The following is a 60,866-nucleotide window of genomic DNA, read 5'->3' on the forward strand; positions in this document are numbered from 1 at the left end:
CATCCTTTCAAAAGGCCAAGTCTCAGATAACAGACCAGAGGGATTAACTGGGGTTGCCTCGTACGGTTCGTTGAACAACCAGCCTGAGCATGACTTTCACCCTCGGATTTTAGTTACGGGGATCAGAATATAAGAATTGTGTCCCAGTGTGGTATTTCTGGCTGCCTCCATTCGTATGCCCTCAAGCCATCAGACACAAACCCGAGTCACCTCCAATTCTACTCAGTTGTGCTCCTTCCGCTTTTGCCTGAAGGGATTAAAATTGGTTACACCCATCTGGTGATGAGGGTGGCAGAGTTAGCCCAGTTCTTGGGGGCAGTTTGGGCTGCAGGAGTGAGACAGTGACTCAGAGAGGCAGCCAGCGGGGCTCAGGGGATTCATTTAGACAACTGATAGATACTAAAAACAGGTCTGACCTCATCCATATTTACAGTTCCCTGTTGTCCCCAAGGCAAGAAGCAACGAGCCTGTTCCTCTTCACTCACACCAATCTTTCAAGCACATTCACCTGCAGCAGAGTCCTTGTCAATGGCGTGGAGGTGGGGATTGGGAGGGGCCTGGGCAGAGGCAAAGGCATGACTCGCCTCTATTGGCCTGTCCCGGTACAGATTATATCCGGACGGCTCAAGCTCCACCTGAGTGTGGGGACGAGCCTGCCCTACCTCTCCTCTCTCAGGTCAGTCCAGACCCTGGGAATGAAGCCTGAGCTGTCCTAAGGAAGGAGCACTTGCTCTGTCCCTCCTTGGTGATCGTAGATGCGCACATTTACCTGCAGCTGAATGGGGGGACCATAGGAAGTTAATGCTACATCCTCCTCAGCTCCATCACTGTCTCGGGCTGAAAGCCAAAGATGGGAAGGGCTGGGTTAGTGTCAGAGATTCACCTGGAAACCACACACGAGGACTATGAGAAGACCCGAGGGCTTGCAAAGAGGCTCTTGACCCTTTAAAAAGGAATTCTCCGTTGAGGCTGTTTTATTTTTGTTTGTTTTGATTTTTAAATCTATGATTTTAAAAAAGAGTATTTTTAAAGCTTATGAGAAAGGTTGGCTATGGGTAGCCTCTGTGTGTTCAGGAGAGGCACATCTGTGTTTAGTGGTTGAAGAGGCTGAATGTTGGTCATCACCTTCTAGAGAAAGATGGCCGCTCGCAGCGGGTCAAGGTCTTCGCTTCCGCAGTATTGCCTGTCTGATCTTGCGTCGTACCTCACTGTCCTCCACAGGAAAATAAAAGGCCTCACCTACATTGTCTCTAAAGTCCCTTCTGGCTTGATACTCTACAAGCTTTGGTTCAGCTGAAAAAAACCAGACATAATAAAAAAGATCCCTGGAGACCATTTTCTCCTGTCATAAGATAATCACGTGCATGGTTATGTGTTCAATGTCAGGCTCCTCAACAAAGCTATGAAGACAGGAGCCCCATCTGCTCTAGGCCAGGCCCTCGCTCCTTACATATTCGCTGTTTGATGGTCACAGATGTGGCCGCGCCCCGAGTGTTCACGCTTAGCGGCTCTCGCACTTGCTACCTGTGTGACCTAGGGCCCTGTTCCTTAACCTTTGGTTGCCTTCGTTTCCTGATGGGAATAAAAGAGGGATAATACTTCATAGGCTTGTCTTGAAGATTAAGTCAATCAATACGTATAAGGCCCTTCGAATAGGGCATGATGTACAGAAAACACCAAAATGCTATACTTTGCGTATTACTCTCCACGGGGGTGCCGGTGGTGTGGGCGTAACTGATGCTCTGACATCATCCCCCTCCTGGTATTTTTTTAGAGGGTTGGATCCTGTGAAATATGAAACCCCTTTCCTTCCTTCATGGCAGAATGAACTGAATTCTTGGTTTAACTTTGTTCTTTGAGGTATAATGAGACTCCTTCGCGCTCAGCTCCTTGGTGACCAACATTCATTCAACATTCTCATCAGATCAGATCATAAAGTAGAGAAGCCTCCTTCTCCAGAATTCTCCAGAACAAGTTGTTGTTCATGGATTTACCAAAAGAGGATTTAATCCTCTATCAATCTGAGTTGAGTAAGGAAGACTTTCCATTTATACGGGGAGGAGGTGGGGACATTATAACCACCATTTAAAGACAAGGAGCCTGAGTTCCTGGAGGTTAAGGAGCTTGGTTTGGCTTCAAAGTTGCCAGGAAGCAGAGCTGAGCCTCAAAGCCGGGGCACCCAGATTCTGCATTCTTTCTGCTGCCCCATGCTGCCCAATGATCTCCTGCTCCCTGCATCTTTAGGAATGCTGAATGCTTGCCTTATCTGTCCTCAGAGCAAACAAGTCCTGCCTAGACTCACTGTCTTCTTCCCTACTTTGTGCCACTTGTCTCTCCGTAACCTGGAGCTCCTGAGGGTGATACGACAGCAGTTCTGTGATTTGTTCCTGCAAAAGAACAAACAGTAATGACACTGCTTGGGACCATTGAAATTGGGTTTCTTCTAGGAAGAGGGGGATATCTTGGAGAAAAAAAATGCTGAGAATTGTCAAAAAGGACTGTCCAGCAAAAGCTGGTATTTGCGGGGTGCCTGGGTGGCTCAGTTGGTGAAGTGTCGGCCTTCGGCTCAGGTCTTGATCCCAGGGTCCTGGGATTGAGCCCCGGATCTGGCTCCCTGCTCAGCAGGGAGTCTGCTTCTCCCTCTGCCCCTCCTCTTGCTCGTGCTCTCTCTTTCAAATAAATAAATTTTAAAAAATCCTTTATATATATACATATACATATGTACATATGTGTATATATATAAAGGATTTTTTAAAATTTATTTTATTTATTTATTTATTTATTTATTTATTTATTTATTTATTATATATGTATATATATAAAGCTGGTATTTGCTATGAGGAAAACAACCTAATGGACTTAAGTTTGCAAGAACATTCTCTTGGTTCACATCATTTTATAGTTATTGACCCCCCCTTTACACTGTATGGACTCATTATTTTTGTCTTAATACCTTCAAAAAGAATCATACTAGCTTTGGCTGTGTACCTTCAAACAATGGACAGAAAAAAACGCCCATAGCAATGTGATAGTTTAAAATATACATCAGTCTTGCTTTTAGCAAACTTGACATAACGATACCCTAAGTACACTAAACCAGAAAAAGTAAGCGATAATCTGGACAGGAGCTTTCCCTCCACAAAAAAAGAAAGAATCATGGCTGATATTCTATATTTAAGATCTCCACAAATTGCACTGAAAATTCTCAGTTAAAAGGGCAACTGATTTTTTAAAAAATGCAATCAATATACAGCTTTCTAGGAACGCATTTATAATATGGGACAAAGAATCTTTATGCCCATTTGTTTGGGGTCCTCTAGTAACACGCCTGAATGCATTTTCATTCTCCACCCGGATGTTTTTATATCTTGGGATTAAGTCCATAAGCCACTTCAGGAAGATAAAGCCTAATCTTCTTTTGAAAGACTCGCAGGGAAATGGAGTCCTTAATCCCCTTTGCCGATCTGTTTCAGTGTTTACCAACTCTTATTTTCACGTTTAATCCAAATCCTTCATGCTTTGGTTTGAGTTCATTTCTACACATTGCTTTAGTTGGAGACAGAAAGCAACAGGACAACATCTTCGAGAGAGAGGTCTTCGTACTTGTGAAATTCCCTGCTGATCTCCTCTTGTCTTACTCTTCTTTCGGATGAATAATTTTGGTCTCACAGCCCAGTGGTAAATCAAATAATTATGCGACCAGAGTCACAGCTACAAGCAATATTCACCAGAAGAGCCACACGACAAATGCAAGCCTCACGGACTCCAACAAAATGTCATGCTTTGGTACAGAATTTAGAGAGAGAACTTGACTTGTCTATGACGAAGGCACATTACTAACTACCACCTGTTTCATTGTCTTAACCTTTCCACATCGGTTGGAAGTTCTAACCCTTTAATTATCTTTGGGGTTCTCCCTTAGCCTCCCCCAGTCCCCCACACTTCTCACTGGTGGATCCCAGAACTGGAATGGGTATTCTCCTTGGAGACTGACCCATGCCAGGTACGATCGCCTGATTGTTCTTGCTGACCGCATGTCTGTTGATACGGTACTGTGCCTGTTGTTTGAGCCAATGAAAACAAAGACAGTGGGAAGCTGCTTCCTCTTGCCAGCTTGTGACCTACAGGACACACTTAGGGTTTTTCAAGTTCCTGTTATCACACTCTACTTGTCTGGCTCTTATCTATCTTGTGTTGTATGTTTTCCCCAGCTTGGTGTAATCCTGTATTTTGTACTGAGTTTTAATCATTCTTCTAATTTTTGATATTTGTATTTTTCCCAGGTGACTTAAATTCTGATTCTGTTGTCCAAGTGTGAGTTTCTGCTTATTCTGCCCAATTTGGAGAGCAATCCGTATGTTCTTTACTACATGACTGATTTTTTTTTTAATAAAACATCCAAGTACAGTGACAATGACTGTCACCGGCAGACCGTTTTCTGCTTGGGAACAGATTCCCTAACCACGCACGAGTAACAAGGATAGCACCGGAAAACGTGCTTTTGCTCGCCCGTGCTCTGCCACCCAGACACTCCTGAGAACACTTGAAACACTTGGGTTTTGGGGTCTAGAATATTGATGGTTACAAATCCCGCATCCCGCTATGTTTGGGTATCATAAAACTCCGAGAGCGCCCCTCTCTCTTTCTTTCAGACTTTTTCTTGGAAACATAGGACAACTATAGAACAAACACAAGAAGTTTTATCCTATCTTCTGGTGAGAACTTTGAGGAGTGGTTTCAGCGGTTGATGCTGCAATTCTGCCGCAAACCTTGGTGATCTGATGATGTGCCATCAACACACAAAGAAAAACTGTTACAGGAAGGATGTAGAGCGTCGATTTCCGACTCTCTGTCAACTGCGCTGAAAAGAATGAACGGATGCATCTATCTGAACGGCATTTAATTTGAATGTGTAATTAGCCATAGATTCCAGCTCAGACACGCGGATACGCTTAAAGGGAAGGCTTCTATTAATTTTTTTGAGCCTGGTGAACATTATGTGTGCTGTACAATATATAAAATCACATAATTTTTGCACATTAGAGACAAATTGTGAGGAATCAGATGCCTATTAAGACATAAGAATTGATGTAAAACTATGATAGTGGGTTATGAATAACAGGCCAGATGTTTCAGAAAGGAATGAATGTGTTTCGACACATTTCGATAACCAGAATTAGCCACTATTTCCCCCAGGTTGTTAGGGTCCACGCATTTTTGTTGTCATGGCTCATATATTTTATTCATTAGCGAAGTATAGTCGGGTGGCTTGGTCTTACATAACGATAAAAATCCAACCAGAAATTTTTATGAAAATGTCACATAAGCAAGTGGCTTTATTTCTATTAATGATTACACATCGGAGCCTTTATTAGAATTCTGATTCAATGGCTCTTCCTGTCACTTTTTGTAAACCTTGAAGGCTTTCAAGCAGTGAATGGTTTGAAAAGTAGAAATCCAGAAGTTATTGGGCTTTGTGATGTTAATGAGGTGATGAGTCCTATGAATCAGTTTATTATGTTGTTTGGGCAAATTAACTTCAAGACTTAAATTAAAAAAAAAAATGCCAATCGCTGTTGCCGGGCTTGACTTGTGCCCTTGATAGCCAAAACATCTGGACTTAGCATCATAAGTCATGCAATTGCATGGTCCAAACCTAATTTGGGGCTGGACAACTCACTTTACAGGGGGTGCCCTTCTTTACCCAGCGTGAGCCCTCAGAGCCACACCCTCTTTATTTAAGGCCTTTGATTCACTTCTGTCTTGGCCTCTTCCCCATAAATCTCTGTCGTTTGGAAGCACTGAGTTCTCATTAAAGTTTAACATTGGTTCTGGGTGTCTTTACCTCCATGCTGGAACTCTTCAGCCACCCAGCTCGATTGTGACCCTTCCCTCTATTGTCCCCTCTTGGTGCACCCTGTTTCTCCCGCAGGAGAGCCTCCCTGCTCCCCGAATCCCCTGGGCAAGTACCTCGTGAGAGTTCCTGGTTCTCCACTCTGAAGCTGCACTGGTAGGCTGGGGCTGGGCAGGCGTTGCCTGGTAAAGGGCAGTTCTGCTTGATGGATCTGTGGAGAATGCAGAGCTCGGGTATGATGTACAGCAGCAGGAAGACCCATGCGTTGGTGACCAGGGCAATACAGACGACAGGGTCATCCCACTGGGGCTGCCGCTGGAGCTGCGGGTTGCCTCTCAGGAGCATGGAGATCCACACCACCCAGATAATGATGGAGATGAGCACAGTGACGAAGATGAGCCTTCCGTGTTGCTTCCAGTTCTCACATGGGCCACAGAAAGTGGCTTTGGAGACGAAGAATGCGAGGGCCATCAGGAAGAGGACATAGACCAGGAGTACGACAAAGTCCGTGTTGAGCTGACAGGGGGTCATGTGCATAAACATCATACCCCTGGTCATCATGAGAGTCACGTACTCAATGGCAATGATCACCTGCAGTAAGCTGACACCGATAGCAATGCACAGAATTGTCGTCCAACAGAAGGAGACTCTACCCCGGACCAGCTTCACCAGGTTGGAGGCATGAGCCAAGAGGCATGAGAAACAGAGAGCAAAGAGAACCCCAAAGAGAAAGTAGCGTACGGGGGCAGTTTGCTGATTGAACTGCGCGATGAAGGCAAACGCGAGGCTAAAGAGTCCCAGCACACCCAGGAGGAAGAGGAACTGAGTGGGGAGCGTATTCCACAGGCTGCAGTCTTGAACCCTTCGCATGAGGAAGAGAAACGCCAAGAGTAGTATAATTGTAACTACTATGCCGATTATTGCCAGGGCCTCGAGAACAATGCTCCATGGTCCCTCGTTGTCACAGACGAAATAATAGTCCTCGGTGGACTTGACACAGTCCTCATACATGGTGACTTGTGGGTGGACCTCACGAGAATGGACTTCTGATTCCCTGCGAAAGAAAGATGAGACAAACTTCTGACTACATCCTCACACAGGAACGGCTGTTGGCTAGTCCTGTTTGGCCACCATGATGTCTCTCAGCCCCAAATATGAAAGAGCCCCAAACTGTCAAACCCTTAAAACTCTCCTAGTTCCGTCTTGTTGGGAAAAGCAGAACACTCTTTACTAGGAGGTTCCAGATACTTCATCCATTTTCATGTCGCAGTCTGTATCAAGGCTTTTTGAAACCTAAGGCAGAATCTTTTTCATAAAATGGGGTGTGTGACAGCGTTTGCCTGATGGATGAGACTACAGTTATATCAGGCTCCAGAACAAAGGTTGTCAACATTAACGGATCGTTGGATCATTCGAGACACTGCCGCACTGCCTGAAGGAGACAGGCAGATCATTTTTCCTCGTAGTTCTAATGGCTGTTCCTTCTTTTAATTTAAGTCAATTCCATGCAACATGTTATTGCTAAATATCTACACTTTGTTCATCAAAGAATTATACAAAATGGTTTCTGCCTTTAGATAACTTTTTCAACAATTGAGCACCAAAATCAATGTCTTCCCTGAGGTTGCCTAGGAAAAAAATCCCACATATTGATGAGGGAAAAAAGTACCTTGCAACCGAATACTCCTAGTTCTATTCCTCTTCAGTTATTCCCAAGCCAGATGGCTGGAGCCATCCGGGTTTATAGCTACAGGCAAGGCCCCTTCATTCCGACTTACCTTCTCTGTGTCCACACTGGAAGTTGAGGCTGTACTGGCTTCGAGGTTGTAACTGCCAATGAGTAAGAAGGAGACAATCTCAGCTTCTTTAATCTCTCCCCAAATGGGCGGAAGGAGTGGAGGCCCTCACTCAGGTTCCTGCAGTGTCTATAAAAAGAACCGGAAGGTCAGAAAGACACACCTATTCCAGTTTCCCAGCAACTTTTCTACAGAGGTTTCTTTGGTGAGAACAATTATTTTCTATTCTATTGCTAACCAGAGGCACCTTGGCCTTAGGGGGTCCTGAAGGTGCCTTTAGGGAAGACTGCTTCCTCTCCATAGACTCCACTGTGGTTAGGAAGCTTCAAGAGGCCTTCAGTTGGGCTTACATGAGGACACTTCATTCCTCTTCTGACCTTACTCCCTAAAGAGCCCTCTCTGGAGTCTTCCCCATCAGACTGCACTTGTTCTGGGTTTCATTCCATTGGGGCATCCATCCCAGGGTGCAAGATAGAACTCACAGTAGAATTTGCCAGCTGATATTGGTATAACAAATTCTGTTTCTCCTGCTACGGCGTGTAATGGGCACACAGTAGTGTTCAGCCTATACTGACTGCACCCCCACACTCTCCACCCTAATTTACTTGGGTTTTTTCCTGGATATTTGCATTTTGACAGAAGACTTCCAAAGACCCTAAATCAGTGCCTGTTCGTCTGGTTTCAAGTCACCCCTATGATCTGGCTTTCTCTTTTTCATCCAAGCTATTTCTCTCAAGTCTCCTGGCCCCGTGGTTTATCCAGGTTGGTTTTCCACTGCATCATAAAGAAACAAAGCTCCCATCTACTTGCCTTCTCTTAGATGTTGTCCGTGGCTTGAACTGCCTTTTGCTTTATTCCCACTGATCCTGTTTCCTCACCAAATACTTCCCCCTACCTCTAAGATTTAGCTCTTATCTCCTCTGTAGAAATGTCCTGCCTCCCCTGATCCCTGGAGCCCTCACTGATTACCTCCTACCACCAACTCCACAGCATGTTGGGTCTGTGCTGTTCACAATTACGGAAACCATCTTTTCTGCCCATTTTATTTGCATCAATTAATTTTTAATAAATAAAACAATAAATGAATTAAAATAGTAATAAGTAATACATTTATTACTTTATTTTATTTGTATTAACCTCATCCCCTTGATTCGTTTTATAGCTGCTTGGCGGGGGGGGGGTGGTCAGGTTCTACATTTTACGCCCTCATAGCACCTGGCCCCGAGGGGAGCACCTCCTAGGGGATGGTTGAAGGAGGGAGCCTAATGACAGAATGCCAGGCCTTGTGAAGGTATGCTTTAGCAGTGTGGTTTTCCAACAGACGCTTAGTAATGGAAACCACCTGCAAATAAGTCAGGACCTTAACAAACCCCAGATAAATTCATTCTGAAGTGGTGTCCTATCTTTAAAGACTCCTCAACTTTGACGAGCCATTCTTTTCCCCTTTGAGAGAAGAATATTTTAGGGAGGAGAGTCCTCTCCTTTCCTTGCTTTAGGCATAATTGTGGTTTGTCAGAAGCTGTAAAAGTTAATCTAAAGTTTACATTAAGGGTAAAGGGATTTTCCAGATAGATGATGAAATGTGACATCCGTGAGAATTCACTCAAAGAGCTTAGTGAGTGGTTCAACTGCTGTCTGTAGAACAGCCGAGGATTTTCCATTTAATTCTTCCAAGAGAACTGTTCTGGTGACCCCCCCCCCCACCCCCCGCTCCCTCCTTCCAGCTAGTTGCTCACGGCTGCTCCTCACTGTGCTGATGTTTCCATTTCTGGCATGCTTGTCTTCTAAGGAGAATCTTCCTGACCTCCTGATGGCTTGAGGCAGGTGAATTAATGGGTTAATGACCACAAAGCCCTTTGAGCACCTTAGATAAAAGAGCTTGTCTCAGGTACTAATTATTTCTCTTCTAAAATCTGGGGTCATGGAATTAACCCATCTGCTTCTAGGCTTTCAGGAAATGAGGCTCCCTTTGCCCACATACGTCTACATTACTCACGTCTCCTTTCTTTTGACTTTTACGCAGCAACGTCACACCGAACAGCTCAGATATGGCTTTGATGAATCAAAGTATATTGATTACCACAAGTCCAATAAAGATGAAGACAAAACAGTCAAGAGGTCAAACGCCTTTGCCTAACACCCGTTTGTGTTGTCTCCTTCTTCCAGAAACAGAGCTGAAAGATCACCTAGTCTAACCACTCCACTGATAATTAATAATAAGGAAGCCAAAATTATGACATGAGGAATTTCATAATATGGAGGCAGAGGCCCAGAGAGAGGAAGGGAGGTGCCCAAGGTAGGGAATGTGAGAGGGGCCAACCAGGGTTGTCTGACTGTGGGCACATTCTTGCTGCCATCCTAGGTTGCCTTCCTGACCCTTCCCATCTCAGGTGGACAAGCCTTGAAAGAGACAAGCACTTAGATATGACATGTGGGTCAGGACCAGAAAGAAGGAAAAGGCGTAGACTATGAGAGAGCATCAGCTATTCTGCATCCTGCGAGAAACCCTGTCGCTATCATGACCGGCTGCGTGAGGACTGTCTGTGTGAAGGGGGTGTTTGCTGGCTGGGAATGGGTTATTTGCTCATTTTGCTCTCTAGCAACTCCAGGGCTGGCTTCATGGGTGTGTAACCAGTAGGGTTGTTCAGGGACTCCCACTCAGAAGGATCCCATGCTGGAAATCGAAGGCTCTGTGGTCATTGTCTTGAAATTCCTAATTTTGTCTTTGTGAATTTGTGTTTTGAACATGAAGTCAGATAGGACAATGGAGTGTGCACTGGGGGCTTGGAACCTGGGCTCGGGTATGACGCTGCCTCCCATTCCGTTTCTGCTTCCCTGAGACAGGCTCTCTGTCACCCACTCCCTACCACCCCTTGGTGCCCTGGGTCACTTGGCTTCTCCATTTCTGCCCGTGTCCTGTGACTGCTGCCACACTCCACCTGTGGTCACCTGTCCCCATGGGTTGAGGTGGTGGGCCCTTGGAAAGGGAGAATTGACTTACCCACGTCGAGGCAAGGGTGCCACCTTTTCATTTTGCACTGGGCCCTGCAAATTATGTAGCCGGCTTTGGGGATCTCATTAAACTTTCTGGTATAAGATGGTTAACTCGATCAACATTATATAGGGATATTAACAGTGTACAGTTTCATTGTATATTAATAGAAAGCACGGTTATTTATGAAAAACTGCAATGTTTTGTCTAGATCGGCAAATTGTCAAGACGCAACTGAGTATCATTTATGAATGTGCAGGGTATTTTTTGGAAAGGAAATGATCTGACATTTTTTTCCAGTTTGTAACCATTACAACATTTTAACTGAACTAGTATACATTGCTTTCATATTGGGTTGTCTCATCGTCATTAGAAGAAAGCAGATGATGTGAGAAATATAGAGGTATGTCAAGTTTAACTGCTGGATCGGAAGTGTAAACACAACAATATTGAGAACAACGCTGACTAATAAAAACTTTGATTTTATTTGAGCTGCATAATAAAAAGGAAAAAATTGATGCAGGACCTTGAATATGAAGCTGATTTAAATGGTATTTAATTAAATATGCAAAGCTTAACAAAAATGACGACTCGACGTATAGTTTATAATGAAACTTTTACAAATGAAAACCTGCAATCTTCAAATGGGAAAACAGCATGACACCCTGTCAATAAGTCCCCCACGTTTCCAAAGAAAAATACATATATTGATTAAGAGTTTCCAAGTTGTCAACTACTATTAATGAAAGAGCCTCTTAATCACCTATCTAGCAATATATTAGGTGGCAAAAAAAGAAAATGAGTCCACATAGCCACCAAAAGTTATTCTTTTAGGATGTATGGAACACATGATTTTTGAAAATGAAATGATAAATCAGCTGACAAATTAAAAATTATACCCCTTAGTACAACAGTCTCCTGACTTACCATGCTTTCACTTCCAATTTTTTTTTGACTATGATGGCACGAAAGAGACACCCATTCAGTAGAAACTGAACTTCGAATTTGAATTCGATCCTCTCCCAGGCTACTGATGGGCTGACCCATCCACTCTTGAGATGCTGGGCAGTGGCACAGCTCCCGGCAGCCACGTGATCGCGAGGGGACACAACCCCTACACTTACAACCAGCCCGTACCCATACGACTGTTCTGTTTTTCATTTGCAGTAGAGTATTCAGTAAGTTTCCTCAGCTACTCAACACTTTATTATAAAATGAAGGCTTTGCGTTAGATGATTTTGCCTCACTTTATGCTAATGTAAGTGTTCTGAGCACATTTAAGATGGACTAGGCCAAGCTAGGGTGCTCAGTAGGTTGGGTGTATTGTTTGAAAAAGATTTTGTTTATTTCAGAGAGAGAGAGAGTGTGAGCGAGAGAGAGGGGCAGAGGGAGAGGGACAAGCAGGCTCCCCAGTGAGCAGGGAGCACAACACTCAGGGCCGATCCCAGGACCCCCGGATCATGACCTGAGCTGAAGGCAGATGCTTAACCGACTGAGCCACCCAGGCGCCCCAGGTTAGGTGTATTGAATGCATTTTCAACTTACGATACGTTCAGCTTGCGATGGGTTTATTGGGATGTAACCCCATTGTATACCACAATGTCTCATCAAATCTGTACTATTGCAGAACATAGAGAAGGTGTGTTTTAACATAATTATAGTCTCATACAAATTTTGTGATTCGACCTGATAAAAGCACTGATCTAAGTCGTCAACACTTTTAGTCAGATCAGGTATGAATGACAAGACAAGTTTTGTGGAGGATTTTTTGTGTCATTTAAATTTAATTTTACCTACGACTGGATTAGATATAATGTCTGAGTTGAAAAAATATGTTCTTGGTTCAATATCATCAAGACTGGAGAAATTGTAAAGGAATTATAGGCTTGGACAACAAATAGGACCAGGAAATATGTCAGAATTATTAAAACTGATTAATAACCATGGTTTATTCATTATGAATCTTTGGCAGCTAAAGAAATTTTTCTTCAACCTCACGGATTTATTGAAATCGAATGAGATGCCAGTTAGCAAAACGTGTAGAAATATTTTGTTCAGATGTTGGAGCTCACCATATCTACTTATTATACATGGTAGAATTCCTGGTTGCCATAGAATAAAATACTTAGCAAAGCATGATACATCAACTCAGAAATAAGATTTAGATTTCTTGAATTGGGAAAATATCTCATTTGGCAAATATTGGGGGATATGATACTTGGATAGTAAAAGTGCATATTTGGCTGATTTAGGAGCATTCTTAACTACGATTTTGGAAGAAAACTGTATTTTAACATGTCAGATACATTCAAGGATTCCAAAAGATGTGGCAGTTTTAAAACATGGCTGTCATGATGTGACATTCCTCCCATCAAGAAATGGGATCGAACTCCCTTCCACTTGCATCTTGGCTGACCCTCTTGTAACCAATAAAATATGGTGGAAATGAGCATGTATGAATTCTGAGGCTGGGTCAAAATGAGACTCAGCAGCTTCTGCTTTGGTCTGTTGGAATACTTGGTCTCCCAATGCTTTCTCCTGAGACACAGTTGTGAAGCTCTGAGAATCCCAAGCCACATAAGAGGCCGCATGTAGGTTCGCTGGTCGACAGTACCCGCTGAGTCCCATCTTCCAGCCATCCACACCAAAGCACTAGACATGGGAATGGAAGAGAAATCTGGGGAATGGACCCTTGTTCCAGGCATTCAATTGAAACTTCACAGAACAGAATTTATGTACCTGTCTAAATGCAAGAATTACGTGCATTGCTATGAGTTTTCTACAAGTTAATGTTGATGTCTACAGAGTTCCAAAAGAGCCAAGTCAATACTGGGTGAGGTAGGCCACTTTGAAGGCAAAGTTGACCTTGGCAATTACTACTGAGTGGATTTGCTGAATCAAGTATGAGTTAACAAGTTTGGAGAGATCTGCACTAGTAAAGTTGGGTTGGTCTTTTTTTTTTTTTTTTTTTGACTGACTTGCCAATGTGCTGGTCTCCTGTTTTTCATTTCTAGAGGTGAATAAATACCTACCTCCTTACCCATTGAATGGCCAAATGACCAAAAATTAACATCTGGAAGAGTGCAGGGTACTTAGCGAGAGAGCAAATATTGGCTTAGTTACTATTAGAAGTGATGAGTCTCTCTGGAAAATTTGTGGACAACATGCGTGCCTGCCCGCGTGATACATGTAACTTGAATAAACTGTTGGATCTTCATAGAAGGCTCTCAATAACCCACTGATGAAGATGTCCTAGTGACAGTTCAGCTTTTTTCTGTAGCAGAAGTACAGATAATATTTTTCAAGTTGGTATTGTCAGACTCTTAAACACATGCCAATATCACACCTACCCTCTAAATATTGTTCCTATCCTCAAGCTTCGAAGTGCCCTGAAACCTCGTTCAGTGCTCCAAATAAAAACTGACATGTTTGACTTGGGTGGGTAGATGGGGGCCTGCCAACCCAGTCAAAGCCAAAGGCACACATTCCTATAGGATCAGAGGCACGAGCACTCCACTGAAAAGATATTCATTCCAAAGTCTTTAAATTTTCCTTATAAATGTAATAATTATAGCTACGGGCTGTTCCCAACATTACTGCCACCCATAGAAGGGAACATCACAAAATCAGTTTGAATGAAATAAAATGAGAGATATTGTTACACTTCATTTTTCTCTCAAAGTCCCAGTCATTCCTTTTTAGAGGAAAATCTGAAGCTTGAAAGAAAAATATTTGAATAAAAGATGCATTTGCTTTTCACTGAATCTGAATCAATAATTGAATTAACCTTGGTGAACAGAGTAGAGAACAAATAATTGCATTTAATTCTGATACTGAAAAATGATTAAAAGACATTATGTTTATTATTTAGATTGGGATTAAGAAAAATTTCTAGTGCTGAATAGAGCGTATTACTATATTACCCATCACAGCAACCTATTTGGGCGAATTTTTAGGGTTTTCAACTTTGTTTGGATTTTAAAGGGCAAAGAACCAGGTTCAAAGGGTATACTAGTTTCATCAAATGGGCACTGCCTGGAATCCGACTTGGGTTTGGGTATCAGCTATGAATTAACTCTCTGATCTTGGACAGAGAAACTTCCGTAAGTTTCTCTGAATTTACACAAACGTTTCCTCTTCCCTGTGGGTTTATTTACATAGAGAAAAAAATCAATGATTTTTGTGATAATTTGGTATGGGCTGGGTTAAACAGTTTTGAAAGCAAAGTGGTGGTATAAACTACATGGAAATTTAGATAAGACTGTTCAACCTAGGAGTACTATTAATTTTAAAGGACTTTCATACCCTAATTATCAATGTGCAAACTATTATGTTAAATTCAAATGTGAGGTCTACAGAATAACGTAGCCCATTTATTTACTTCTAGAACCTCTCTCTAGAAATGTGTTACAGCATTCATTCATTCATTTGCTCATTCGTTCTTCTAATGACTTTTTTTGAGCGTCTGCTTTGTGCCAGCTCCCGTGTCTGTACCTGAGCTGTCCCAGCTAATGAGACCTAGGACCCGATGTCCGTATTCAGGTTGCTTACAGATGGGGGTGGGTGGAGAGTGAGCAGATAATGGAAACATCAGGTATTCAGTAAATAATCTGTGGGTACACCAGAGCGGAGGATCAGAGGAGACCTGCCAGAGGAAGCGATGTCTAAGCCAAGATAAGCTGTGTGAAACGAGGGGTCAGAGAGCTCCAGATGGAGGAAACAGCCTGCCTGCGCAGTGGCCAAGGTCAGGAAGGGCAAGTAGGTGAGAGTGGGGTGCAGGGCATGAACGGGTGAGAGAGGAGGAGGGCCCTTGTCCTTTAAAGAGTATAGATGTTATTCTGAGGGTAATTTTATTTATTGCATTTAAGCTTCGTGTTGCACCACACTTACTATAATTCATTTATTCCCCGACCCAACACATCGTTATGAAGCACCTGCAAGTATTTCCCATGTCAAATGATGAGGATACAGCAGTGAAGAAGCCAGACATGTTTCTCATCTCGATGAGTTGACAGTTTGGTAGGAGAGCAGACTGTAAAACAGCAATTACAAAATATATATATTTACCGATTGTGGAAAGCACTATAGTACTGTAGAAAGATGCTGCAATAGGGAATAATGGAGTGGGGTGCATCTTTTAGGGCGGATTAGGAGGGTCCCTTGGAGAAGGCGACACTGAAGCAGAGACCCCCGGGGGAGGGGAAAGAGCCAGCCACGGCCATGCGGAGCGGGAGGAAGAGCAATCCAGGCAGAGAGGTGAAGCTGAGCAGGAGCCTGAAGGTGCCAAGGAGCGTGGAGTGTCTGAGGAACGGAAAGAAAGCCACCGTGTCTGCAGCAAAGGATGAGGGTGGAACGGGAAATGAGCGTCAGATGGTGCAGGGCTTGGGACCCAGGGCTGAAGGGCAGTCGGCGGGGAAGGGATGCCACCCAGCTGGGCCGTCCAAGATCGGTCTGGCTGCAGACCATCTAACCAGCTGAGGAACTGGGGGCATGGGAGAGTGGATGGGAGAGGATCAGAATAGGAAGCAGGAGGCCACCTCGAGTCCAGGCGAGATGTGCTGGTGGCTCTTCATTTCCTAGCTCTGGGGGCGGGGGCGGGGGCGGTGGCTGTGGGAGAGAGCCCGGAAGATTCAAGCGACACAGGCAGTGGAATCTCTGTCTTGCTGGTGGTTGAAAGACAGAGAATGAAGGAGAACTGGACCCTGAAGTCCCCAACCTGCTTCCTCAGCCCCTTCCACATCTCAGTTTATAGCAAATCATCTTTCCAGCTGCTCAAATGAAAAACCTTGGCGTCATCTTGACTTTTACTTTCACTCGCCGCACAGTTTAATGGATAATCCTGTTGGTTTTACCGTGAAAATACATACAGACTCTGATCACTTCTCACCCCTTCAGTGTCACGGGCCGGCCCCAGGCGCTGTCACCCCTGCCTGCAGGGCCGCAGGGAGATGCCTAGCTGGCCATCTGCTTCTGCTCTTGTTCCCACCCCACTCCCAAGCCTGTGCCTCTTACAGGACATCTTCAGTCCAGCAGCCAGAGGGATTCTTTCAAAGGTTGGCTTTGATTAGTTCTCTCCTCTGCCTAAAGTCCTGCGACGGGCTTCACCCTTTTGTACAGAGGAAAAGCCAAAGCTTTCAAGTGGCCTCTAAGGCCTCAAAGGACCTGCCCTTCTTGTTACCTCTCTGACCTCACCTTCTGTGCTCTCGTCTTCGCTGTTCCAGGCCCTCTGACCTGCCAGCTGTCCCAAGGTCACGCAGGCTTACCTGGTGTCAGGGCTTTGCTCTGGCTCTTTCCTCTGCCTAGAGTGTGCTCCCCCCAGATAGCCACAGGGCTAACTCGCTCGCGGCCTCGTCTTTGTTTTCCATGGGGCTTTCCACACTAGTAAAAATGTCACACCATCCTCTAACTGCCTATTTCCTTATCCTGCTCTGCCTTCTAATTCTGCCATAGCATTTATTACTTTCTAAAATATAAGGCAGTAAATGATTTATTATGTCTACCGTGTACTCCCTACATTCCCCAGCTCCACAAGGACACGGCTCTTTGTTTTGGTCGCTGATGAATTTCATCGCCCACAACAGTGCTTGGCATATAGTGGGGGCTCGATAAATATTTGTGAGATGAAGGAACGATGAGAAGGATCAGGAATGCGTTAAGCCAGAGAGTAAGAGCTTAATGCAGCAAACACAGGCTAACGCATGGTTAATAGGGAAGACTGAGAGGCAGGGGGTCAGCCAAACCTTTGTAGTCCCCCAGACTGTCGCTCTTGGCCAGGCGTGTGCTCTGGGAGAGCGTCTCTACCCTTCCCCCCCACCCGCATTCTCTGTAAGAGAAGTTGGGAAACAACCGGGTAACGGATCAAGTTAAAATAGGGGCTTTCTAAAAAGGACAATGGCCTTGCTGGCCAGAGGAACATTTCTGATCTCAGATGACAGCCCCATGGGATAGGAAGAAGCTGCTTGAGGACCACCCAGCAACTAAGGAAGACTTGTCTCTTCCCAGGATGGTTTCCAGGTCTTTGCCTCGAGCTAGTAGGCGGATGGTGTGCTATTTAGAGAGATGAGGAGGACGGATGGAGGAAAAGGTTTTGGGGACCAAGAGTTCAGTTTCGGACACGTCAAGTCTGAGGTACCTGTGAATTGCGTGTGTGAATGTCAAGTAGTTTGTTGGATAAATGCAATCTGGAGCCTATAGATTTCTTTTTGCTTTTTCGTACTTTTCTTTATGTGCCAGCTTCCTGTTGGCACCAAGCTGGGTGGCAGACAGGGAGACAGGTGGCCAGGGTGCCCCTCCACCCTCAGTTTCCAGCTGTCTCTCAGCAACTGCATGAATTAGGAAGCACATTCTTTCATTTCTTCATCCCGCAATCAAACGCGGAGCTTTTGCTAAGAACTGGTATTCTTCTGGGAGCTGGGAGTGCAAGAACGAATAACACTAAATATCAGCACTCAAGAAATCACATCTCCTTGGTGAGATATGCTGACAAATATCGAGATTTATCCTCTCTATGGTGTGTGTCGCTTGAAGAATAAATGAATACATCCACCTCCCTGCCTGCCAGAAAAAGACCTCCCAGCGAGGGTGGGTCTTATCAATGACCTATTAGCCCCTACGAGTGATTATTTCAAAGGTTTTGTTATGTCTTTGTGTCACGGGGGGGGGGGGGCGCTGTTCAGTGTTTGTCTCAGCAATGGACCCATTTCTTGCTTCCACATGCCTGCGGGGACACATTTTGGAAGGAGTTGGGATGCGCACAGAGGTTAAGTCAGAGGATGGGCTGGGGTTGAATACTGGGGAGTCTCCAGCGCATGGATGGCCACAGAAGCCGCGGGCATGATCTGTGACATTGTGGTGACATTGTGGATGGGCTCCCCTTGGGAGGGTGTGCAGCGTGTGATGCGGCAGGAAGAGGGTGGAGGATTTCGCTCACCCCTGCCCCGGGGGACACCAGCAGCTTAAGGGCGGGGCAGGGAGAGAGAAGCCCACGAAGGCAGCAGGGGGTGATCTGAGGTAGGTGCAGCCGAGAATGACAAATCACAGGTGCCCAAGGAGGAATGTCAGGGAGAAGGAGCAGGGCAGGGGTGGGGGGGTCTCTGTCAAATGGTACAGAGGAGGCACCTGCCCTGATAAAGACCAAAATGCACCTGCTGGACTTTGCAAGTGAAGATCAATTTCAGAGAAAGTAAATGTCTCTCGATAGAGTGAATGAAAGGAAAGGAAAGGAACAGTCTGTGTGTCAAGTAATTTGTAAGGCACTTTGTGGAGGAAATGAGAGAACTGAGATGATACTAGAAAACAAGAGAGGACCAAGGGAAGTTTCTTTGCTTTAACCAGAGGGTGTGGGATAGTTCTGTGTTGAGAGGAGAGAAGCAGGGGCAAGATTGAAATCACAAGGATGGAGTATGATGGGACAGAATTCCCATGGAGGTGAGCCGTCCAGCCTGGAAGGACAGTGGGACACCTCATCCTCCGGGAGAGGGAAGGAATCGAGGACGGTGTTTTCCAACGACCACCATGCCCTTCTCACAAATTACATGGACGCCATGACTCCACTTCCTCCACGGGGCCTTTGCAGGTGCAACCAAGTGCTGAAGGTTCCTCCAGGTTTCTAGAATGGTTGAGGCCTCTAGGGTGGGCCTCTCCGTTCACGAAGCTCGCTCTGCTTAGCCGGCGAGACACCCTGTGTGAGTCCCCCATTTGGTGACCCATAAGAAAGGACTCTAAAATCAGAGTGGAGATGGCATCATTATGGACGCATGTTATATATTCAAAAGTACATTGTAGACATCATTTAAGGAGGGGCAATGGTCCTGTGTTTGCCCGGGTGGCCTAAGACCTTCTCTCAGCTGGATTTTGATCTGCAGAGGGAGAGAGAGAGACAAGATAGACAGTCGGACAGGTGGCAAAGAGGCTGCTGCTGGGTATCTGTGTTGTTTCTGGGGTTTTAAGTTGCTGGGGTTTGTTCGCCGAAATTTCAGGCAGCGGCACGTACCCTAGGGATATAGGGATTACATCATTGCCGCTTTGGCTGAGCCTCAGAGTAAATCACAGAGGGAGGAGGGAGCGCCCACCCAGTATACACCCTCCCGGCCTCATTTCCTTCTCGCTAGATGAGGAAACCAGACATGGAACTGAATTTAGGAGTGTTTGGTCCTGGAGTCAAACTTCTGAGCTCCCCTCCTGTCTCTGTCGGGTGCCATCTGTGCCGCCTGGTGCGTGTTCGTGAGCCTTCCCGAGCTGCCCCAGCTCATCTGCAAGAGAGATGGCAGGACCTGTGACGACCTCACGGGGCTGTTGTATGCGATAAATAAGGTAATTCGCGTAATGCGTTTGCATAGTGCCCGGGACATGACGAATGTTCCGAATGTTCCGTAAGCGTTAGTTACCAAAAGCTCCTTTAAAAATTCAAAATAATCTACATTAGTAAGACTGAGCATCCACTGTGCACATATCCTCATGCTCTGGGGGTGACACGGGGAAGAGGGGTGACACGGGGTGGGGGGGGAATCAGGGGAGAATTCAGAGTCTCTTCAGCTGAGATTTGCGGGACAGGCAGAGGAGGGGCTGGGAGGCATGGGGAGGTCCTACGTGGGGAGCAGTGTGAGCAAAGGCACGGAGCAGGGAAAGTGAGGGGCCCCTTAGGGGAACCAGCATTTATGCTCGAGCTCCTGCACGATAAGGAGCCCAAGAGAGAAGAAGAGGCATGACATGAGAAGAAGCTGGGTCTGAGCCAGCTCACAAGACGACTTTTCGATGAGGGTCTAATGAGTTCATTGCCAAGGAAAACTTAATTCAAGTTTTACCCGAAGTTTGAATACGAGATTGTTCCATGGAGCCCATACCAATTCTTGCCACACGTCCGGTCCACTTTGGCATTTCTACGGTACACAGGCCGATTCTCGAGTCTGCATTTCTGCATACTGTTTGGGTCTCTCCCCAAATGATGATTGCCATAGAAACACAGTATTTCCAAAGAGAAAACCTAGAGGGAGCCAGGAATATAAATTCAAAGGCAAAGATCCATGGCATTCAACCAAGTAAATACCCATCCATGTGGCATGCTATGAAGCTTTAATTACTGAGCTCAAGATCAAAGTAACATTACTCAAGAGTGGAGAAGCCAAATGTAAATGAAGGAAGTCTTCCTTAAACAAGGGATGACCAGTTCCCTGCGCTTAGCCAAAAATGTTCCATTGTATTTAAACCCGCGATCAGCCGATGGCCCTTAAGCACTCGTACAAGCAGGGGAGTGTGGTATTGGGCCGTGTTCTGTACAGGACAAAGTTTCCTGGGTGGTGCTCACAAAACACACAAGGCTATTCATGCCACAGAAAGACGGCTTCTGGCTGAAGGCAGAGCACCCTTACATATGCAGTTCCAGGCTGTGATCTCGGGCATTAAACCCTGAGCAGAGTTTAGGTATTTGTTAATATCTGTACTTTACTGTTTCCTCTTTTCCGACTTCATTACACAATAACCTAAAATGTTAGCCATATGCTCTACTCCAGACCCTAGGGAGAGGAGGAGTGAGATGGGGCCAGAGGGTCTTTTCATAAAGTTCTATTTTGGGAAAGATACAGACAAGAAGGTACTTGGGAGTCAGGAAAAGAGATTGCTTTATTAGTCCATGGATTGGCAATTAGAAACCCTGGTCTCGGTGGCTCTGTTTTTCATTATTAAATCCAGATCGAGGATAAACATTTTATTTCCTTTGCTCCTGTCCCTCTTTTCTCTGAATTCACTGTATCACCAGCATCCAGTCACCCTGTGTCCTCACTGTGGGGTAGGAGACTGAAAACCAACCCCTTCTTCACCTTGATGGATACTCCACTGTTTTGGGCTTTCAAAGGGGGAGAGAGGAGAGTTGGGGGGGGGGAACAGGAGACACTGCCAGGGGAGGCAGCAAAGTGCTCCTGAGCCATTTGCATCAGCTCAGAAGTGAGAATGTAGAATTAAAACCTTTAAGATCCTTTGCAATCTGGCCTCATCTCTGTTGCAGGTGTGGGTGCCTGTCAGTTCTGGCCCATTAGATATAAGTGGAAATCTGCTGGGGGAGCATCTGCTTTTGTTTCCTCATAAAAATTAGACAGATACCACAGATATAGCCTTTCCTCCTCTCTTTTTTTTTTCCTTCCTTGAACATGGATGTGATGGCAGGAGCAGCAGCAGCCATCTTGCAGCCATGAGGGAAACAGCAAGGCATGTGCAGAAACGTAAGCACTGAGCTGCCAAGCCTACTGCTAGATTTCTTGCTATGTGAGAACATAAAAGCATTTTAGTTTAAGCTGCTGTTGGTTCAGTTGTCTGTTATTAACAGCTTAATTCATCCCTAAATGTGGCCCTGAGCTAGGTGCTGGGGGGCTAAGGGGGAACAAAGCAGGTATGGGTCTCCTCTTTATTATCAAGAGAGAGAGAAAAAGAATAAGTCTCCAAACTGCAGATGGTGGTTTGTATTAAGAAGCAAAACACAAACACAACATGATGATAGAGAGCTGTGGGGGACCCTGGTTTAGACGGAGGGGCCACTCCATCTAACAAAGAGGGTCAAGTTAGGACCTACCGGATGAGAATGCCTAGCCGCTTGAAAAAGAGGTAGAAAGGGGTTCGGGCAGACAGAACAGCTAGTGCAAAGGCCCCAGGGCAATAAAGAGCTTAGTGTGTTCAAGGAAGTAACAGCGATGCTGGAGGATGCTGGAGGATCAAAGGAAGAGATGAGAGAGAAAGGAAGGGGAAGGAGTGGCCAGGGCCCAAATCACACAGCCTGGCAGGCCATGAAGTGGAGCGTACGCTCCAGTCTAAGGGCAGTGAGAACTTTAAAGCTAAGTCTCTCTGGATGTTGGAAAGAAGCGGATCGAAGGGAGGTGAGATCGGTTAGGAGGTCACTGCCGGAGTCCAGGGAAGAGAGATGGTGACGTGGCTGAGGACGGTCCAGTGGAGGCAGACTTGCCTCAGTGGTACTTACGGATGTTGTAAGGCTCACTGGTCACCTTCTCCTAGCTGATTTTCTCATTTTCCTCCCATACCTCTGGCCGTTCTTTTCAATCGTTGTCAGGCTCTTTTTCTCTGCTCTTCTCTGAACATCGGGCTTCCCCTGAGTTCTCACCTGCATTCTCTTCTCACTCCACAGCCTTTCCCTGGGAGTGGCCATACTTCATCCCCTCCATCAGAATATTCGTGATCTCCACGCATAGGTCTGTGGCTCAGGCTTCTTCCTCAGCATCAGACCCTCCTCCCAAGGGTCTAGGAGACAGCCTCGCCCGGGGGCTCTGCGGGCCTAACTACTGTCTTTCGGACACTGCTCTCCATCACCTGCTTCTTGCCTGTGCTCCCTACCACCGAGAGTGGCAGCCCCGTCCACCCCACCCGAGCCAACTTCCTGGGCTTTGGCCTTGACCCTTTCTCCCTCATCTCCCTCACCTGTTCCCCTCCAAGTCCCGTTGATCCTGTTCTCTCAAACTGTCCCCTTCTCCCCACCCCCATGCCACCATCCGAGCTTATAGGCCCCCATCATCTAGAGTTTTGTGACTGGTCTTCCTCCTGCCAGTTGCATTCCCTTCTATTTTCCACACTGACGACAGACTTTTCCCTTTGAAACATAATGGTATCATGTTCCTGTTCAAAGTCATTCACTTACTTTTCATAAAATTCTAACTCTTTGACATGACCTAAGGCCTCCGTGGCTGCACTTTTGTCTTGATCCTGAGTTCAGTGCATGAGCCTTTGGGCCCTCAGCCATGTGTGAGGGTCTCGATGGTAGCTCCCTCATAGGGGGTGCATGTGGGGTACGTGCGGATGATGTAAGGGGTCCCCGCATGGGGTCTGACAGGTGGTCAGGACTCAGTGGCCAGTGTGCTTTCCCATGATCTTCAGAGAGGGGCCCAGCCAGAAGAGGCCCTCAGAAGAGATGGCTATTCTGAACGGCTGCCAGGAAAGGTGATGGCATAGCTCTCACCCCTTTCCTTAGCAAATCCTATTTTATGTCCAGTGAGAACCCTCCCTGGTGAGGATTCAAGCTCATCTCTGTTTCTTTCCTCACCACTTACGTAGTAACTTTCTAATGGGTGCCAAGGTGGGTTTCTCCTGGAAAACCTGTCCAGCAGTCCCCAGGGGTGTGGGGGTTGGGGGGCTCGGGGGGTGGGGACTGTTGACAGGGTCGCGCCTTGGCACACCCTGGGAGGATCACCAAGTGCCCTGTGACCTGCTGGGCTCTTCCGTCTTCTTGCTTACCCACACATTCTGTTTCAGCTCAGCTATTTTCCCACCTGCCCCTCACAGCCTTTGGGGGGTCCCTTTCCTTCTCTGCAGGTCAAACCTCACGTTCTTCTTCAGCTCACGAAACTGGACCTCAGCTTTTTCTCACCTCATCTTATCCCCATGAATAAACCCTCCAAGCGGATTTCTGGCCTCCAGGGATATGTATCAGAATGTGATGATTTTTCTCCTTGGCTTACTTTTGTCCCTCCTGGAACCCTTCGTGGACCACAACCGCAAACAGGACCCTCAACTTCGATCGTCGAATCCCTACGACAGGGTCATGGCAAACGTCTACGGTGTGGGGACGTTCCAGCAGCCGGTCCAGGTCCCTCTACCCTGGGATCTTTGGCTTTATATTCTGAAGGACTTTGGAACTAAATATGGGATTCCTGTCACAGTAAACATCATCACTAGTACTCATAACGATATTATTTATAAGACTGTGCAGTCTTGGAAATAACTATACTCTGGATTTGTCTCAGCTGTTTAAGTCAAAGATCTTTATTCTCAGTTTCTTTACAGAAAAAGGTCTTGTAAGAATCACAGCTGAAAGATCATGCACAAATCACACTTTCTCCTCCGCCCCCAAAATACAGGTTCGATCATTATTCTAAAGATCAGTTTTGAGTGACCCAGAAAGCTGAGAAAACGTTGCTGGATTTTTCCGATCTGCCGCTGCACTGTCTGAGGCAGTTCGAAGGGCGCTGCCTATCTTGGCTGCCGCAGCTCCCCGCAGGAGAGAAAGCACAGGCGGAATATGCGTATTTCAGAAAGTTGGCAGTACAGGCTCCGACACGGGGAGCTGGCGACGCTGGAGATGCAGTCGGAAGCCGTGCCCCCTCCCTCTCCCCGGCGGAAGCGGACGCAGAAACACACGTCCCGGAAGTCGTACCGCAGCGAACGACTCATGCTTTCACCAGCCAGACCTCATTGCGACGCCCGTAGGGCTTCATGGGAGGGTCGTACCCGGTGCAGAAGTAGACGTCGCTCCGGCAGCTGGCAGTGCCCTCCAGGGCGGTACGCAGCTGGGCGGCGTGGGCTACGTAGTCGGCTTCCTTGGCGTAACCCCCAAACTGCCTGAGGTAGAAGAGAGCAAGGGGCTGGTTAAGAGAAGACGTGACCTCTAAGGGGTGGGGATCTTATTTATTATTTCTTTATTATGTATTTATTTGAGAGAGAGAGTGAGCGAGAGAGAGAGAGCACGAGCAGGGTGAGGGGCACAGGGAGAAGCAGGCTCTGCCGAGCAGAGAGCCCGATATGGGATTCAAACCCGGGATTCTGGGATCATGACCTGAGCCGAAGGCAGACGCTTAACTGACTGAGCCACCCAGGCACCCTATTTATTTTTTTAAAGATTTTATTTGAGAGAGAGAGAGAGAGAGAAGCTGTAGGCAGAGGGAGAGGAAGAAGCAGGCTTCCTGTTGAGCAGTTAGTCCAATGTGGGGCTCGATCCCAGGACCCCAGGATCATGACCTGAGCTGAAGGCAGATACTTAACTGGACCACCCAGGGGCCTTTTTTTTTTTTTTTTTAAAGATTTTATTGAAAGGGGGGAATCTTTAAAAAAAGGAGTCGCTTGCACTATGACAAGCACGGTAGAGCAGTAAGACGGCCCATCTGCCACTCCCTCGATGGCGGGGTCTGACCCCCTGAGCCCTAGAGCTTCGTTTGTGTGCCCAGGATATGCTGTCTTTTTCCTCCGAGGCTGTTATGAACATTCAATACAATAATGGATGTGAAAAACTCGAATGCAGAGCCTGAAACACAGCAGTCAAGAACTCGGTGTGAGCTTCTCTTCCCTTCCTGAACCGTCCCCAAGTGATGGTAGGCTGACCTTCCCCTAAGCTGCGCCTTCACCCTTCTCTCCAGCTCTCTCTTGCCTCGGCAGTTCCTCCTCCGAGCCCCTCTGTGTCCAGCTGGGGGAGGAGGAAGGTGCTGGGGCATTAGTTAGGGTGAAGCGGCGGCTCATCTTCTCCCCCAGCCGATCCTTCCTGATAAGTGAGCACATCACAGCAGTGACAAGTAGCAGCTTTGTTAAAAAACAGAGCGACCAAAGGCAGGGACCCGAGGAAGTCTTGGGAGGCCCCTTGGCAAGCTTTAAGCATGCGCCAAATAAAGAAATCACTTCTAATAAACCCCTTCTCCTGGTCAAATCATGAAAGCCTTCTTTTTCTAGTAAGTAAAAAGACTTTCCTAAATCAGGCTTTTCTCTTAATGGCAGAAGGTGGGGACAGAGACGGAATAAAGCTTGTCTTTTCAAGATGATTATTCCCTCCTTACGTCATCTGCCTACGCTCCAAAATTCATCCTGTGGCCTACCCTAAATATACCACTCTAAATCTGGGTTGCACTAAAATCTTTATTAGAGTCAAATATGTCCCCATTTCTAATGAGCTTTATGACTCAAAAGTCTGAATCTGCACCAGGCCAAGATTAGGCCAAATGCATTATTTTTGGTGGGGTTCTCTGAGTCACGCTTTGCTCTTTTAGAAGTGGTTAGTCATGCTCGACAAGCATTCAGCATTTTGATTACAGGGTTATTGATGTAAAAACACCCAGGATTTCATCTTTAAGGGATTGGTTCTTTCAATCTAGATGTCTAGACAAATTGCTAGTACACAGACAGAGCCGAGACCAATTTGGAATAGAAGAAGTTTGGTTCAAGTATATTGAAGAAAGATCACAAGGCAGATGAGGAAAGTTAACTCTAGGTTCACTAAGGCTCAAGCCAGAGGAAACTGGATCAGTAGACCGAGGATAAACATTAAGGAAAGACTGTTCTGACCGTAAAAGCCTGCAAGACAATGGAATTATTGTCAAAGAACGTCTATAGGTTGAGAACCCCTTGCCTGACACGAAGCAGGTGCTGAATGGAGGAGCAGGCGGTGAGTGCCCCCTGTATCCCGCACTCATGCTGTGACCCTCCATTATTATCCTTGAAAATGAACCATGTTGGCTCTCTACGCTACTGAATTTTGGAAACGTCCAAAGAAGGAGTGGTCCTCAAATACCTTCACTCATCAGTTGGCGGCAAAAGGGCTAGTTGTGCGCTCACTCCTACCTTGGCCCCTTTCTAGCTCATGGTCTTGGGCAAATGCTTTAACTTCTCTACCGTCATGTCCTTCATCTGTTAAATAGGGCTGATCGTATCCATCTCAGAAGGCTGTTGTGAAGACCAAGGGAGACAAGATGGCGGACTGCTCAGCGCAGTGCCGGCCCACAGTAGGCCCACAACAAACAGGAGCTATTACTGTTACTTTACAATTGCTCAGAACAGCCACCCAGTTCCCTGCCTCCCGAGGTGAGGGACATGATGAGGATCTCAAGTAATATCAGGAACCCAGGAAGAGAGCCTAGTGATGAAGAGCTGGCTTGATAAACAATCTCACCTTCTTGATTGGGCCTTCTCTCAAAACCCTATTTAATCTTGAACCCCACTCCCCCTTCCCATTCTTTTTTCTTTTTTTCTCCTTGCTTTTTCTTTTCTTTCTCACTCTCTTCCCCTTCCTCCCTCCTCCTTCTTTCCTTTCCTTTCTTTCTTCCTTCCTTCTTTCTCTTTCCTTCCTTCCTTCTTCTCTCTCTCCCTTCTTTCTCTCGTTTTTTCTTTCTTTCCTTCCTACCTTTCTTCCTCTCTCTTCCTTTCTTTCTCTTTTCTTTCTTTTTCTTTCCTTCCTTCCTTCCCTTCTTCTTTCCTTCCTCTTTCTTTCTTTTCTTTCTTTCTTTCTTCTTTCTTTCTCAGCAATTATGAGCTTCTAAAATACTACATAATTCATTTACCGTGTTCATTGTTTATGGTCTGGGTTTCCCAGTAGAATATAGGCCCCACGAAGGCAGGGATCTTTGTCAGCTTTTGTGCACTGGTGCAGCCTGAGCACCTAACACAGTGCCTGACACACGTCCGATCCCTTAGCTAAATCAACAATTCTGGGGTAAACAATAAGTTAGTGTCTTCAAGTCTTCAGGTTGATAGACCTCAAGATGAAAGCACTTAAGACTATTTGCCTCCACATACACTCACTCATAGAATAAAATCTGAAGCACACACTAAGGGGACAGCGGTGGGAATTCAAACAAGGAAACTGGATTGACTGGAGCCACACTGGGAAGGGCCGTGAATGCCGTGCCAAGGACTTTGATCCTAGAAGCAGGGGTGAACCTACGAAGGCTTTGAAAGTAAGGGGCTGACATGATCAGGTTGGGTTTTGGAGAAATCCCTCTGGCAACAGTGGAGGGAAAGAGACGGAATTGCCGGAGGCCAGGAATGGCCACGCGCGAGATGGCAAAGGCCTCTGGACAAAGGCAAACTTGAGAGGTGACTGGATGTGAGGGGAGGGCAGGGGGAGGTAGTCGAGGATTCTCCAGGGTTTCCAGTTACATCTCTAGACAGAAACTGCTGCTAAGGATGCTAGGGTGAAGTCAAGGAGGGGTGGGGATGGTTAATAATACGGTTCGGGGGCCATGTTGATAGGAAGGTGCGTCTGTGAAATACATTCACGTAACAACTACTGTGTGTCAGGCACTGTGCCAATCTCCTCAGACCTGGGAAAGAACTGGAGCTGGAGATCCCGACTTGGGAAGGAGGTGGGAGTCTTCAGTGAGTAGGTACTGGCTATAATCACAGAAAGGAGGGAGATGAGGCCTAGATGGTGAGCAGACAGACGGTCAGCAGGCTGCTCTTGGGAATCCTCGTCCCCAGGTAGTGGGTGGAAGAAGCGGTCTTGGCAAGGGCCAAGGAGTTGTCTCAGAAACACAGCGACCCAGCAAGTGGTACGGAGAATGTCATCATCTGGGGATTCTTAAATTCACTTAAAAAAAAAAAAAACCCTCCCCAAACAAAACAAAAACGATTTAAAAATATTTATTCCCGGGGGTGCCTGGGTGGCACAGCGGTTTAAGCGTCTGCCTTTGGCTCAGGACGTGATCCTGGCGTTACGGGATCGAGCCCCACATCAGGCTCTTCCGCTATGAGCCTGCTTCTTCCTCTCCCACTCCCCCTGCTTGTGTTCCCTCTCTCGCGGGCTGTCTCTCTCTGTCCAATAAATAAATAAAATCTTAAAAAAAATAAATTTATTCCCAGGCTGACTGAGATGCTGATAACGAGGATAAAAATTTCCCCCTTGCTTCATCATGGAAGCATTCTACTAGAAAACAAGCAAAGCGAATAGGCTGGGAAACAACAGATACATGTGTTCTCCTCATGGCACCCTCACCCAAGCGCAGAACTGCACAAACAAGCCAGAAAACCAACCCCTACCAGGCACATGGCCCTACCATACAAGACGGAGGCCCAGGGCTAGCTTCTCAGCTTGTTCGGGGATGAGCCACCTCGTTCCTCCCTGCCTCAGCTTCCAAGCCCTACACAGAGGGTAACACAGTGCCCACAGCTCTCCGACCTCACAAGCACGTTTGACTGTGACTTCAAGAATCCTCGTAAAGCACTCTGAGCTCCTCAAAGGACATAAACATGAAGTCTACACATTATTTTTGTAAGCCTATTAACAAGTCTCCTTCTCCATCTTCAAAAATACATGGCACTGTATTTTATCTCCCCCCCCCACATCAGAGTTCAGTATTTGGAACAAAGAATTTGGTTACTATGGGAACCAAGGAAAAGACACACACCCCCTGGATTCCAGAAACACAAAAGGAGCTAACTAAAAAGGTCTGGATGGGGTTGTGGGGCGGGGATGGGGCAGGCATCAGTGAAGCCGGCGAACAGATGGAGGCTTTGGTCCCAGGAGGCAAGAAATCATAATGGTTGAGGCATGCAGTGGGGTAGAGAGAGAAACAGATGCTCTGAGCCTGACCTTCTCCTGACCAAGGCAATCAACAAGTCAACACAGACTTGGGGAGGCTCTGCTCTGCGTGGAGCTCTGTTCTAGGCAAGGGAAGTGTAAGGCCAGGAGCTGATGATAACTGCATGTCAACAGGAAAGAAACGTCACCCCATAAGGCATTTCATTCCATCAGACTGAACCATGCTTACTGAGTTGAGCATGACGAGGCACAAAACACAAGCTAGACACCACAGAGCTGTAAAGATGATAAAGACGTCTGTCTACGCTTGTGAGGTCTAACTGCAGTGGTCAGGCCAGAGACACACCTAAAGATTATATAGGGCAGAAGGAAGCCCTAGAATGAAGGCAGAAGGAACAGATGGAATGCTCCGGGCGTGGGAAATAGGGAATGATTGGTTCTGACTGAGAACATGAAGGGAAGGCGTTCTGGAAGACCTGATATTAAGCCGTTGTTTATTGAGCGTCTCTTCTTGATGTCAGCAATGAACAATACGACAGAAATGCCTGGCCTCACACAGCTTCCACTAAGCAGAGGCTGGAGAAGGGCTGTGGGAGGAGCTGGGTGAGTGGAAGTGCATGCTGCTTGTGGACATGTTTGGGGGGGCATGCCCTGAGGTCAGGTGGACACGGAGTGGGGCTGTGTTGTGGATTAGATGCCATGACGAAGCATTTTTACTAGGCTTCGCTGCCTGGCGAAACATTTGGGGACCCAACCCAAAGGCTACCCATCTGCCATCTCATTTTATTACCAGCTCAGACTTTGGTCCCAAGCCTACCATGTGCCCGAGGCCCATGAGCAGAGCTGAGAGACAGGGGGACGTAGTGGGATGGGTCTTGTGCTTTAGGGCTGGCGGCCTTGGAAGGGGCAGAGGTGGGAGAGCTAGGAATGATCAGAAGGACATGGCAATAATTCAGGCAAGAGGAGCTGAAGCCCAAGGCCGTGCGGAGGGAAGGGAAGGCACAGCTGGGAGGTGACTAGGACTTGGCCAACAGTTGATGTGGAAGGTGACGGAGTCAGGATGCCATCTGAATGGGAAGAGTAGGAGGATGGAGGGAACCTTTAGTAAGACGGAACACAGGACAGCAGGTCTGGGGAGGAGATCGGAGTTCCATTTTTGACATATTGATTTGGAAGACCTTGGGGAGGTTTAGCTGGATATGCCTGCCGGGGTGGGGGGGGAGGGGAGCTGGTGCTTGGGAGACAATGGCGGCCCCAGCCATGTGGACTTGGGCTCATGCCCCCAGAAATGGTGACTGAAGCCGCTTCCAAGCGCCCGTCTGTAAAGGACTGGGGGGATACCTGACCCGTTGTGGGGGGAAATGGTGATTAACTGCGTTTTAGATTCAGAATCTTGTCACTGGCAGGGCTCTTAGAAGTGAGGTGGCTTCAGTGTCAGAGGTCCTCAAGAGACGCGTGCCAGATGGAACCAAAGCTGCCACCGAGCACACACGTTACACCGCGTCACTGCTGCACGTTTGTGCAGATGACGCCTGAATTCCTCCAAGGCAAGGCTTCCTCACCCTGTTACCTGTCCACCTTACTGGCAGATACTTTATGTCAGAATGCTTTTCCGTAAGAAACATGCTTCCCTATAATTTCCATCCACAAAGACCACCTGTCGTCTCTGAAATAGCACAGGCCTGGGGCGCCTGGGTGGCTCAGTCAGTTAACCGTCTGCCTTTGGCTCAAGTCATGATCCCAGGGTTCTGGGATTGAGCCTCACACTGGGCTCCCTGCTCAGTGGGAAGCCTGCTTCTCCTTCTCCCTCTGCCTGCTGCTCCCCCTGCTTGTGCTCTCTCGCTCGTTCTCTCTGACAAATAAATAAAATCTTAAAAAAAAAAATAAATGAAGAACACAGGCCTGAAATATCAGAGACATTTGTTTCTCATCTATTTTCCCCACTAGGATGTTTTTCCTGCTTCAAAGAGTAGACACTGCTTGTTCCCTGTTTTATTTTGTGCACTGAAACAATTCTTGGCACAGACTAAGTGAATAATGAAACATGGTTTTTTGAATGAATGAATAAGTGTGTAAATGGCCTCATCTTGGTCATCACGTTGAGTCTGATGAATGCTAAGACATTCAAGGGAGCTGGAGAGAAGGTCAGGCTGGAGATTTACCAATGAGGGTGACAGGTGAAGCTATGGGAGGGGACCAAGATCTTTAGGGAGGAGAGAAAAAAAAAAGAGAGAAAGAAAAAGAGAAAGAGAATTGCAGAGAAGGCCAGGACCAAGACTTTCACTCATTTATTCCCGAACTTTTAACTGAGCACTTACTAGAGGAGAGCCCAAGACCCTACCCTCAAGAATATTCTAGTAAGGGAGACAATAAACACATGAACAAATAGGTATATAATGCAGATCTGAATAAGTGAGGTGAAGAAAAATCAAGCAGGGTAAGAGGAGAGAAAAGGAAGGGGTGCTATTTTTGATGGAATGGTCAGGTGAGGGTCCCTGAAGTCAAAATGACAGAGTTTAGGTGTTAAGCAGACCAAGGAGGCAAAACTGTATTATGTCCCCCGTGGCCAGAGCCTCCTGTGATTACAGATGGGTGCTGGAATTATCTAGGAACTTGGCTAACACTGGTCTATAGCTCTCCTAAGCGGTAATATGGAACACCCTAGAGGCTTAGCAGTTGGGCCCTTTCTTCCCAAGTTCTCTTTCTCTAGCTTGAGCTGCCCAAGCTGCCGGTGGCCTCGGTCAGGGCTGGTCATTTAGAGAGGGAAACCACAGCGGCACCCTAGGCGCCCTGTGGCTCACATAGTTGTATCACACGCACACCTCGCTGGACCCTAACAACAGTGTGTCATACGTTCTATTTTATAGATGAGAAAACCGAAGCTCAGAAAGCCCAGCTATAAAACTCGTAATTATTAGAGTTGTGGTTTGAACTGAAGTGTATCTGTAGTCGCTTGACTTTGTCGTTAATTCTAGTACAACTTTATCTGATTCTCAGAGCGAGGTGAAGTCAAGAACAGGAAAAGAGGCTAACACGTACCGAGGGTCTGCCTAACGTCCAGCACCGTGTAGGCATCTACGGATACCTTGTTTCCTCTTCACGACAGCCCTGGGCGTTAGGTACTCTTACCCCATCTCGTACTTGGGGAAACTGAGGCACAGAGCGGCTCGGTAACACGTCAAAGGTCCTGTGGCCATTGAGCAGAAGAACTAGGATTGGATCACAGTCCCCCCGACAACGAACTCCTTGTTTCCAACTCTTTCCTTTAATGCCCAGACATTTCACTAAAACCATCAACCCTCTCCTGCCATTGGTCTGTCGAAGCCACTGCTGCACTGTCACCTAAGCGGCCTTTAGGGAACACAGAGGAGCTGGAATGTGGCCACCCATACAAGGGTGAGGATACTTCTACTGTCTCTTGTGACTCCTAAGAAGATTCTGATAGTGTTATTCCTTCTTAGCCTTCTATCCATTGACTGGGAATACATACCACGGAAATTAAAGGCATAATCCCTTTTGAACATCCTTTCACAAGGTCATACAAAAGGAAGCCTGAATTAAGGAGGCAAGGCTTTCACTTTAGAATTAATTTTGCCATCTAATGCACTTACCATGGATTTGAAATAGTACTTTTGCCTTCTAATACCTCATTCGCTCTGCCTTCCCCAGTGAGGTAGTCTTAAATGCACATTTGACTGTGCAGTGACACCAAGTGGCTAGTTGAGGGATAACAGGCTAATTAAGGACCATGGGCTAGGTTAAAAAAACATTCACAGAGCCATGCTAGACACCGTATTTATCACATTCGTCTCTTTAGGTTTCAGAGAATTAACAGGAAACTTCCACAGACCTGACTTTAATAGTACCTTTTAGAGAAACACCCTGTCCCACCATAAGGAACTAGGATTCCTTGGAGAGACGGCTAACGCCAACTCTAGGGCAAGAAATGCCAACATGTGCTTGAAACATCTTGTCAGACCAGAAAGCAAGGAAGCTACCATCGAGGACTAGAGTCATGTCAAAAGGACTAAGGGGCCGATCTGAAGAGGCTCCCACTGGCCAAAGATGGGACCATGTGAGCATCCGTGAGAACAACTGCCAAGACCTGAAACATACCAATTACGTTTAAATTCGTATGTTTACACTGACCCTCCAAAACCGGAGATCAGCGCCACCTTCCTGTGCAGGATGGCCACGAATGAAGTCCTTCTTCTGGAAACGGACAAAGAGAAGGCAACGAGCTAAAGAGAAGGTATCTGGCCTTTTCTCTGGGACTGCAGCTCAGGGGAACCAAACAGCAGACGAGGGGAGGTTTCTCCTTATCAAAGTATGCCAGCTAATAAGTGAGGGAAAAACAGAGCACACTATCATTTCACCAACTCTAACGAAGCGAGGCATCTAGGTAAGGGTGATCTAAGTCACGGAGTCACAGAAACAGAGGTGAGCCAGCGTGACGAGCCCCCGATGGCGGTATCCATGACCACGTCTGAAACATCCCACTCGAAGGCACAACCTGAACGTGACCGTGCCTCTGGTTCTAACCGCTAACTTACAGGCAATGCCCGAGGCAGAGGAACACGTTAAAATGCCATGGACAGGCAGTCTGCAAAATTCAGACCGCGGGAAACACAGGACAAATGATCCATAAGCAGCCATGAAAAAGGAAAAGGGGTGGTAGTGAAGAACCACAGATTAGTAAAAGCTTAAAGGGTGTTCCAGCCAATTGCCATGGACGGATTTTATTTGGATCCAGGTTCAAACAAACTTTAAAAACAAATGATCAGATAGTGGGGGAAATCTGCACACTGGACATTTTATATTATTATAACATTGATGACATGTCGTTAAAATTTTAGGAGTAATAAGACATGACGATTGTATTTTTAAAAAGTCTTTAGTAGTCACACTGAAGTACTTATGGATGAAATTAATACGATGTCTGGAATTCACCTCGAAATAACCCAGTGGAGGGGCTGCATGGCAATTGTGAGGGTACATAGCCCACGGGTCTGGCCTTCAGTCAATTATCATTGAAGGTGAGTGATGGGTTCCATAGGGTTTCATTATCTTATTCTTTTTTTTTTTTTAATTTGTCAGAGAGAGAGAGAGAGAGAGCGAGCTCACGAGCAGGGAGAGGGGCAGAGGGAGAGGGAGAAGCAGACTTCCCTGCTGAGCAGGGAACCCGATGTGGGGGTCGATCCCAGGACCCCGGGACCATGACCTGAGCCAAAGGCAGATGCTTAACCAACTGAGCCACCCAGATGTCCCTCATTATCTTATTCTATCTTTTCATAAGTTTGAAAATTTCCACACTAAAAAGGTAAGGACTAAAGAAAACCATCATACCAGCTCACTACCCTGGTTTTGCTAAAACAACAGCCCTGTCTCCCTGAGGTCTTACATGAACTGATTTGATCACGTCAACCTCATTCCTTACGAAATCAAAGGGGCGAAGGGAAAAAATAACTACTGAAACCTCCCACAGCTCATACACATGAAGTTATTTGTAAAAACGGAAGCATCTTAGTAGCTACTGGAAGATACTCTTCAGTAGAAGTCCTATGAGGTAGGTGGTTAAGGGCACTTAACAGATGGGGAAACTGTCTTAGAGACGCTGAGTGGGACTCCCACTCAAATACACCTGCTCATTAGAGTGCACCAGGCTGCCTCCCAAGACACATGGCGAGAGAGCGGAGAGAGGGTGAGACAGAGGAGACGCAGCACCCAAGATTTAAGGAGGTGCTCACTCTCACAGCCAATCCTGCACCTGAGTTAACAGTGAAAGTGGGTGCCTCCCTAAATTTTGTGCTACAGCCACCTCGCTTTCCCACTCTAGTCCCTGTCCTTGGGAAACATACTCTTGACCTAGAGTTTGCGTTCTCTGCAGCCTCTGCGGTGAAGGCTGGAAGGTCGGAATGATGACTGGAGTAGAGGAGTGTGGGTTCCCGGGCTCACAGCCCGGCTGCAGTACACTCACTATCCTCTGGGGGGCGTGCGTCACCAGGCCTGGGACTGCCCAGAGCAGCCAAGCTCACATTCCCAGCATCAGTGTCAGTTCCAGAGAAAGCTACAGCCTCAGGTAGCAGTGTTGGGGCAAGGCAGCCAAATAAGTAAGTCTGGAGGCCCCTGGGAGTGGACAAAAACTGTCTGGTACAAGATTCTTTGTGTATTTCTTTTTCCTCAGGATATTCTAGAATAGAACCAAATCTGCACCTATAGTGAATACTGGTAAGGCTGTGACTGTACCTGGTTCAGTGCCTGTCGCAAAGTAGGATCTTAACAAATGGGGAGTCATGGATTCTCTACAAGAGACTTGGTTTCTGAAGGGAGATTGGGGCCCAAAGAATAAAAACATGCAACCATCGGCCCCTGTTATGCTCTATAGTCAAAAGGATCATGACCCCAAATGAGGCCCTGGAAACAGGACAAGAATGAAAATAGGATGCATGTGTGCTCTGCTCAAAGGACCATGGACAATGAACAACTGAGGGGGTGGCAGTCCAGTTCTGGCAAATACTCCCTGCCCTTCTGGCGTTCAAGGGGAGCATGGGGTAAAAAGGAGGTCCCCCAAGTCCTATATATATATTCATATACTCATTTATATATTCATGACCCCAAACAACAGCTTGACTTAGATATTTCCCTACTGTGGCTGATGTAGGTGTTCAGCTTAAGCTGCGGGGATACTCTAACCACGTCAATTTGGCAACTGGCAAAGTATTTATTCAGACATAATGCAAATGTTTGCGTGCTATAAGCGGAAGAAAATGAAATGAGAAATTGTCAGGACTCAGTATTTAACTTAATTCATCAATAATATAAAGAAATTAAGAAAATAATCCTATTTGTATCAAAAAGAATAAAATACCCAGGAATAAATTTAACCAAGGAGGTAAAAGATCTGTATACTGAAAACTAAATTGAAGATTGAAGAAGACACAAATAAATGAAAAGATATTCCATGCTCATGGATTGGAAGAGTTAATATTGTTAAGCTGTACATACTATCAAAAGCAGTCTACGGATTCAATGCAATCTCCATCAAAATTCCAATGGAATTTTCCACAGAAATAGAAAACCAATCCTAACATTTGTATGGAACGACAAAAGACCCCAAATGGCCAAAGCCAACTTGAGAAAAAAGAATAAAGCTGAAGCATATTTCCTGATATATTTCCAAATATATCCTATATCACAAAGTTATTGTAATCAAGACAGTATGGCATTGGCATAAAAACCGATATATAGATCAATGAAACAGAATAGAGAGCTCAGAAACAAACTCATGCATATTTGGTCAACCAACTTACAACAAAGAAGCCAAGAATAGTCTCTTCGATAAATGGTGTCTGGAAATCCGGACAGCAACAGGCAAAAGATTGAAATTGGCCTTCTATCTCACACCAGTCACAAAAAACAATACAAAGTAGGTTAAAGACTTGAACCTAAGACCCGAAACTATAAGATTCCTAGAAGAAAACATAAGGTGTAAGCTCCTAGGCATGAGTCTTGGCGACAATTTTTTGTATTTGCCAACAAAAGCAAAAATAAACAAATGGGACGACACCAAACTAAAAAGCTCCTGTACAGCAAAGGAAACTATCAATGTAATGAAAAGGCAACCTACTCAATGGGAGAAAATATCTGCAAATCATATATCTGATAAGGAATTAAAAGCCAAAATATATAAAGAACTCCTATAACTCGATAGCAAAAAGGCCAAACATTCTGGTTAAGTAATGCGCAGAGGATCTGAATAGACATTTTCCCAGAATACGTACGCATGGCCAGTGGGCACGTGAGAAGGTGCTCAACATCACTCATCATTAGTGAAATACAAATTAAAGCCCCAGGAAGGTATCGCTTCACACCCATTAGAATGGCTCGTATCAAAAAGACAAGAAATAAGTATTAGCAAGGCTATGGAGGAAAGGGAATCCTCATGCACCGTGGTGGGAATGGGAACTGGTGCAGCCACTATGGAAAACGATATGGAGGTTCATCAAAAAATTAAAAGTAGAACTACCCTATGATCCAGCAATTCCACTTCTGGGTATATATCCAAAGGAATTTAAATCACTATCTTTAAAAAGAAATTTTTTTTTAAAGGGATGAAATCACTATCTTGAAGAGATATCTGTACTCCTATGTTCACTGCAGCATTATTCACAATAGCCAAGGCATGGAAACAACCTAAGCGTCCATCAAGAGATGAATAGATAAAAACATGGTATATAGATTCACAAAGTAATATTATTCAGCCATAAAAAAAGAAAGAAAATCTGGCATTGGTGGCAACGTGGGATGACCTTGTGGACATTACGCTAAGTGAAAGAACTCTGACAGAGAAAGGAAAATACTATATGATTTCACTTATACATAGAATCAAAAAAAAAAAAAACACCAAAACTGAACTCATAGATACAGAGAGGAGACTGGTGGTTGCCAAGAGATGGGATGTGGGTGGGGAGTGGGAGAAATGGGTGAAAGGTGGTCAAGGGGTACAGATTTCCAGCTATCAGATAAATTAGTCCTGGGAATACAATGCAAAGCAAGGGGACTATAGTTAACAACGCCGTCACGTATATTTGAAAATTACCAAGAATGCAGATCTTTAAAGTTCTCAAGAAAAAGAAATTGTAACTACGATGGATATTAACTAAACTTATTGTGCGGATCATCTCATAATATTTATACATAACAAAGCAATACATATTGTACACCTTAAGTCAATACAAGGTTATAGGTTGAGTATATCTCAATAAAACTGGAATAAAATATCAATGTCATGCAAATGCCCACTGCAGAAGATCAAGGAGCGGTTACGGAGATCAGGTGTTACCCTCAGATGCCTAAAGAATCATCTCCTTACAGGGAGTAGACAGTGATGCTTTCCCTCTCCTCGATCTTAATGCTGTCATCGGTGGGAACTGGCGGGTTGCTCTGAAACTGGTTTGGAATCCGGAACCAGACTTTTAATTTCTTCTGTAGGGAGCCATCATCACCGGGAAACACGGCAAAGGAAATAGGAACGGTCATCCCCATCCCGATTCCTGAAAACGTAAAAAACCCCACAGAGTGAAGAGGGTATTACAGGCGGAACTTGCTCAGGACTGGAAGATCTGCCAGTCTCATTCTTCCTCCAAGACAGTCTTTTTTGTTCTTGAAATTAATAACAAACCTTTTAGGCATTAAAAATATACAGTCAGATATATATAAAACACCTCTTATTTGTATATATTGGAAATAGGAGTGTAGTGACTCAACGTGTTTGGAAAAAATTATTTGGTAATATATATCAAGACTGTAAATATATCGGTATCTAATTACTTTCTATTTAAATATAAATTTTAAGGAAGTAATCCAAAATATGGCAAAGGCTATAGGTAATAGGATATTCATTGCAGCAAAATTTATAATTGTGAGAGACTGGGAGCCATATAAATGTTCCAAACAGGAATACGTCTAAGTAAATTATAAGCGCACGATGCAATATAATGTAGCTATCAGTAATTAAGCTTAAGAAGACTATTTAGCAATAGTGGAAAACAGTTGTAAGTAACAGAAGGATATACAATTTGCACAAACACTATGATTACATTTTAAAGGCCTATTAAAAGGCCCTAAAGAAATACATTCAGAAGACAGCAATGATTGTTATTTAAAAAGATGGATCGGGGCACTATTTTGTTATTTTCAAGATTTTCTTTATGTTTAATCATTAAAAAACATTTTCTTAAAGATGTATGTATGTATTTATTTATTTATTGGGGTGGCGACAGAAGGAGAGGGAGAGAGAGAGAATGCCAAGCAGACTTGTGCTGCTCATGGAGCCTGACGTGGAGCTTGATCTCACGACCCTGAGATCACGACCTGAGCTGAAACCAAGAGTTGGATGCTCAACTGGTTGAGTCACCCAGGGCCCCTGAATTTTATCATTTTTATACATACACTCTTCTAAAAAAAAGTTACAACAGTATTAAGAAGGAAAAGATTTCTTCTTGACTTCCTACTGGTTGACTTACTGCCCAAAGCCTGATTACTTTGGTGCTACTAACTGTTGCTGAGGTTAATACCAGTTTCTGACTTCCTAAATTACCAGCTTGAGAAATATCCTACAAACTAAACATCACATCTCTTTCTTCACCTCGCTTTCTGACCCGGTTTGGGTTTGCACTGATTCTAAAGAGCAGTCCAAATGAGAGAGCTTTAGAGTAAAATTCATATTTAAATATGGTTTACATGCCGACAGGTACACTGAAACTTCAGGCCCATCATTTTAAAAACAGGGGCACAGCCAGCACAGACTGCCATGTCGAAGAGTGGGACAGCCTAAAAATTCTCAGGCCCTTCACTTGCCAGAACGGAGCTGAGCCCCTGCCATACTCATCGCTCACGGAGCCTCAGTGCCCTGCAGATTGAACGAACAGGGGACTGGGCAGAAATGTTCAGCCTGGAGGCGGAGGTCTCAAGTCTGAGGCTGGCCTGGCTCTGTGACTTGGCTTTCTTCATTCAGTCAACCAATCCAAAGATACCATAAGCACGTTAGGGTTAAAACCCCCAGAGTGTATGTTCACGCCTGGGAGAGAAGCATGCATCAGTGATATGGAGCAGGGATATCGCACACCGAGGGGTGGGCTGGGATGGAGTCAGTGTGGTCTTCCTAGAGCGTCCCTCGTGCACACTGCCCAAGTTCACATGCGGCTAAAGCAGGTGGTGACAGGTGCCCTGTGGCCCCTCCCTGCATTTCCCCCGATGGCATGAGACCTAGCAAGCTTGCCTCTGAGACCAGAGCAAAATCAATAGGTACTCACCCTTGTCATTGGTGCCTCCCACATACTTCATGACTTTGGGCATTGCTTCCCGTAGAGCCTCATCCACAGGCTTGTCTGTCACTTCCACTGTGGCAAACCGCCCGCCCTCACAGGTCCTTTCCTCAAAGGAGACGTCTTCCTAGGGACAGAATGTACATGCTTCAGAGATTTAAAGTGACAACCGGTGATTCCTCTAGAAGCAGTAATGGTCCAGTCATAAGAACTGCTAAAGAACTTTCCATAATGAACCTGGGCATGGTGACAGGGTAGAAGAGATGGTAGGGGCGCCTGGGTGGCTCAGTCGCTAAGCGTCTGCCTTTGGCTCGGGGCGTGATCCCAGCATTCTGGGATCGAGCCCCACGTCGGGCTCATCCCCTGGGAGCCGGCTTCTTCCTCTCCCACTCCCTCTGCTTGTGTTCCCCCTCTCACTGGCTGTCTCTCTGTCAAATAAAAAAAAAAAAAAAAAAGAGATGGTAGGGGTATGAAGGGCCACGAGAAGAAGGTTCTGGGATTTCTTACAAAGGTGGAGTTGGGAGAAAAACTTCAAATCATGAATATTCTCAGAGATAAGAGAAGATATTGCATCCCAAGCCACTCAGAACATAACCAGAATGCTATAAAAATAGAATGTTCAGAGATCAAAGCGCTCTTAGAAATTAAAAATATAACAGAAATGAAAAATTCAGGGGAGAAGTCAGAAGATAAAGCTGAAGGAAATCTTCCGGAAAGTCACGTAAAAAGGCAAAGACGTCGAAAACAGAAGAGAAAAGGAAATCAGAGGATCAAGCCAGGAGATCCAACATCGGAATGACAAGAGAGCCGGGAAAAGAGAAGAAGAAAACTAGAAAGGAGGAAAGAAAGAAATCCAACAACAATGCCACAAACTCGAAGCCCCAGCATTAGCCTCATTCTAGAAGCAGGGCAGCAGGTCAAGAAGAATCGAGTCATTCAGACAGGGAGACAAACCCAAAGAGACTCTTAACTCTAAGAAACAAACTGAGGGTTCCTGGAGGGGAGAGGGGTGGGGGATGGGGTAACTGGGGGATGGGCATTAAGGAGGGCACGTGATGTAATGAGCACTGGGTGTTCTATGCAACTGATGAATCACTGAACTCTACCTCTGAAACTAATAATACACTCTATGTTAATTAATTGGCTTTAAATAAAAAAAATAAACATAAAAGATCCCCATGGCAATTTTCACAAAATTAAAAGAAAAAAAAAGACTCAGAGTCGTTCTCTTCATTTGTACTCCCAGACAGGACTCCTCATTCCAAGTCATCTCACTAAACCTTACCCCTCTCCCTCTGAATGCTCAGCTCCACTGCCGCTTCCCCACAAAGCCTTCCTCCCTGGCAGGAACCCCACCCATCAGGACCACTCTCCATGTAAGTGTCTGTCCTAAGGTCATTATCCTTTGCCTTATGGACCCACGCAGCCCTCCTCCATCCCCCCTCCTCTTCCTTGCCCTTTGATGTCTCACGATAGAATTTCATATTCCTTGAACATACGCTATAAGACTGTTTTTCAAACTGGAAAAACAACATGATCCAAAACAAGAAATGCCTTTGTACATCAGGGCCCATCAAGAACATACATGTAATTGACACGAAGTTTCACATACTAATACTTTACCCTTATGGAGGGCAGGCTTTCTGATAGTAGCCTTTTCTTTCTTTCCTGTTGACTTCTACTCTGCTCAAGTGAATTTTATTCTATTTCATTAAAAGAAGAAAGATGTAGTCTATATTGATTTTGCTATCTGGTAACGGAACACCGGTGCAATTTGAAAAATCTGCTATAAAGTCTTCGTGGACAAGACCTATGCCACGGAACATCATAAATTAGATGCTCAGTAGGTGTTTACTTATTGATCAAGGAGCTGCCTCTCTTACTAATGACTATGAAAAATAGACACATGAGAGAGGACGTGGCCGCCCCGCTGGGCAGACAGGCCTTCCTGTGACATCCTAGACTGAAAGTTCTCAACTCCCAAGAGGACAGAATGACGTTCTGGAGGTGAGGTGGGTAGGACTGTGGGACTAAGAGACCTGTATTGTCTGGAGAAGTACATTTACATTATAATTTGATGTTTAGAATGAAAAAAAAATACCTATTTTTTTCGTAACGCAAAATTAAAGGAGAAGAGTGAGAAAGGGGCCCAGGAAATTGGAAAGGTCTCTGAATGCCAGTTTCATCCACTTCCCTTCATGTGGGGCAGGGGAAACTGCACCAGACCAGGAATCAAGAAGCTGCAAATCAAATCCACCGTGGCTCCTAATTCCGAGGATTGCTGTGAGGTCCTCCCCCTGGAAAGTGTCACATTTCCAAAGGGCCTTCGGTAGCCAACCATGTTGTATAAACCTGGGGTGTTTTGCTCTTTCTGGCTCTGGCTCTGGCTCTGGCTCTGTCACAGCAGAGACTAGACTCACCCTTCATTTGAGGTCCCATTGAGTCTTGCCACTTATGTTTAAAATTCCAGAAACGCTACTCTGTGAATCAGAGAATTGCAGCTTGAAAGTGGTTTTAAAGTTCATCCAACCAAACTAATTTTCCCAAAGAGGAAATGAAGAACTGGAGGGACCGAGCTGCCCAGGGACACATAGCTACGAAGTGGTGACATTGGAACCAGAATTCCAATCTCCAAACTCTAGCCTAATGCTTTTAAGCATCTCCCTTTAGCTACTGAGTTAGTTCTTTCTGATGGACATTTGTATGCCTGTGTCCAACTCCGAACAGGGGCACCTAAAGTCACTGAATGCAGCTGCTTCTCTCACAGATGGAGAAACCAATGATAGGCTCTCACTGGAGAAACGAGCTGCTTGGCTCTTTCCTTCTTTCCTTCTCTTATTCATTCAGGGAACAACAAAGACGCTTCTACTATGTGCGGAGCACCGTGCCAGGTGCTAAGACACAGTGATGAAAGACACAGTCTCTGACACCAGGCGGGGTGCGGTCTAATAGAAGTAGCCAGGAGGGGGGCCTGGGTGGCTCAGTCATTAAGCGTCTGCCTTCGGCTCAGGCCGTGATTCCAGGGTCCTGGGATCGAGCCCCACATCGGGCTCCCTGCTCTGCTGGGAGCCTGCTTCTTCCTCTCCCACTCCCCCTGCTTGTGTTCCCTCTCTCGCTGGCTGTCTCTCTCTCTGTCAAATACATAAATAAAATATTAAAAAAAAAAAAAGTAGCCAGGAAACCACATTATAACCTGGTGATATATTTAAGAGGAGAGGCAGGGCAGCAGGGGAACACAGAAAAGGACTACCTTGGTTATTTTGGGGGGCAGGGTGTGTATTGATGTGCTTTGCTAGGTCGGGCGGACCTTGAGGTGCTTACAGATCCTCCAACTGGACATTCAGTCACTGATGCACGGATTTATGGAGGAAATATTATTGAAAACCTCGGCCAGGTGCTACGGATTTGGCAATTAATATGATATGGGCAGTCTTGCGGGGTGGTGAGAAGATTATGAAATTATCGTATGATGCAGTGAATGTTCTGATAGTTCGGGGAGGGCGAGTTCAGGTAGCGGGCACCACAGGTGTAAGAGAGCAGAGGAGAACAATATGCTGCAGGTGAAGGACACAAGTGGCTCACTGGGGCTGGAGCAAAGGCTGCCAAGCAGGACATATAGCAAGAAAGGGGCTGGAGACTCTGGCCGGGGCCAGACCCCTCAAGAACTCCTAGGCTGCCATAGGGAGGATTTTGTAACCTTCGTTCCAGCGATGGTGATCTGAGTGCAAGTCAAATTCGTTCAACTGACTTTGTGATACGAACGTGGGATTTTGAGTGGGAGGGGTCCTGGAGCAGAAAGGAATCTGGGGATGGTACAGGTGATCTGCGCTCTCAAACTCTTCCCCAGGCAGAAGGTCCATGGCAAGGAAAGAAAGGCTGCTAAGAAGGGAATCCAGTTGGATTCAGAGAGCCAAGTCCCCCATGATAATTCTACCAATCTTTTTTTTTTTTAATTTTATTGACTTATTTGAGAGAAAGTGAGCAAGAGCGAGAACAAGAGAGAGCACGAGCAGGGGCTAGGGACAGAGGGAGAGGGAGTAGCAGACTCCCTGCTGAGCAGGGAGCCCAATGTGGGGCTTGATCCCAGGACCCTGGGATCATGACCTGAGCCGAAGGCAGATGCTTAACCGACTGAGCCACGCAGGCACCCAGGCGCCCCATAATTCTACCGATGCGTAAGGCTCAACTCCACCTCCTCTTCCTGAGTGATCCCTCCTTCCCATGAACTCCAAAGGCAAAGAACACTAAGGCTAGAGGGGCCCTTTCATCTCTATCAGTTCATCTGCCTCCTGCTACAATAAGCCAACTATCCATTGCACAACTGGACATGTGGGTCTGGAGCTCAGCAGGTGACTGACATGGAGATAAATTTGGGAGTCATCAGCAAAAGGGGTAACAACGCTGTGAACGAAACTGAGACTGCCCAGGAAACACACACAGAGCATTCCGTATCACGTCACACGTTAATGAATGCCCTACCTAAAAGTCCTCACTCACCAAGTTCTTAACCTCTCCCAGATGGTCCAGGCACCACCTAGCTTCTATCTACCTTGCCAGCCACACCCAGAGCACTTCCTCACTGGCCTTCTGCTATTTCCTTCAATGCCATGGTCATTCCTGCCTCAGGGCCTTTGTACCTGCCTCTTCTTCTGCCTGGAGTATCTCTTTCCTGTCCCTGCCTGACGGACCCCTACTTATCCAAAAAGTCCCAACCTAAAAGTCACTTCCTCGAAGAGGATCCTCATTTAAAACAAGTTCCCATGATATTTTTAGAGGCCCCTGTACTTTCACAACACAAGAGTTATTGTAATTATAACCGAATAACAATGTGTTTAACTTCTATCTGCAACCATAAGCCCCCCGGGGTCAGGGGCTGTCTGTGTTTACCACTGTATCTCTTAGCATCAAGTACCACGTCTTGCGTATAGTAGGTACTAGGAGTATTTGTGGGAAAGGAGGCTATGGAGTAAAACCCGGTTTTACTCTAATGACAAGGAATACAATAGACATAGCTGGGTGGACAGATGAGAAATTAGTCTAATTTTATCTATGCCGGAGAAAAGCAAACTCACAATGTCCTGAAGTGTTACTCCAGCGCCGCCCCCCCCCCCCCGTTTTGATAGCATCTATATCCATATATTCTCATATGAACCACTGGATCACTGTGAAGATTTAGGTTTGAGGGATGGATATTACAAAACTAGTTCTCCAGGGAGCAGAATTTAAATAGAGTTCTATTTCCGCAGAAAATAAAGCACCTAAGTTAACACAGCTCACACATTTGATTCTTCAAATTTAGTGTCTTCAGCGTGTGTCCTTGTCACATGGAACATAATAACAGCCTACCTCTGCCCCAGATCCAGCTAGCTTATGCTCCCAATCAGATAAGGATTCGGCCCATGGCTGCAAACACCAGTTTTCAACATTCCCTGGGAACCCTGGTCAAATTCCAATTCCAGGCAGGGATCTTGCAACAATGCCTCTTGCTATGGGATTTGCAAGGTCCTCTGCAAGGTCAGTTTTTTCCCCTTGCCACCTGCTGGGGTGGGTGTACATGTTAATTCTGGAAGCCAGCTTTCTTATTGTAAGAAAATAATAATAATAATAGCCAACCTAACGCAGTACTTCTATGTGTCAGGTATTATTTTAAATATTTGGCATGGATTTGTTCTTTCAATCCCTCCAATGATCCTGTGAAGAAGTGAGTGTTTTTATCCTTATCTTCAGATGAAACTGGAGCACAAGGGGTTAAGTAACATGCCCGAGTTACAGAGGGCAAGGGGTAGAGCCAGGATTCAAAGCCTGGCTGTTGGGTCTTAAACAATGTGCACAGGCTGGAAAAAAATCCCATTAAGATGTCAGTTATTAGTATCAGTCCTGCTCGGAGCATCCACCAGACCCACCTAATCCAACATAGACAGCAGGGTGCCTTCCTCCTTCCCGAAGCAATGTGGAAGGCACCTGATAAGTTCCGCAGCAGCCTGGAGCTCCCTCACCACAATCAGTCCTGAACATCTGGTGAGCCTGACCCGGAGCTACCGAGGGCCCACTGTCTGCCATCTATTGGCTCAGGAGAGTGGGCAATGGTTCCTGACCTAGACGCTATCTGGGGCAAGAGAGTTAATTTCAGGGAGAGTCTGTCTTCAAAATAATAACCCCCTGAATTTGTTTTTTTTTAAAAGGCTTGTGAGTATCTTTGAATAGTTGAGTAATTGTCACAGAGGCACTGTTGTTCTCATATCACAGCTGAGAGATTTCAGGGTTCAGAGTGCTTAGGAAGTTAAGTAGCTTACCCCAAATTACCTGTGACACTAGGGGGACGCTACGGTTACCACACCCAACCAAGCGCTAGGTATTTTGTTGAACTACTTATAACTGGTGGTCTCACTTAAACTTCCAAACATTCTTGTAAGATACAAATTATTACTTCCTCTCGTGATTGGCTTCAGAGAAGTTAAGTAAGTTGCCTGTGACCACACAGCTAGTAAGAGCGGAGCTGAGATGAGTTCTGACATAATGATATTACTACATTTGTAGGGGGTATGAGTTTACAACGCAGTTTCATGGTTTTTAGAAATTTAATATTTATAATTAGTCTGGGAGTAGATGGGAAAGATATTTTCATACCCAATCTACAGCTGCAGAAACTGAGATCCTCCAGGTTCAACAATCTGCATCAGCCTGGCAGCAATATGCCATAGGGTGCCATATTCCCACCAAATGTTGAGGGAAGATGCTTCTCAGGGAACTGTATTCATCCCCAGAGGCACCAAGTCAGTGGTGGGTGACACCGTATCATGACGGGTCTAACAGGAAACAGAAACTACTTGAGTATTTTGAACGGAGGCACCTCGTTTCGAGAAATTAATTTCATAGATAACAGAAGAGTTGAGATGCCCAACAGGGAACAGTGAGGCAACCCGGAGGCTGGTGAGCACCTAGGAGAAGTAGAGGGAGGATTCTCTGTTACTTGAGCTCAGATACCTGATCTCTCGCTGGAAGCTAGAACCATGGTGGCCTGTCTAGAAAGGGCTGGAGCTACAGAGAAACTCTTGGTGCCAGAGACCTGATGGTTCAGAGAAAGAGAGGGAGAAACACCTTCTTCCCTTCCTGCCACCCTTTTATCTCCCACTAGTGCCTCCCCCTGGGTGAACCTCACTGTGAGTTGTCTGACATTGGAAGCCTGGGAAGTAGGCAACTGGAATCAGCCTCCACTCCAGACTGAGACACGACCCCCACTCCAGACTCCAGACCGAGACATGGCCCCCACTCCAGACTCCAGACCGAGACACGGCCCCCACTTCAGACTCCAGACCGAGACACGCCCCCCACTCCAGACTCCAGACTGAGACACGGCCCCCATTCCAGACTCCAGACTGAGACACGGCCCCCACTCCAGACTCCAGACCGAGACACGCCCCCCACTCCAGACTCCAGACTGAGACACGGCCCCCACTCCAGACTCCAGACCGAGACACGGCCCCCACTCCAGACTCCAGACTGAGACACGACCCCCACTCCAGACTCCAGAGTGAGACCCAGGGAATGGGCGAGGGAGGGATCTGAGGACAGACAGGTAGCAGAACGGCCCAGACCCTGCATTGGCAGTTGTCTGTTAACCCAAAAAGACCCAGGGAGCTGGGGTCCACTACAGAAAGGAGAGCTCTCTGGGAGCTGTTGGGAATGTGGGGATTTACTTGAAGCGTTAGGGCCAAGAAGCATCCTAGACACTCCTGGGCCGAGTCCACAGACTGGCATGCACACCGCACACAGGCACGGTCTCGCCACAGACGGATCCCATGGCCTGCAGTTTACAAACATTCCTAGGCAGATGCCAACAGGTAAAACTGACATTATTTGCCCTACTCAAAACCACAGCCTCATTCCTCAAATTCCGTATTCCTTCTTCCCTTCCCTGCTTGTTTTTCTTCACAGGCCTGATCTGATAACGATACCTTTGGCCTGTTTACTCGTGCATTAGCCATTAAACGTAAGCTCGACGAGGACAGGAATTTTGGTTGGTTTTGTTCATTGCTTTATCCCCACTGCCTGTAAGAGTGGCTGGCATGCAGATGACACTCAACAAAAGCTACTTGTCGAATACATTAATTTTAACTTGGGAGAGTTCACATGAAGAATCTGGATTTCTGGTTTTCCTTAAAAATCTGGCAACCCTGGTTTATATCCCTGCATAGCAACATTACTGCCCTTTGTAGAGGGGGCTCTGAGTTCTCTCTCGGATTTGCCTCAGTCCCCACCTTGCCTTAGAGTCTAACACAGCCAGCTTCACTCATTTCCAAGGCTGCCTGGATGTTTGTAGGCATCTGAATACGTCACCCCTGATATGGGCTAAACTTGGTCCTTCTAAGTACAGCTGAGGGAACTCAGAGACAGACAGATGAAGTGACAGGCCTCTGGTTATAGCGTGAAGAGTCCAGACTAGAGTCTAGTTGAGGGCTTTGTGTGACCATCATTGTACTAAGTACCAGAACTTGACCCCCAGACAACACAGTCCTTTAACATAGGAGGTGCTGAGCAGGGAGCTGAATATACAAAGGGCACAAAGTACCTGTTTTCAAGGAGACTATAATCTAGTGGCAGATTCTCTGTTTCCAGGGGGCAGTCCAATTTGCTTGTGTTAGCACTGATGTCAATTTGGGGGGATACAGCAGCGATGCCCTCTTCACCCATCCTGTATGGGAGTTCCACTGGCTCTGGGCCTTTGCGCACACTCTTCCCTTTTCTGTGCCCTCCTAAATCCCAGAGGTCCAGCTGAAGACACTTCCTCCGGGAAGTCCCCCTCATCAGCCCCTGGCAGAATGGATCGGTGCTTCCCCTGTGCTCCCTCCCTTGAATTTTACCTCTGTGGAGCACAGATCTCGTTCTCTTATACTCATTTCTCCAGGAGTTGGGGATTTCTTGAGGACAAGCACGTTTTCGGTCTTTTTGCACCCGAAGGCCTCTCAGCAAACAAATGATCAGAATGCTTCGGATGTTTAAATGAACGAATGCATTCAACAGGCGCTGTTATATCTCCACGCCGGACTCCTCTCTTACAGCAACCTCTTTGTCTCCCCTCCTCCCAGCAGAGCCCTCAGCCTGCTGCTCTGTACTCCCCTTCTACTTCCTCCTTCCCAGTTCACGTGCTGGGCACTGGAGGGCCTTGTCCCCGGCAGAAGCCAAAACGCACATTCTGGGGTCACACCGCTGTCCCACCTGCCCGTCAGAACCCGCGCCAGCCCCGTTCAGGGTGCGGTGGGGGGCGCAGCCCCGCTTCAGGTCCTCGGCAGCCGTGCGGGCCTACCTTGCCCCCTTTGCTCAGGACCTGCCAAGGCCACGTCTCTACGCTCCCGAACAGCGAGTTCTTGATCATGCCCAGCATGGTGTCGCTGCGGCGCTCCGGACGCACCTGCGGACTCGGGACTGCAAAAGCGGCTGGGGCACCACGGGTGAGGGCCTCGGTGGTGCGCCTCGGACTCCGACGCGAGGAGAGGCGCTCGGAGGCCGGCGGGGCGGGGCGTCGTGGGCGGGGCGGAGGAGGGACCCCGCCCCGCCTCCGCCGGCCCCTCCTCCTCTACGGAGTCTGACTACTGGCTGGGGCCTGGCTGCCCGTTCTCCCGCTTTGGGGTTTTAGGCCGCAGCGACGGAGAACTTTCTACATCCCGCCGCCACCCCGTACTCCCATCCACCCCGGCTCTGACTCTCAGATACCTGGGCCCCAAAGTTCTAAGCCACTGGATTCCTCTGGAGCTTTTTCGGTCCTCCACCCTAAGGCTCTACCTCCAGTACGGACTGCATAGACAAGGTTCAAAGTCTCCCGTAGCCCCCCGCCCCTGGAGACACATGATTGCTCCAACTCCAGCGACATAACCTGGTTTGTCTCCCCCTGCACCCCATTACCTCTCATCTTTTTTTTTTTTTTAAAAACCATCTTAACTAGTTTTCTCCTTACCACTTCCTTTCCTCTAATCAGTTTTAATCACAAATTCCTCGTTATTCTCCCGAAGCACGGCTTGCTCATTGCGTCCTTCCAATCAAAACCTTCTAACCAATTTCGTTACCATTTTTGAGTGCCTGTTTCCCGACAAGTAATTTACAAATATCATCTCTACTCCTCAAACCACTAAACATACATATTTCATATGTATTTTTAGTTTTTACTTTTTTTTTACATTTTTACTTTTTTTTTACATTTACATTTACATTTTTGCATTTTACAAATGAGGAACCTGATACTCAGAATAATTAAGTGACTTTCCTAAGGTCGAAAGCCAATGGGCGGCTTGGCCAGGATTGAATCCGCGAGGGTGGTGTCCATGTCCATAACCCTTTATGGGGCTCCTGGGTGGCTCAGTGAGTTGAGCTTCCATTCCTGGTTTTGGCTCAGGTCATGAGCTCATTGGTCTTGAGATCGAGGGGGGTTTGGGGGGCCCTCCCGGTTGGGCTCCCGGCTCAGCAGGGAGTCCGCTTGAAGATTCTCCCCCTCTGCCACGCCCCCCATGCACAGGCGTGTGGGCTCGCATGCTCTCTCTCTAATAAGTTAATATATCTTTAAAAAGATCCATAACACTTTTTTTCTTTTTTTAAAAATTTTTTATTATGTTATGTTAGTTACCTTACAGTTTTATTGCTCCCGGTCACCTCACCTCTTACAGATCTACGTACGTCCTGCATGTGGCGCTACTTGTCAATTTTGTTTGTTCCTGCCCCTGTACCACAGAGATGGCCCCACAGGGACAACCCCCTCTGTTGCGCCCCTTGGTATGTGACTTCTCTGAAAGTCCAACGTTCATTGTGTCTCCAGAAACACAGTGTGGGCTTTCTGTCTGAACTCACCTACCATTTTGTTGGCTCAAATGTTTCTGCCTGTCTGAGGATTTTATGTGTGTGTTTAATCCCTGGTTATATTGTCATCTGGAATTGCTAACCTAATTGAGAGTCTCATTTGTGCGGGCTGCAGGTCTGAACCAACCCTGAGGGACTTCTGCTGTGCCTGCTTCTTGGCAGAGGGGACCTTGAACCTGAACCAGATAGTGGGAATCAATAATGGTGATACTGATGCCTTCTAGTTTTGTGGTAACAGATATTAACTTTATTAACTATGTATAAAAAAGATTTACTTTTGACTAATAGGTCGCCATAAAATAAATGGCTATTTAATTATTTTATACTTTCTTGACTCTAAGATGACAATGATTATGCGTCTCTGTTATTTTATGTGCCACCAAGAGAGAAAACAAATGCTACATAGTAAGCTATGACATTTAATTGATTTGAAATCATCCAGAGACATTAAAATGTGAAATAGCCCGCAGCGTACGATTCATAAGAGATTGCATGTTGCTTTGTGAGAGTTCCTGAGTCTTTCCTCCTCACAGCTATGTCCCCTTTATTACAAACTACTCTATCAAAGGGCAAAGATCTATTTTTCTCTAGCTTTACCCTCACCCAAGGATTGCTCAAGAACTGTCCAATGATTAACAACACTATTCTTTTTTTAAAAAAAGATTTTATTTATTTGTTTAATTTAGAGAGAGAGAGTGCAGGAGCAGGGAGAGGGGCAGAGGGAGAGGGAGAGAATCTCAAGCAGACTCGTATTGAGCCTCGAGCCTCACACAGGGCTCTATCTCAGGACCCTGAGATCATGACCTGTGCTGAAACCAAGAGTTGGACATTCAACTGACTAAGCCACCCAGGTGCCCCAAAACTATTCTTGATATTGGATCTAATGTCTATTTTAGTTATTAACATAGTTACAGCCAAATGGAGCTTATTACTCAGCATGGTCAAGGAGCAAAAACATTTGGGGATCAGAAGACAGAGGGTCAGATGATCTGGATTCCAATTTGTCTCTGTCTTACCAGTGTGCTTAGTGTCTCCTCTGCAAATTCCTGAACCTTTGCAGGCCTTAAGTCCTACATCTGCAATGTTGGGGTGATAATGCCGCCTCAGTGCTGTTGGCAGGATCAAAATTGCTCAGGCACTTAAAACCACTGTGTGCACTGTTAAGGGCTGGACTCTCCCCATCTCCAGGGTCAAGTTGGTTTTGCTACCAAGAACTGAACCCAGTTGCTTCAAGAGTGTCACATGGGTGCATCATTTTAAAGCACAGATTATTAGGAGTTTTCCTTTATCTGAAGACTTTGATATATTGTGAGATATTTCCCTTTGCAATTTATTAGGTATTAAAATTGAATAATGTTGACTGTGTGTGTACTGCAGACAAAAGATACTGTATATATTGTTTATGCAGTGGTTTTGAGGGTAAAATGTTATGACGAAGCAGAATTTGGTAGGAAAGGGATAATGATAACTTATACCCCCTGAGGGCTGGGTATGAGCCCGTAAGCATCGTGAGTGCTCTATTTGGTTCATCTCATCTAACCTTGACCCTAACCCTGGGTGGAAGGCACTAGTACTTCCCCAGTGTTGTAGATTAGGAAATTGGGGCATAGACAGGCTAAGTAATCTACGTAGGAGCGGGCAGCTCTTAACGGTGAGGGTAGGGTTTAAACTCAGGTACTGTAGGGCCAGAGCGTGCTGCTCTTAATGCTTCTCTAAGCATCTAGGGCAGTAGAGCAGGAAGGATGACCCCCAACTTCCAAATCACCAAGCGCTGAAGAGGGCGGGGAAGAAGGCTCTAGGGGACTTGACCATTAATCAGGGCAATGGCTGCAGCTGCTTGTTGTTTCCCTGGAAATGAGACCCAGGAAGAGAGATGAGTTCAAGAGATGGGGGGGCGGGGTGGATGTGGAGGTGGATATCTACAGCAGAGGAACCCACTCAAACATGGAGCTTGATGGGAGGCACATTCAGAAGCAGAGTTTACCGAGGCCAAGAGTGAAGTAATGCAAGTAGTAATATTTATGTGTAAGACAGGACAAAGCAGAGGTCTATCGACGGAAGTCGTATGCAGGATAAGTTGCCTACTCACCATTTACAAGGAGAAGAGAGCAAGACCAGGAGCTGTGGGAAAAGAGACCGGTGAAGTGAGTATGGTAAGGAGAGAGAATTCAGTTGCTGAGGAGAGAGGAAGATTTGGAGGAAAGCCACTTGAAATGGAAGGGAGATTTTTTGGTGTTTTTTTTCCTGATACATATGATAATTGCCTCTTCCATCTTTGCAAGGAATGTTCATTAAGTCAACCGACTTTCCCAGGTCAGTGGGTCACATGGGAAGTCAAGAGTTGAGCCTGGCCTTGATTAAAAGGAGATGAGGTTCGATGACTTTGGATAACATTTGATTGACCTTGAGTTTTATTTTTGTTCTTCCTTTGAATCGAAGCCCCAAACCATGCTCTAGACTGAGGTGGTACAATATGAAATCTTACCCCCCGAATTGGACAGAATAATGGAAACTCATTCCATTGTTGTACATTATTGCAATCAGCCAGTTTGTTTTTGGTCCCCTCAGCCCCTTCAGAATGGGCTTTAATTTATTGTTTTAAAAATCACTTGCACATTAAAAAATTGGCATCTTACATAAGTGTGCATGATGACTATGCTAAGAATACCACTGGTAATATCAATGAAATCAATGACCACAGCTCCTAACGTCTTTGGCATCTTTACTATGGGACAGTTATAACTTTGTTTCCTCTGAGAAAAAGCCACTCTGAAAAGAAGGTAAACCAAGTTTCCGAGCCTTAAAAGCCGAGGCTGAGAATTACGCTCAGGACTGTGGTGTCTCAGGGGAGAGATGTAGGTTGGAGAAATAGATACGAAAGTCATCAGCATCTTCAGCTGCTCATGGGCACCTTGGAAGCGATGAAATGGCCCAGGGAGAGTAGATAGAATAAGGAAAGAGAGCCTAGACAGGACGCTGAGGAATGCCAACATTCAAGGGGACGAGAGTGGGGGACAATTGCACTAAGGCGAATGAGAAAAAGTTGTGACATAAAGAGGGGAAATCTATGGAGCCACCGAGCCAAGAAGCCAAGAGAAGAGTATGTCTCAAGAAGGAGTGATGGACAGTGTGAAATGCTGCTAAGGAGTCGAATATGAACGGGACTGGGAAGCATCCACTGGGTGTAACAACAAGAATGCCTCTGATCCTGGGGGGATAGAGCCTCGAGTCGGGCTTCACACTCAGTGAGGAGTCTGCCTGTCCTTCTCCCTCTTCTCCTCCCCCACACCCCCGCCCCCGCTCTCTCTCAAATAAATAAATAAATAATCTTAAAAAAAAAAAAGAATGCCTCTGATCTTGGCAAGAACAGTTACGATGCAGGTTGAGAAGTGCAGAAATCAGACTGAGTGATCCAAGGAGGGTGTGGCTGGTAGAGAAGTGGATGGCACAATTTGCTTGTTAAAAAGAGGTGGGTAACTGACAGCAGCTGAAGGAGGAGGGAAGGTCTGGATACATTTTTTTTAAACATGGGAGGGGCTGAAGCAAGTTTTAATTTTGAAAAGGAGCTAGAAAGAAGGAAGATGTTAAAGATTCAGGATTGAGGTGGTTGAGTATTTCTGAGAAGTTGAAAGCAGATGTGCATCAGACCATTCTGAGGAGGTTGGACGTATCTTCCATCACACAAAGAGGGAAGGAGGACAAGATGAATATAGGTGTCTATTGCGTATGTAGGTTCCAGGTGGAAAGTTGTGGGAGCTCATATCAGGAGGTTTTTCTTTTCTCTGTGAGTAGGTTATGAGAATGATGGCATAGGGACAGGACAGAACAGGTACCATTCTTTCCCTAAAGGCAAGGCATCGGCGAGTCAAAGAATAATTGGCAATAGGGCATCAGAACACAGTTGTATGCACTCCTAAGGAGGCTAGAATGTATGGACCAGATAATGGGGATCTAGCCCACTAAGATTCTTAACTAGGATGGCCAAATAATCAGTGTTCCTGCCTCACATTAGCAGAGAGTGTCATCTGGTGCAACCAAGATGCTTCTGAGTGCAGGCCTAAGAGCCTGAGGCTCAGAGAGGAGGGAGCTCTCTCCTCATTACCTCCTTCCCCCATCTGCGCAACGACTGCGTCCCCAGTGAGCCTTTCTCACCTAGGACACCCTACCAGATGTTTGACTGTGTGCATGTTCCAACCCCAGGGGAGACCCCTCTCTGCCCACAGTAGTGATGGTTTCTCCTCTGCCTCCTCTTAGACCACAGCATACAATCAGTACCCCAGGTATTTATTCACCAGAGATTGCTTCCTTGCAGTTTTGCTTCCAGATTACAAAACAGAAGGTCATTTCCTTTAATTTTCAATGCTTCTTAAGGTCTGGTTTGTGTGGTCTTATATTCATTTGGCACATGTTTGTTTTAATGCCTACTATGGTCTCAGGTAGGCTCTATAGTGGAGCAGGGAACAATACAGACAAAAACCCTTGCTTTTTTGGAGTTTACATTTCAGTGTGGGGGACAGACAGTAAGTAAATGCACCAATAAATATATAATAGGGCAGGGGGTGTGTCACTGTGTGCCACTTTAGGTAAGGTGGTGACATTTGAACAGAGACCCGAAGAAACGAGGGCATAACTGAGAAGATAGCTAGGGGAGTTTTTAAGCCAGTGAGAAGAACATGTGCAAAGGTCCTGAGGTAGGAAAGTATCTGGTATGTTGAAGCAAGCAAGGAAGCCAGTGTGGCTGGAGGTGACTGAGAAAGGGAAGAAGGTAGTAGTCACAAGAGTAGCTACAGGCATGGGCTCTTCCAGAGCCAAGCTGCCCACGTTCAAGCCCCAGTTTCACCGCATACAAGTTAGCTGACCTCAGGCAAGTCATTTGTCCTTTCTGTGCCTCAAGGTTCTCATCTGTAAAATGAGGATAATGATAATACCTACCTCATAGACTTGTTATAAGGATAGATCATTGTAAAGCCCTTAGAACAGTGCCTGACACACAGTAAGTGCTTTATAATGAATCTTAAACCAAGGAAGAAAAAAAAATGACTTGAGATGGTGCGATGGTTAATTTCATGCGGTAACCTGATTCATGGGAATACGCAGATATTTGCCTCAACGTGATTCTGTGTGTGTCTGTCAGGGTGTTTCTGGAGGCTACCAAGATTTGAATCAGCAGCGCAGTAAACCAGATTGCCCTCCCCGTGTGGGTGGGCCTCATCCAATTTGGTAGAGGCCTGAAAAGAACAAAACGAGGGGTAAGGGAGAATTTGAGATCTTGTCTGGTTTTAAGCTGGAACATTGGTCTTTTCCACTCAGACTGGAACTTCTACCGCTGGCTCTCCTGGGTCTCCAGCTTGCAGACAGCGGAATGTGAGACTTCTCAGCCTCCATAATCACAGGAGCCAATTCCTTACAATAAATCTCTCTATATGCAATATATAAAATTAGATATGGTAAGATTATATATATATACATTTAAATAAATAGACATATTTAAATAAAGACATCAATTTATATAAATTTATATAAGAATAAGAACCCTGCCTGATATAGATGGGGTGCAGAGCAGATTATGTAGGACCTCATACGTCATTCATGCTCATCGTAAGGACTTTGGGTTTATCCTGAGGAGGATGGGAAGCCAGTGGAGGTGGGGGCAGGAACAGAAGCAGGGAGGCCAGCTAGTAGGCCCTTGAGGTAATTAGCGCAGGTGAGAGGTACTGACGGCTCAGACGAGGGTGGGGGCTTCGGGGACGGTGCGATGTGGCTGGGTTCTAGGTGAATTTTAAGGTATGGCTAATAGGATTCGGCTGGTGCGATGGGGTGTCAGGCATTGAGGATGACTCCAAGGTCTTTGTCCCGAGCAGCTGGAAGAATGAGGAACCTTAAGAATACAGCGCGTAGGGAGCACCCGGGGGCTCGGTTGGTTGTGTCCAACTCTTGATCTCAGCTCAGGTCTTAATTTCAGGGTCATGAGTTCAAGCCCCGCATTGGGCTTCATGCTGGGCATGGAGCCTATTTAAAAAAGTAAAAAAGAAAAAAAAAGAAAAAACCCTCAGTATGTAGGACATGAGCAGTTACTGTCTTATGGCCCTTCCTCAGGAGTGAGGGTGTGGATGAGGCGCGGACGTAGTCTGCCCTGCACGCTTCTTTGCCTCTTGGCAAAGCTCCTAGCCCCTTGGTTGTAATTCCTCAAATGAGGACAAATATATCCTGCCCCAGCAACCATTAGTTTTTTGCTATAGTGCAGTCGAAGTTCCTACTTAAAAATGGACATTGTGTTTGTTCCCTAAAGGAGGCGCTGTGCACAGATGACCTCAGCTTACACAACTGACAAGCCCTCTTGCCAGTGTTCCCAGTCCTTTGGTTCCTGGGAGCCTCAGTTTCCCAAATCGGGCCATTTCCCACCAGGGACTATGCTTCACACTCACTAAACTATGTGGTGTTTGAGCAGTTTTCCCCAACATTATAGCCTGTACCAAGGGGGGCAGGCGAGCCTTTGTTGTAATGCACACACACACACACACACACACACACACCACACTTGTACCCTGCCGTCTCAACAAGTTTGCAGTATTTGAAGTGAGTTTTTTCAGCTCCTACCATTCCCAGTAATGGTATCTAAATATTTTACAGCCCATGTTCAGCTGGGAGTTAAGCTCTTCTGCACACCAGCTAGCTGTCAGAGCAAGGAGCTCATGGTCTTGCCGGGTTCAGCCCTGAGGTAATGACAGAGAAGGCCTATCTTCTTCCATCATACACCTCGGCCTCCTGAGGTGGTGCTTGGATATTTCCATGCCACGAGCGGTCTCAGCCCAGGCTTCGCGGGGACTTTGCTATGCTAATGTTTTGGAGCCCTGCCCCAGCTCTTCTCCTTGCCCAGTGTCGAGATCTTAGAGTCTGGAGAGCCCACAGTAGTAGAAGGAGACCATGTGTGTACATGGCAAGAAACTGAGGCTCCAGTAGTTCCTCAAAAGTCTATGAGCTCTCTGTGTCAGGTGCCGGAAATAGAATAACGACTTTGCCTGTGATGCTTCTCCCCCATCATGGAATTCCATGCTTATAAGACTCGGTAAGAATTATGATCCCTGGACAAAGATTGAAAGAGGAGTAAGAGATAGAGCAACCAAATGCATGGCATGGTCCTTCTTTGGACCCTGACTTAAATAAACTAAAGGTTAAAAAATTTTTTCTAAATAATCCAGAAAATTGAACCCAGGAATCCCTGTCTATTTTGTTGGGTATAAATTAATGTGTATCTCTCCACAAAGTGGAGAACCTGGACAATCCCTTACCCAAATGATCAAAATTAACATCGCCAACAAGGCATGACATGCCTCTGGATTGATACTCTGAGAACGGAAAATCACCCATATGGCTTTCCAGCCCAAGATGTGTAACTTGAATCCAACGGTAAAGATCAGAAAAACCCACATAGAAGAAAATTCTATAAAATTACTGGCCTGTATTCTTTTAAAATGCCAATATCTTAAAAGACAAGAAAAGGCTTAAAAAGTTGAATCATATTAAAGGAAACTAGGGTGACATGACAGCTAAATGCTGTCTGTGATTGTGGACCAGACTCTGTACAAGAAATGGTATAGACTCTGTACTAAGAAATGCTATAAAGAACATTAGTGGAGTAATTGTTTAAATTAGAAAAAGGACTGTAGATCAGATAAATGTATCAATGTCAAAGTTTCTGGAATTGATAACTGTATTGCAGTTGTGCAGGAGAATATCCTTATTTTTAGGGAAAACACACTGAAGTATTAAGGGGGCAGGCCACATGATATATCCATCTAGCCTACTATCAAATGGTGTGGAGATAAACTATAGTAGGGTGCACATTCACCCACATAGCCTACTTCTTTCACCCAATACGTTAGTGCCTTCCTCCTAGTTTACTATGCCCCGGCCATACTGGTCTTCTTTGTATTCCTCAAGAATCAGGGCCTTGGCACTGTCTGGAATGTTCTTGCCCCAGAAATTCACTTGACCGGCTCCCTCTCATCATTCAGGTCTCAGATAACCTCTTCAGAGAAACTTTCCTTGAGTACCCAACCTAAGTATTCCCTCTCCCCCAGAGCACTTAGCATTATCTGAAAATATTTAATTAGTTGATTTCTACGCTTTTCCTTCTTTTTTCTACCTCTTTCCACTAGTATGTACATATCATGAATGGAGGAACCTTGATTAGGACTCTGTCTCTAGTATGTAGTGTCAGAAACATAAGTTCTCAATATATGATTTTTGAATAAATGAAGCGGGGATGGGGTAGGATGGGGGGAGGGGGAGGATTCTAGGGAATTCTAGGAAAGTTGACAGTATGAACACAGTTATCGGAGAGACTCTGTGTGTATGTGTTTGTGTGTTACTGTCTAATGTTCCATCCTACACCAAGTACATTTTTTTTAGAAGGGAGAAGGAAAAAGTTGTATAAAACTTGCTTATTTGAAACTTAGAGATTGATCATAATCAGCAGTTTTGGAGAAAAAGAGGAATCAAAAGAAAGGAACTTTATTGACATATCCATAACTCAATTGTAATGTCAGCGATTTCTTTTTGATGACAGAATCTGTATTAAGATTGCAGCTCAAATGGTAAAAGGATCTAGTTTCCAGTCACATCTACATGGAATGATTGGTCCTTTATTTTGGGAAATTCCCCTTTCATCTTACCCTGTTTAGAACAGTCTTATAATTTTGCCATTCTATAGATGGCGACACCTGGATGTCATCTTTGGCTCTCTTTAGCGTCTTTTCCTGGTGATACCTCTCTTGGAATACTTTGATATGTGGACCTGTGATGTGGATCTGAGTTGCTTACAGTGTGTTCTTTATTTCCTGCATCAGTGTTGATTCCTTGGCTCCAAAATCAGAATCTCTGGGAGGGGACAACAGGAAAACAGTTAACTTTTAAAAAATTTCATATATTTTTTTGGACTGAAGTACACATTTCAAAAACCTAAAATGTGGGGCTCCTGGGCAGCTCAGTCGGTTAAACATCCGACTCTTAGCTCAGCTCGGGTCTTGATTTCAGGATCGTGAGTTCAAGCCCCAAATTAGTCTCCACACTGAGGGTGGAGCCTACTTGAAAAAAAAAATCCAAAATGTACCGAAGGATATGTAGTAAAGAGTTTCCTTCTAGCCCTCTTTCTCAGCTACCCACTTCCCTTTCTCAGAAGTGTATATTGTTATATTATTTTCAGATATATTTTCCAGATTTCTTTTTGTACATTGACAAATACATGCATATATTCTGCTCCCCACTCTTATTACACAAATGGCAGCATACTATACTCATGGTTTCTGTATATTGTTTTCTTTTATGTGCCAATGTATCTTAGAAATCGTTCCACATTGATATCTCAGGAACATCCCCATTTTCCCCACAGCTGTGTAGAATCCCATGTTTGGATGTGCCATACTTTACTTAAAAAGTAGCCAATCAATAGACATTTACATTTTTCCACCTTTTGATAATGAGAACAATGCTGCAATGAATAACCCCCTACACGTATCATTTCCCATGTGTGAAAGTATATCTA

The 60,866-nt window shown here is 45.9% G+C and overlaps 2 protein-coding genes across 3 annotated transcripts in view; both read right to left on the reverse strand.

The window, feature by feature from the left end:
* Window positions 1-7,746, reverse strand: part of GPRC5D (G protein-coupled receptor class C group 5 member D) — an 8,422-nt gene extending 676 nt beyond the window's left edge. Inside the window, exons 1-3 of one of the 2 annotated variants that reach the window (XM_026501578.4) lie at window positions 7,633-7,746; window positions 5,971-6,908; window positions 770-837 (exon numbers count right to left, since the gene is read on the reverse strand). In XM_026501578.4, the coding sequence (XP_026357363.1) occupies window positions 770-837; window positions 5,971-6,865 (963 nt within the window). In that variant the 5' untranslated portion in view covers window positions 6,866-6,908; window positions 7,633-7,746. The remainder of the gene's footprint in view (window positions 1-769; window positions 838-5,970; window positions 6,909-7,632) is intronic. The other variant, XM_026501579.4, reaches the window with a different exon arrangement.
* A 16,635-nt stretch (window positions 7,747-24,381) lies between these two features.
* Window positions 24,382-50,009, reverse strand: HEBP1 (heme binding protein 1). Its single transcript, XM_026502387.4, has 4 exons — window positions 49,782-50,009; window positions 40,466-40,604; window positions 38,524-38,704; window positions 24,382-24,973 (listed from the first exon to the last, which is right to left on the reverse strand). Exons 1-4 carry the CDS (start codon window positions 49,857-49,859, stop codon window positions 24,802-24,804), a joined length of 570 nt encoding a protein of 189 aa, XP_026358172.1. The 5' UTR covers window positions 49,860-50,009; the 3' UTR covers window positions 24,382-24,801.
* Window positions 50,010-60,866: the final 10,857 nt, after the last annotated feature.

Source organism: Ursus arctos, unplaced genomic scaffold, assembly GCF_023065955.2.
Source record: "Ursus arctos isolate Adak ecotype North America unplaced genomic scaffold, UrsArc2.0 scaffold_26, whole genome shotgun sequence".
NCBI lineage: Eukaryota > Metazoa > Chordata > Mammalia > Carnivora > Ursidae > Ursus > Ursus arctos.

Bases quoted from the DNA above. Each gene is read 5' to 3' on its own strand.
- HEBP1 (XM_026502387.4), bottom strand. From the start codon at position 49,859: ATGCTGGGCATGATCAAGAACTCGCTGTTCGGGAGCGTAGAGACGTGG. The intron at 40,605-49,781 runs GTAGGCCCGCAC...TTCTGTCCCTAG, and splicing joins TCCTGAGCAAAGGGGGCAAG to GAAGACGTCTCCTTTGAGGA. The intron at 24,974-38,523 runs GTAAGGAGATGA...CTTCTACCTCAG, and splicing joins AGCATCACTGTCTACTCCCT to GCAGTTTGGGGGTTACGCCA.